Below are 67,930 nucleotides of genomic sequence, written 5' to 3'. Positions count from 1 at the left end.
ATGCTACCTCTGGACTTTCGGTCAGCTTTAACTCAGTGATTTCTGTTATCTCCTTAAACACCCTTTGCCAGAAAAATTGAACATATTTACACCCCCACCACATGTGAACATAATTCCCTGTTTCCTGACATCCCCTCCAACATAACACTGAATATTCCTTGTTTATTCCCAGGGGAGCGGAAGGAAGCAGTAGTGTGTCAGCTCTTAAAGAAAACTTCACTGGATCCTTTAGATCTATCCAATTACCTCCCAGCTTCAAATCTTCCATATCTAGGTAAGGTAATTGAGAGAGCAGTTGCTGAACAGCTTGGTAGGTTTCTGGAGGAAACATTGGCTTTAGATCCATTTCAGTCCAGGTTCTGTCCTGGTTTTGGGACCAAGGCAGCTCTGGTTGCCCTAACATATGATCTCTGTAGACAACTGGATCGAGGCGGGTTGGGACTGCTGATTCTCTTAGATTTGTCAGTAGCCTTTGACATGGTTGATCATGATCTTCTGGACCACCGCCTCGCCGACGTAGGGATATAGGGCATAGCCCGAAAATGGCTGTGCTCCTTTATCTCTGGTCGGGGACAGAGGGTGGCAGTAGGGAGGGAAATGTTGTCGCGCCACTCCTTGGTGTGTGGAGTGCCACAGGGCGCAATCCTCTCCCCGATGCTTTTTAACATCTTTATGCGCCCCCTTGCCCAGATTGTCCGAAGCTTTGGACTGGGTTGTCATCAATATGCTGATGACACTCAGCTCTATCTGCTGATGGATGGCCACACCAAGTCGGCCCTGGACACACTGACCAGATGCTTGGAAGCTGTGGCTGGATGGTTTCGTGGGAGGCGATTGAAACTAAATCATTCAAAGACAGAGTTCCTCTGGTTGGGTCAGGATGGCATGGGGATGAGGGACCAACTCCCTTCTCTTGCGGGGGCCCAATTAGTGCCGGTGCCTTCTGTTAAGAGTTTGGGTGTAATCCTTGACGCCTCCCTTTCCATGGAGGCGCAGGTTACAGCAACAGCCAAGGCGGCATTTTTCCACCTTCGCTGCTTCAAGCAGTTGGTCCCTTACCTTTCCCGCCCCGACCTGGCCACAGTGATCCATACGACGGTCACCTCCAGGCTTGACTATTGTAATTCGCTCTACCCGGGGCTGCCCTTGAAGCTGTCCCAGAAACTCCAGCGGGTGCAGAATGCTGCAGCGAGGCTCCTCACGGGGTCTCTGCCATGGGAGCATATTCACATAGTGCTTTTCCAGCTGCACTGGCTCCCGGTGGAGTACAGGGTCGGATTTAAGGTGCTGGTTTTGACCTTTAAAGCCCTTCACGGCCTCATACGTACGGGACCGCCTCTCCCGATATGCCCCATGGTGGACCTTAAGGTCCATAAATAGCAACACCCTAAAGGATGTCAGATTAGCTTCAAACAGAGCCAGGGCCTTTTCAACACTGGCTCCAGCCTGGTGGAACGCTCTGTCTCATGAGACCAGGGCTCTGCAGGATCTGATTTCTTTCTGCAGGGCCTGTAAGACAGAGTTGTTCCACCTGGCCTTTGGCTTGGAATCAATTTGATTCCCTCCCCCTCTTTATATTTTCCTTTCTCCTTCTGTGTTGGAACTCCTATTTGGGGACTTCCCTGGCTTTTTTCTGGCCCATGTAGGACCAGTCTGGATAGTTAGCCTTGGTGAAGACTTGATGTTTTTATCCCCCAAAATGTTTTTGATTGAGTTCCATTGAAATGAGGTTGCATTTTAATGTTTTAATGTATTTTAATCTTGTTTTTTAAGCTGTATTTCAATTAAATTGTTTTTATATTTGGTGTTAGCCACCCTGAGTCCAGTCTTGGCTGGGGAGGGCAGGGTATAAATTATTATTATTATTATTATTATTATTATTATTATTATAATATTTAAATATATTTTATTTCTGCAGCTTTTCATTCTTGGTTCAATACAGTTTTATGATCTGTATTACATTTTATATTCTGTGTCTGTACATTACTCAGGTATACTCTGTCCGATTGCGGAGCAGTTTACATGTACAGTGTGGAAAAAGTGAATAGAGAAATGCTGCCCCTCCCTCATAACACTAGAACTCAAGGACATCCATTGAAACGGAATGTTGGACCATTCAGAACAAAAGAAAGTACTTCTTCACAGAGCGCAACTATGGAATCCGCTCCCACAAGAGGCAGTGATGGCCACCAACTTGGATAGCTTTTAAAAAAGGATTAGAGAAATTCATGGGCGATAAGGCTATCAGGGGCTGCTAACCCTGATGGCTATATTTCACCTTCACTGTCAGAGGCAGAATGCTTCTGAATACCAGTTGCTGGAAACTATGGAAGGGGAAGAGTGCTGTTGTGCAAAAGTCCTGCTTGCAGGCTTTTCTTGGTGTCTGGTTGGTCACTATAAGAACAGGAAGCTGGACTTGGAGGCCTGCTGGCCTGATCTAGAAGGCTCTTCTTATGTTTGTATAAATTCTGAAATTAAAAAATGAGATTGATGCCCTCAGCAGAGGACGGTGTTTTGCCACAAGTGTCAACAGCCTGGTTGCCTTTTGTAAATGGAATGGTGGAGGTGCCATTTTGTCCTTTGCCTCAGGCAGCAAAATGTATTGGGTTGCCTCTGTATAAGGTAAAGGTAAAGGGACCCCTGACCATTAGGTCCAGTTGTGACCGACTCTGGGGTTGCAGCGCTCATCTCGCTTTACTGGCCGAGGGAGCCGGCGTACAGCTTCCGGGTCATGTGGCCAGCATGACTAAGCTGCTTCTGGCGAACCAGAGCAGCACACAGAAACGCCGTTTACCTTCCCTCCGGAGTGGTACCTATTTATCTACTTGCACTTTGAGGTGCTTTCGAACTGCTAGGTTGGCAGGAGCAGGGACCGAGCAACAGGAGCTCACCCCATCACGGGGATTCGAACCGCCGACCTTCTGATTGGCAAGTCCTAGGCTCTGCGGTTTAACCCACAGCGCCACCCGCGTCCCTGGCTCTGTATACTATGTTGCAATAGCCCAGAACTATGAAATGTTCACAGATGGCGTTGGTGTGACATGTGAAGCATGATTCAAAAGATTATATTGTGTTAGACTGATATATGATCATTATCATAGCCACCACATTCGTGGCAGTTGTGACAGCCTGGCATATATAGATAGCAGAAAGGGGGAAATCTCAAGCCTGGATCTCCCCCTCTGAAAATCCAGGATTTTTGCCAGAGTTATTAGGAGCATAGTGGGCCCCCTTCTGCCCTAGTAGTTCAGCAACTTCTCTGTGTGGCTTGTAAGAGGCCAGCCGCGGGGCAGCTAATTTCCGCTGTTTTCTAACCCTCCTTCTCCTCCTCTTCCAGCTGTGACTTTGTTGCTGGGCTCCTGTCTGGCAAGAATTTGGCTCTTCACCTTTTATCCTCCAGAGAGTTTCTTTAAGAAGGACGAAATATGTGGTGCTTTAATCACTCCCCTCCCTCCTCATGCTTCTCTGGAGTAACAGCCTGGTTTCTTCTCAGGAGATATAATGCTTTGGCCAGAAATGAAAAAATTCCAGCCAGTAGCACAACAGTAGCTCCTGCTTCCCTGTTCCAGTCCTGTCCTCACCCTTTCCCTAGTCAAACACTCTGATGCTTATGGTCAGATAGTAACCAGAAAGTCCCTCCCCAAGGGGCTTGAGAACAAGCAGAGGAAAGAAAAGAATGCAATGTCACAAAAGGAAATGAAGCAGGCATTCCTTGCCTCAAAATCTGTGTTCAGGTAAACCTTACCTAGTTGGACACCAGCTAGACAAAAGCACAATACCCAGGAATAAAGAGGTGTGGGTGTAAAACAGGACCCACACCTCTTAGTTATGTATGTGGAATATATGTGGCTATTCTTATTTTGGCCAGGAAAACATCATTAGGCCATTAGGTTGGTTCGTACATAACCTAGGGTGATTTGTAGGGCTGAGGGCCCATGTTCCTTCCTCTTTCCCCTTATGAGGGGTGCCATGTCCTAGGGGCCAAACTCTTTTGCCCCCCCCCATATTTTTGTGGGGCAGGGTGGGTCCCCCAATGGCAGTGGCAGCAGCAGCAGCAAGGGGAGCTGTCAGCCATTGAAGGCATGCTGGCGCTGCGTTTGGCTCTGCCCCTGACACCTCCTGACATTGTATGTGGAGCCACACATGCAAATTTTACCTTTGTGCAGTAAGCTATTATACACACACACACACACACACACACACACACACATACCTCTTTATCCTCCATCCATGCAAGTGAAAGGCATCATCAGAGATTGGGGACACATTCCAAGGGCACATTCCAACCAGGCAAAAACACTCAAGGAGGGTGCAAAGAAGAGATGGAGAGGATTGTTACCTGAGAGAGAGTGTATGAAGTGAAGGGAATCCCATGAGTCAAATCAAGAGGACTGGGGAGTTGCATCTGGCCCCCAGGCCTGAGATTCTTCACCCCTGCTGTGCATGTTTACTCAGAAGGTAGGTCCACTGTGTGCAGTTGGGCTTACTCCCAGGTAAGTGGGCATAGAATCATAGAACTGCAGAGTTGGAAGGGACCATGAGGGCCATCTAGTTCAACCCCCTGCAATGCATGAATCTTTTTGCCCAACATAGGGTTTGAACCCACAACCCTGAGATTAAGAGTCTCATGCTCTACCAACTGAGCTATTCCAGCCCTCAGCATCTTGTGTGCTGTTAAATAACAGTTAAAAACACAATGGCAAAAAGTTGGTGCCAAGTGGAGCTCTCCCTTTCTCATACCTGCATTGGTGGGGGACAATGTTTGATCAGATTGCAGCCAGGGAGGGAAGGGATAACCCCCATTCCTTGTGCCCCTCCACATCTATAACAGAATAAAGAAAAACTAGATGTAGCTGTAAACTACACATTTAATGCAATGTGAACCTTGGCTCTCACCACTCCACCTCATGATAGGGCCAGTGCTATTCCAGCTGATACCTTTCCTTGCAATTGCTTTCTCACATTGTGTCCCTAAACCAGTTATAGGGAAAGCTGCCTTCTGAACAAACCCTAAAATACATGTACGGCATAAAATGGAGTCTGGGTAACTGACACCTCTAGCAAAAAGTTTTCTAGTATAAGCTGGTACGCTGCTGAGTGCACAGTATATGAAACAATTGTACAGTGAATAGGATTACTGGCTTATTTCACAGAGGCCTAATCTGGAATAACTTTCCGCTTGTAACATCTCCATCTGAAAGAGTCAATGAACTCCCTGCCAGGTAGTGTATTTCCCCATTCTCCAACACATTATTGCGGTGTGTGTACTGCTGTTTGCTAAGTGGATTAGGAGTCAGGACATAGTATTTACTTTTATCTGAGTTGCATCAAAAATAGCTTGCCCCCTACCTGAAAGGAATGTCCCAATTAAATTACAAATGGCATATCCTAAGTGTAAGGACTGAAGTTTGATTGATTGGTTGGAACAAACAAAGCATTCAACCCTCACTATTCCCTCTTCAAAACTGGTACATAGGGGACACCTAGTGGAAAAGACATGTTGGTTGAGTACATTAAAAAACGAGCAAACCCCGGTTTTAGCATGTCACTAATTTCTTGTTGCATTTGTAATATCACTAAAGTGGCATCTAATTTTTGTTCCTTCTGTAAGAAGTAACCAAGGCTTACTGGTTGCAAAAAGCTATATGTTGTTACCCATTTGAATGCCTGAAGATTTGTGTCAAAACCGCCCCCCCCCCCTTATTCAGTGTTTAGAACCTCAATTACAAATAATGCACCCTTGTTTTTTCTCTCTAAGCATCCAAGCATCTTGGCATCTATGCCACAAGAAAACAACCACAGAAGGAGAATTGTCAAGAGGAAGCTTTTTGAAGTGTACTGATTTGAACTCCTAAAACAAGAGATAGTGTCTAGGGACTTATTCCCATCTCCATGTGCAGGGATTACAGCGTTCAGCTCTTTTTAATAATAATTGGCTTCATGTGAGTCAGCTATACCTCTGCAGCAAGTTGGAACCCAAATGGTCCTTTAACTGCCCATTTTATATCTAGAGCAGAAGAAACAGCTCACAGTGTACAACAGTAATGAATGTCCTTCTGATTTATTGTGGTGTTTTCCATCCAAGAAACGCAACACATGTAAAGGGTATGTGTTTGTAATGTGTACAATGCCCTGTGAGAATCAAACAAATGCAGCAACATCTTTTGCTTTAAAATGGTTTATTTCTATACAACTCCTTAGATTTGAGGACATTTTCACTGGTGACCCTTCTGTAAAAGTAGAAAGAAGTAGCACTGAATTTAGTGGAACTTAACTGGCTCAGGCCATCGCAAAACAGCTCTGCTCTTATGCATCTTTACTTAAAAGTAAGTCCCACTGAGATCAGAACCACATACACCCAAATCAATGTGTGCCTAGGAGGATTCCTTTGTTAGTGCAGACTGCAGCTCTTGTGATGGTTCAAGCGATACCAAAGAAAGTGGCAGTTAGAACTGTGAGCCTGATGGATACGGTCCAGCATTTGATGGGAGGAAAACAGAAACTTTTCTTTAAGGCGAATGGTAACAAGCAAGCTGCACCTACAAGAGCTAGTAATATGCTATTCTAGGGAATTCTTAAAAAATAACATTTCTGCAAAGCCGAAGAGCTCACTTTCACATTTAGATGTTGTTTATGCAACATCTAAATTTTAAAACCTTCGTAATTTCAAAATACAGCACACGTGCTTGCAGTGCTCTGACGTCTAGTTCCCAAGTAATATTAGTATCTGCGGCTGGAACACTTTGAAGTTTGCAAAGAGCTTTGCAATTTGGGTCAGAATTATTATTATTTTTTTACATTCAACCAAAGCCATTTGAGAACTAGGCAGAATATAGACAAATCTGTATATAAGGCAGGCATATGAGAAAAGGGTATCCAGTTACCCAGTTAAGGCTATTCTTAACCTAATGCAGTCGGCTGAATAATTAAACGAATATGACCAGGTAACTAAACCAAGCTTGCTTTTCTCTGTGGTGTGAAGCGACTTAGGTACAACTAGCTCCACCTGTTTGGACCCCAAATAGATTGCCACTGACTGCCGTCTCTGGGCGGCATTAGCTGCCTCTTTTAACATGGAGGCGGCCTGACAGGGACCTCGGTTCTCAGCATTCCAAGCCCAGCCCCCTTCCGCGCACGCGCACTACCGCACCAAGCTCTCAGAACTCATTTCATCTCTCAAAAGTTCCGCGCGTTCCCCCCCCCCACCCGCACGCGCTCGCTCGCGGGGCGGGGCTCCGTTCTGTTCCTGTCAGGTGGCAGCCTATCGCCCGCCACTCTCAAGATGGCGGCCGTCCCATGCCGGGAGAGGGCGGGGAATGAGGCGGAAGTGAAAGCGGGTAGTGTTGACAGAGAGCTATAGCTGTTGAAGCGGCCTTTGCCTGCGGAGTTGCTGAGGGGGCAGAAGCGCCTTGGTGTCAGGATGATTCCGACGGAGGAGGCGTCCGCCCGGAGGAGGGAAATAGAAGAGAAGCTGAAGCAGGTGGGCGGCACCTCACTGTGCACCCCCCCCCCCAGCATCGTCCTCTCAGCCTCGCCCTCGTTGGGCTGAGGCGTCGGGCCCTGCTCTGCCCCCCCCCCCCGTTTAAAGTCTCCCCCCTCCAGCCTTCGGTTCCCCCTGCGTGGTTCACTGCCTCCCTCAGAGACCACAGGCCCAAACCCCTGCCCTTAACCTGGGACTCAGTTCCACTGAGGTCAGGGAGGCTTCCTTCCAAGTAAATACAGGACTGGGTTGTGAGTGATTCCCTAAAACCAAGTGGGGGGTAGGGAGGTGGGAGGGAAAGCCCACTACATGGTAAGATTGCCACTTGTTTACTGTACTTCCCCTGTAAACTGCCTGTGTGACACCCTGAAATACAACTATTTTCTTGGTTCTCTAAATGAAGGGAAAATCTTCCCCTGTTAATTGTTTTCTGTGCTTAGCGGCACAAATAAGCCTGGCTGTTTTGTTTCTTTGTGTCCTTTACACGTTGTCCCAATAACTGGGTGGCTTCCAATAATTAAAAAAAAGGCAAGACAGGATCGCAACACTAAGGAACTGATGCAGCAGAAAACCAGACAAAAACGAGTGCAACCGAGTTTGCAGCAGCACCAAATTATTGCAGACATTTAAAGTCCAAGAATACTATAAAGATGTAAAAATCAGAAAACGGTATTAAGGCTAAGAAGGTTGACAAGCCAGCATTTTCGTGTTGCACGAACGTGCTCCAAAATGTTTAGAGGTAGTCCCAAGATCCAGGAGTACAGCCTTCCCCAGCACCCTTGACAAGAGAGTGTTTCTCTAAAGCTCTGTGGTTCAGAGAGCGTTGTGCCAAATTGGAAATGCTTTAAAATATCATGAAAAGGTATATTGGTTAAAGCTGCTTTTTAAAATTTTGTTTAAATTCATACCCAAATCTTGAAAAATTTACATTAAAACATATAAAAGCAACACCCTGTTACCATTTTCCAAGTCTGCTAAGCATCTAGAAAAGTAGTTCAAGAGCCAGAGTAATGGGTTGTGTCTTTCCTCCTCTCTTGCAATGACAGGAAGAAGAAACATTATCTTTCATTAGAGATAGTTTAGAAAAAAGTGACCAGCTCACAAAAAACATGGTAAGTTTGCATAACATGCATTTTATTTTAAAGTGGAGCATAAATATATTATAGGGCAATCCTATGTGTGTATGTACTGGGAAGTAAGTCCTACTGAATTCATTGGATCTTATTCCCGAGTAAATGTGCCTTACATTGCAGTCCTAATACATGTTAACTGAGAAATAAGCTGCATTGAGTTAAATGGAACTTAACTCCCAGGTAAGTGTGCATAAAGATTGCAGTGTAAATCTCAGTTTATGTTGTGTTTCACTTGATGGAACTGCAAACTAAAATACAGCAATGCAGGTGGTTATTGTTGAAGGAAATGGACCCCACTGTGTACATGAAATATCTCTGGTTTTGTTTTTTAGGTTTCCATTCTCTCATCTTTTGAAAGCCGTCTGATGAAGCTGGAGAATTCAATAATCCCTGTACATAAGCAGACTGAGAATCTTCAGCGCCTGCAGGAGAACGTTGAGAAGACATTGTTCTGTTTGGATCACGTTATAAGTTATTACCATGTAGCAAAAGACACAGAGAAAATTATAAGGGAAGGGTGAGTTGAGTTTCAGGCCCCTCAATATCTTTGTGAGGTCTGTTCTTTTTTTCAGTGTCAGTCTCTTCACCTGTCTTTTACCACCTTGAATAATCTAATTAATTTTAAGAATGGTGGTTGAATTACAGAAGGTAACTGGAGATAGGCATTTTAAGTTATAAGAAACATGGGATCCCCTTTTATTAGGAAAATAAACCTGACAGTGGTTATGAGCGGGCTTTCCCCAGTTGTCCCATTGGTTTTAGAATAATATCTCTGAGGAGGTACATCAGAGCACACCCCTTTCAGGTTTCAGGGGATGAAAATTCAAGGCACAACTGTTAAATATCACCTTTCTGGTCCAATATAAATTGTGATCATTTTTAAAGCACTCTGCTGTTTTATGCATGCATTTTTTATTGCAGATTTCATCACAGAACCATAGAGTTGGAAGGGACCCTAAGGGGCATCTAGCCCAAACCCTTGCATTGCAGGAATCTCAGCTAAAGCATCCGTGGCAGATAACCATCCAACCTCTGCTTAAAAACCTCCAGTGAGGGAGAGTCCACCACCTTCCAAGGGTGTCCATTCCACTGTAGAGCATTAAACATCAGATGAATTGTTTTATATTATTTAGTGTTGGTTTAAAGCACATAGAGCAGAGCATAAAGAGGGCTAAACTATATAAATAAGGTCATTTTGTTGGAGCATAGTGAAGTGACAGCCTGGTTTTTCCCCCATTGAGGACTTCAGATAGAGGCAGTTATTTACCCTTTGCCTAAAATTATCCCTACCACTTGTCTAGGCCAATGTCTCAAAGAAAACTGTTCTACTGAAGCTGGTGACCTGGCACTTAATGACAAATCATAGGTCAAAAGGTTGTTTATTTGGGCTGTAATGTATGCCAGCTATCCTTGTAACTTACATACTTTAATTCCATCAGTGATGGCAGACTTTCCTGTTGGGAAGAAAAATTACAGGATATTATTATTAGTATTATTATTATTATTATTATCTGGGAGAAAATGGTAAGCCAGCTTCATAGGGATTTTATGGTAAGCAGTTGCCTCTTCATGTAGCTTTGTTGTTGAACCAGATGTATTTTTAATTGCAGCCCTACAGGAAGATTGGAGGAGTATTTGGCCTGCATGGCTAAAATTCAGAAGGCTGTGGAGTATTTCCAAGACAACAATCCTGACAGCCCAGAGCTTAATAGAGTGGTATGTAAAGCAGTTGCACACGGGACTACTGACTACAGATTCATCTCTCTTCAGAGCTCTCCTTGCTTTTTCCATTTAGGCTTTGCTCCATTTGGAAGCAAATATCAACACATCATAATCTCTCTGAAGATAGTTATCCAGAATGACATATGAGCACACCTACATTTTGTTTTTGAGCTTTTCTCAGAGAAGCAGCCTCTGCAGAAGCCCCAAATTGTCTGTGTTTAAACCCTGTGTTTAAAAAAGAAACATGCACAAAAATGTTTTGATACAGGAACTTATAAAATAGAAAATGGTGCTCACTTGGTATTTCCCTTCTGCTTTACAGAGCGATTTATGCCAAATATTAAAAATGGATTTTGAGCAGATGATTTTAAAGTGGGGGGAAATACTGTATAGTACTGCTGGGAATCAGAAGTGGGGAATTCAGGCATTGTGGCCATTGTGAGAACAGGATACTGGGCTAAGATGGGCCATTGGCCATTGGCCTGATCCAGCAAACTTTTTTTGAAAAAGTTCTTATGCCAAATCTCTAGCTTAGGAGGTGAAAGAGCTATCTGGTAGTCCTGCAGGTGTGTCTTCTGAAAGGAAAACAGACATATTTGGGTGCAAATGCACTGTGCAGAAGCCGAACAGTGCTGTTTTACCACCTTAAAACCAATAGTTCTTACAGCTAATCTTTTTCATATATGTTATTCCAACCAGAAATTGTTGTTCGAGAAGGGGAAGGAGTCTCTGGAGTCTGAATTTCGTAGCCTTATGGCACGACACTCTAAACCAGTTCCACCAATCCTTATCCTGGATCTCATCACTTTGGATGATGAAATGGAATTGCAGGAAGATGTGACATTAGAACACCTCCCTGAGAGTGTTCTGCAGGACATTGTCCGTATTTCTGGTTGGCTGGTGGAGTATGGGAGGAACCAAGGTAAGTCGTGAAGTGAATGTTTGTCTTCCTTTTTCTTTCTTTCTTTTAAGCTTCAGGCAGTCAGCTAAGACCTCCTTATTTTGCTAAGCTTTCAGTGTGGGTTAAAGTTTGGTCTTGCTGTTTTTATGCTGAGTTAATTTTCTTCTCTTCTTGAGTTTATTGTATGAAATTGATCTGAATAGTTTGGACAACCTTACTGCATTTTGTGCATTTTAAGACATCAGCAGTGGTTGAGGTTACATTCTTCTATAATACTTGAATTAGTTGTTGTCACCTCTTTTATGATACATGAACATATTCTGATATTTGTTTCCCCAACTGATCCTGTTAGCTTTGCATATTCCATGTAACTCCCAGGATTCTGTGGGGGAAACCATGACTGTCAGAGTGGTATAAATGTTCTTCAAATGTATGGTGTGGTTTGTTTGAGCCCCAGTTCAGGCATAATGCAAAGCCCAAGGATCATGGCTCCTGCTCATGAGCGAAGTGGAAGTAAACCATGAACCTTGGCTTACCAGGACATGCAAATCAATACCACTGTGTGGCACAAATCTTCAAAGCCCTTATTTTAAAGTGACTAAATTTGCATGTATTATAAAACTTGTCAACCTAATACTAAGATCAATTATGGCTTATGCAGCAAAGGTGCATTTAAAAAAAACACCAGTTTGTGTGTAGTAGGCAAAGATGCACAGCTGGACACCCCTGCCCTGGGTCTCATCTGTTGTTTTTCATCTGTAGTTATAATTCTGCACTTGTGCACTGAGCCTGGAATAGGCTCATTGATTTTTTTTTCACTTCACTAGTTCACAACCTTCAAAATCCCCTGGGTGTCTGTTTTTTGTCTACCTTCTGAGCAGAGGATGGTTATTTTTGTGATGATATTGCCAGTAGATGCAGGCTAATATGGAATAGAAAATGAAAACATATCCTCTGCCCTGCATAAAACTCCAGGTGGAATATTTTGTGTGCCAGCTTTTAAAAACAATGCTAAGCATTAAAAAGTGTTCTGGAATTCATTATGCTTCATCTATTCTACACAGTCTTGTTGTAATCCTTATAATGACCCCGTTTGATATATTATTATTAACATTATTATTATTATTATTATTATTATTATTATCATCATCATCACTATATTGAGAATGAAAGAATGAGAAAGGGTAGTAGTCTATTGCCTACACAAATTCAGAAAGGTCAGTTTACTTCTAAGGTGTTCCTGCTTCTATAAAAATTAACTGTCAGCTACTATTCTGAAATTCCTACTGTGAAACTCTAATTGCTCTTTGTGATTATTACAGTAATGTATTATTATAGTACTATGCGTGTAGGATGTATACACTGACTATTAGTTACTACAACCCTAATCTATGAAGCTCTCTTGTAGCCTGAACTAAGCCCTGTGGGCATCAGTTGTATGACATGGTTTTTCTTGTGGTGCAGGATTTAACTGGCTGTTTGAGGAGGAGCATCTGTCTGCAGGAGCCCAGAGAGGAAGCCTAAAGAGGGAGCACAGAACGGGGTCTTACACCAGCATAGCCTCTAGGGAGAGCACTGTAGGGCGAGAATTAGAACACAACCGTAGTAAGTGTAGGAAGCTTAGATTTAGAAAGCATCTGGGAGTGATGTAGAATACAAAACTACTTTCATGTGCACTGAAAAGAATTCTATAGCTTTTTTTACAAAGTAACTATGGTCTAAACCACTGAGCCTAGGGCTTGCCAATCAGAAGGTTGGCGGTTCGAATCCCTGCGACGGGGTGAGCTCCAGTTGCTCAGTCCCTGCTCCTGCCCACCTAGCAGTTTGAAAGCACGCCAAAGTGCAAGTAGATAAATAGGTACCGCTCCAGCGGGAAGGTAAACGGTGTTTCCGTGCGCTGCTCTGGTTCACCAGAAGCGGCTTCGTCATGCTGGCCACATGACCTGGAAGCTGTACGCCGGCTCCCTCAGCCAGTAAAGCGAGATGAGCGCCACAACCCCAGAGTCGCTCGCGACTGGACCTAACGGTCAGGGGTCCCTTTACCTTTACCTTTTAACTAGTAGAAGTGGTCTGATTTTACTGTAGTAGTAATATGTTGTTGTTTTTTAACATATTGGTGTTAAAATATTTCCATCAACAACTAATGCAATTTTCAAACAAGTTTGCTTTGTTTTTCTTTTTTCAGTAGGATTTTTTACTAACTTAGTATCTACTGGCTAAGCCACACATTCATATGAATAAACCTTAAGATGCACCAGACATGCATTTTGATGTACTGATGAGGTTTCTTTTAAAATCAAGTTTATTTCAATTAATACTAAATAAGCAAGTTTTATCTGAACACGGAATATAAAATTTATAATTCAAATTTATGGATTATATTGTTTGAAGATTGGGGTTCGTTTTTCCATTAAGCAAGAAATGCTATCAAATTTCAAACAAAATTATTTTTGATTCCCTCCCATCACGATAGCTTTGATAATATCAAATGTGGTTTGGAACAAAAAAACTAACTGCTGATGTACACTACTAAGTGCATGTATATTTCTTCCTAGACTTCATGAATGTTTACTATCAGATCCGTTCCAGCCAGTTGGATCGTTCTATCAAAGGACTGAAGGAGCATTTCCGGAAAAATAGCTCTTCCTCGGGGGTTCCATATTCCCCTGCCATTCAGAACAAGAGGAAGGACACACCAACTAAAAAGCCCATCAAAAGACCAGGTTAGTCCGAAGTGTTACATGCCAGTTCCTTAGATTTGTTCTGGAAGCTCCAGTCTTAATAGTCTTGCTTTTTAATCAGTCTGTTCATCTGATGGAGTTCTCTTTGTCTTGTGATGTTTGTTTTTCATTGGGTATTTTCTAGATGTTTTCATTTTGGTTGGATGCCTACATAAATTTCCAGGTTGCTGTGAAGAGCCCCTTAAATAAAAGCTGCATTGTGTTCTTTTCTTTCTTTTTTTTAATGAAATGGTTATAAGGAAAGTGATGTATGGAGGACCCATCATTCCCTGGGCCACTTCCAAGACTTTGAGATGCCCATCATATTTCACTGGCCATAGTAGACATGCTTGCAGATACAGCAAGCATTTTAACACACTCTGTGAATCTAGACGGAAGATCTGTGAATCTAGACAGAAGGTTTTTGTATTGTGTTCCTTGAACCATCAGTCTCAGCAAGAGTGCCCAGGTCTCATTGGGGGCAGATGGGCTCTGCTGTTGTCATTAGTATGAAAAAGCTAGAGTCTGTTATAATTCCTCCATTGTCACAGACCGTGCTAGCTAAAGAAAATTGCTTTTTTGCCAAACGTTCATGCACATATTTCTCAAGTGTGGATGCTAGAGTGATTTCCTTCATGGAACTCCCCACTGCCCACTGTTGGTGATATGGAACCTCAATAAAATTACAAAATAAAAATCCCTTTGCTGAACTTTCAGCCACAGCAAGTACTGTGTGGAGCAAAGGGCTTAATTTTAAGGGTTCCTTAATTATAGCAGTTGCTGTAAGTATCTTGCTGCTTGCTATTTGACCGCTCTAGGCTGTTGGCCTTTACATCATGGGCATAGCCAAGGTGGAGTGGCTAGGGGGGCAGCTGCCCATCTAGATCAAATAAAACAATAGAAATACTTAATTAACTGACCAATCACGTTGGTTCTCCCCAACGAAGTCCTGCCCCCCTAACAAAAATCCTGACTACACCCATGATTTCCATACAAGTGTAGAGTGTAGCTGTTTTATTGATTAAAAATGATAACTATCTGAAAGAGAAAACAATGTTTAAGGAGGTAGGTATTTTATACCAGCTTCATCTTCTGTTTATCCAGATCAATTCAAAGCATTGCATAGTGTGTCTGGGGGGAAAAGATAATAATATTACTGGATGAAACTAAGAATTATAAATGTTCTCCCAATCTATAGAAATAATAGACAAGTAGGAGATTTGTAGAACAGTCAGAGATTGAGTTATGAGGCATTACAATAGCATGTTATAATTGTTCTATGTCTTTGTTTTTGTTTTTATAATCCTTATGTGAATGACAGTCCTCATCCCAGGTAAAGTGTGTATTCTGTGTGTCTCTTCTGCAGCTTGACAGACCTTAACTAAACATCTATATGCTAAGATGCCATTGCAGACCTGTTGCTAGTGCTAGCAAAGTCTGTGCTTGGGTTTTTTCAAGGGGATATTTGCCTATGGAGGGGCATAGTTACAATGCCTTGGAGTTCTTCCTGAAAGCTGACTGTGCTAAGAGAGAAGCTGAGGAGGTTTGGGGTCAGATTTTTAAATTAAAGCCAGGTCCACTGTCCATGTGTACATATACATTGACTAGACTATCAGACATTTTACCTCTCAGTAAGATGGAAGCAAATGTTAATTTACTGAGAGCAATATATCACTTACCGCCAATGATGTTTTTGTTTTTCCAACCCTGAGACTAAAACTGCTGTTTTGTCTGAGACATACCACTTTATCTGGTGTGTAAGGCAGTAGCTGCAGTGAAGTCATTCTTGTCTGACTGCCTCTGATATTTCCAAAGCAGTGGGTTGCTACAGTTGTGTGAAGTGTAGGGACAATTCAGTGGACCACACGAGACTAATTAACATCCTTAAATAATTTTGTCATGTGTGCTACCCATTTGCCTACAGCACCTATAATGCCAAACTGAATGAAACACGTATTTCTGACATGCTGGATGTGCTCGGTCTGCTAGCTTTCTCAGTTGGTGATCAACTAGAAACCTGGAAAATGATCAATCCCAACTAACAGTGTGTGTTTGAAGTAGACCTGCAGAGAAGCAAATCTTAAAACATAATGACAGATAATTGTGCTATATAATTATTTGGCAGATACTGAATCACTCAGTTTTATTTCCCAAAACTATTCAGCTTTCAAGGGCAGCTCTTCACGTGACATTCTAATGTCTCTGTCAAAATTGTCGCTCTTGGTTTCTTTTGTCGGAATGTAATCATCCCTTATTTTGTCTCTTATCTGTCTTGAATGATGGGCAAAGAAGCAACTGTTCCATTTTCTGTGCTGCTGCTTGAAAAAATCATGTTCACTCCACCACCCCCAGCCAATGTTTAGCTTCTAGTTAGTGTTCCATGGCTCCAATGGATGGGTATCTCTGTACTACATGCCTATTTTAATCCCATACATTGAATGAGTTAAAACCTTGCCCCTCCCTCCTGAAAAAAGAGAAAAGTCTCATGGAGCAGGTATAATGAGCTGGGAGAATATGTGCTACGAAAGTGTTATATTCATGGATGTAAATGATAGAGCCCCACCAAAGTGTAACTGAACTTGAGGAGAGCTTGTCTTCTCAATATATGGATGTCAACCCTTTTATGCTGTTGCTCCCCCCCCACCCGCCCCAATATCTCTACATCATTCCAGACAAAATCTTGCAGTATTCAAGGATAGTTTTTAATGCAAAGAAATTACAAGGGGGCATGCTCAGTGATTCCTTGGGACTTCTTAAATGGATCACTAATTTATCGACTTAGGAGAGATGCCATCATGATGTTTAGACACATTTTTGCTTCATAATAGGAACAAAGCTGATAGTTTGGTCCTGAGCAAAGTGGGGGGCGGCTTTCTGCTGTGGAGTGACTTTTAATAAAAGTCTTTGAAGCCATTGCACTAACAGAATTATTTATGTTGAAAATATGTCTCTTCATGGGGAAAGGACCTAAAGTTCCCTCACCACTATGCTACAAGTAACCTAGATGTCTCCAAGTCCACCCCCCACCCCCCAATACAAGAACCACTGGGTTACTGACTTCCCAAATGCTTGCAAGGAGATAATGTTTTGAGGACAGCTGTGTAAGCTTAGAAGTAACAGCCTGTTTCTCCTCTCTCGGCTTGATCACTGCCTCTACCTTGAATGTGATGCCTTCATTAGTAACCGCCATGCTGTCCCACTTGGTTCAAAAGTGCCTAATCGGGAGAAATAAACCTAGAACAAAAGCAGTTGGTTTCCAATAGAATCCATCAAGGCCTAATTAGGATGCTAAGTACTCTGTTCTCCAGTAGCACTGATTTAATACCCAGAAGCACTTGGTGTGTCTGGAGGTAAATATGGCTAATTGTTCTTATGCAAATCAGAGGAAGACAGTGAGCCAAGGTCCCTTATCTGTAGAGAGTATGGAAGACTTAACTTTGTAGTTTTGCATAGGGAATATCTCATACTGATGCTTGCTGAATACATAGTAGCTAGAGTCATATTTACATTCTCAACAAAAATAAGAGTGCTAATTTCAATTATGCACCAGCTCTTCAGAGCCTAGTGATGTTTTGCATAATCAGTGGTAAGGCTCAAAAAATGTAGCATGGGTAACCTAATTCTAGGAATTCAGGAAGCATGGGTCAATTGCACAGTTCAAAAAGCTTAAGAGTGGCTTCATACTTTTGCAGGGAAAAGGGATTTTTAAAGTTCAATATTTATTAAATTTACACCCCACTTTTCCTCCCACAGGTGCCCCGGGTGGCCTGTGCCTCATTTAGCAATACTTGCTGACTGCTAGCATTGCATTCAGACACAAGGCATGTAAAAATTAGGCATGTGCACACCCGTTTATGATCTTGTACTGCTCCACTTTAATAATACAGAATTTGAGCAAAATTTAAAATTTGTTGTTCTTTGCAAGCACTTGGAAGATAACTTGATCTGGCTTTCTTAATGCAATGATTGGTCTCATGATTTATTGCAAAAGCATTATCTTAATTGGAACTGTCCCATGTAAATGAAGTTCAGTGTTTACAGCATTGTTGCAAGTTGACTAATATAGAGTGCCTGTGATGATCGCAAGCCATTTGTGGTTTTCTAAAATGTTTTAAAATATACTCTATAGGTTTAGTCAATAAACCTCAGCGCAGATTCTGCAGTATTAATGTTCTTGCTGTTAACCAGTTTTAAATATCTGGCAGGTGGAGAACAGCTTACTGTATCTTCTGCCCTGCTGTCGTTATCCTACCATATGATGGCATTTGATAAATAATGCAACTATAATAATATTGTCACAATGACAACTTTGGAGGAGAGATTTCTGCTGCCTTAGTTCTTTCCCTGAATACAATTCCACACATTCAAAGCTAAACTTGCCTTCTTTGATGTATACTGCATTTGTATGCCCACAAAGTTTTAGGCAAATTGTTAAGTCAAATATTCTCTTGTTTCAGAAAAGTGCATTCCATTGATACAAGGTGTGCTTAGCATAAATAGAAACATAAAGGCTCGCAGCAGTGGCAAGGGTACTTCTTTCACCATTATTTTGTTACAGCACATAAAGTGCAATTGTACCATGATATCTGCTCTAAGTGGGGTACACAGTATTTGCAGTATTTTTAATCAGCAATAGGGCATATAATATCGCATCTCCATTAGATTATGGGTGCTGGGGTTGGCTTGCTTGTGTGTGCATTGTAAGCAAAAGTGAAAGGTATTCTTAGTGATATATTACATAGTTTGTCCATTTTTACCATCAATGGAAAGGTTATAAAGCACTTTATACCTTTCCAAATTTGTTTCTTCTGCGTCTGTGTCTAGAGTGTTGTTTGTCTGATGTCGAAAGTATTGCTTGCACTCGGGGTGTATATGTACCAGGGAGGGCGGGGGTTATGCCTATCTGCGCTCTTGATTCTGTTGGTACGTTTTGTTGCATGTTCACTAATACATTCTCATGTAAAACTGAGGTTTGTTTGTGAACTGACATTTTAACGCTTTCTCTTGTGCTTTTTTCAGTGTTTCTTAGTTGCAGCATCCTGCTTCAGCTACAGTTTAATGCTTTCTTCGTTTTTTTGTTTTACAAAAACGTTCAATTTTTGTGATGTATTTCATTTGCATTTATTCAGAAGTAGAGTCCTAGGGGCTGGGGAGGGGCACAGCTTGACTTTTTGTCCTTTCATTTTGCAGCTAGGCAAGGGGGCTGGAGCAGATCTGAGCTGTGCTGTTAGCTTCTGCCTTCTATTTTCTACAGCTCTCGTGGATGCTTACCCTGTTCTGTAAAGACTTAGCTTTCTCTTTACTTTACCTTTTTTGTCTGTCCATGGTGAGAATGCTCAGAATAACACACAGTCTGTAACTACTTTTGTGGCCAGCTGTTCCTGCGCACAAGGCCGTGGGTATGCCTTATGTGGCCATTGGGGGCAGGCATTCCCTGTGGAATGTGGTACCTGCTGTGAAGCCTTGGGGTGCTTGGCTGTCATTTGTGACTTACATTTGTGCTGCTTCTGCTAGACTGGTAGGGGATTGGGAAAGAATTTCCAGGATTCAGTATATGGTGGTCTCTAGCACAGAGTCATGTGCCTCTCTGTGCATCTCCCTACCAGTTATCCTCGATATTCTTCCCTCATTTCATAATAGCAGAAAAATATCCGAAATCTTCTGCTCCCACATGCAGTATTGGAAACTATGTGAATTGATTTGGTTTGACTTCAGGCATTAAGTGCAATGTGGTTGATGCAAACAAAAAACAAAACAGAAAACAAAACAAAACCGCAATATTTTTGCGTGGCATGGTCTTTCTTGTTTGTAAATGGTAGCCTTGTGGGAAAATGGCAGACCATGCTTGTGCTCACAGACCTCATGGGAGGTGCTCTAACCTGATGCAATCCAACTGATGCAAGCAGTTGCTGCTTACATTATTATTATTAAATAATATTTAATAGCAGCAGCAATCCGTTATTAGTTTTAAAATTCTTAATGTCCTGTTTCTCAAGATTCAGAGCAGCTGACAAGGTAATAAAAACAATAAAGCCATCACAAAAATTAATAAAAACAAAACAGATAGAAAGGATAAAACAATTAAAGCAAAAGAAGTCATCCAAGACTACGAATTAACAGAAACAGAAAATGAGGATTAACCCTCAACAGAGCAAGAATCCTCAGCTTTCCCACAAAAGCTTCCCTGAAAAGCCACATATAGATGGGATGGTGATTTAAAATTAAAGAATGGACAAGGCTATCTTCCACAGTTTAGGCCCTGACCCTTGTATACACCTGCTTATCCTTAGCTGGTTGGGAAACTCAAGCAGGACCTCTGACTATGAGAGTGCACAGGGCTCTGTGTGGAACTCACACTGCAAAGAAATGGTCCTCCCCTTGTGGTGCTCATGCAGCATCTGTAATAAGCGAAGCCATTTAGGGCTTTATCCACTAGTACTAGTACCTTGAATTGGGTCTGGTGGCACACGGTCCCATCAGGCTGCCCAACTTGCCAACCTAGCAGCTGCATTCTTCACTAACTGCAGCTTCTGGACCATTTTCAAGGCAAGCGCCACTTAGAGCACACTGCAGTAATTCTTCAGTCTCCCTAAGGGGATTGGTGGCAGTATTAAAGGGCACATAACTGGGCATTCCTGAGTCTGTGTATGTGTATATGCAGAGCATTCTCACTGTTGGCCAGCACTGCCATGCTAGGTTTGGTTGGCAAGGCACTGGTGGAGGGTTGCTTTGTGTTTTGTTTCTCTCTCATTCATTTCCAAGGTCTCTTTGTCTCTCCTCTCTTGTGGCTCTGGTGACAGGCACGATCCGTAAGGCTCAGAATCTTCTGAAACAGTATTCTCAGCAATGTCTAGATGGGAAAAAGGGGGCCTCTAACCTCATTCCTATGGAAGGTAATCGCTTCTCTCACTTTTCACTCTTGAAGGGGGGCGTCTAACTTGGGTATTGGCCTTTCTTCCGCCTTCAAGGCTTCTGTTAGTCTTTAGCCCCACTGCCCTATACAATGAGGTTGCTCAATAAATATCCTGGCTTCTTGTGTCTTTGGGACACAAAAACTGCACAAAGAGCAAAGAGACCAATACAAAAAGATAGGGCAGCAGGTAACTCTTTGCAATGCTCTAAAGAGTTGCAGGCCACATAAATTTAGAGAGGTCCAATCTGTGATGCAATTTGACTGGCTAACAGAAGTTCTGTTGTAGCTTGGTGTGACCTTTTCTCTCCATGATCTATCCTTGTTCACTTCATCTGGAAAGGTAGCAGCCCTTTCAACCTTGATCAAATTGGAATCGTTAATTCAAAGTACAATGCCTTGCTGTCTCTAAATGAATTTTAGGGACTACATTTAGAAACAAAGGCAGAATAACGGTGGCGCTTGCTTTTAACTATGAACCATGCATTATGCCATATTCTTGATCATGTTTGAAACTGCTACTACTGCTATGGTATTGGAAAAGGGGGTCGTAGACCGGGTTGCCAGGAAAACACTTGTAAATGTCTGAGACAAGCAAATAAAACCTGAAGAGACAAGCACTGTGATGGCCTGGATAAACCACTCCTTCTGTTAATGCCCGCTGACATCTCGCTAGGTCATGAGCATGATTTACGAGTTAAACACCTTTCCGACACCCTGAGTGACAAGCATGGGCCAGCTGCTGGTAAGTACCATATTAAAACTTAAGCTGGTTAATTTAATACTTTTATTTTTAGTGTTTCTTGAGGTATTCTCTTAGGACAGTTCCAGGTGAATTTCCTCTCCCACCCCAAATCGGAGTATCTGACTTTTTCAAGCCGCACCGGATTGTGCTGATCTCTGCTAGTCTGAAAGACAACATGGGCACAAGAAGGGTTGACATGGATGGATCCGTCCAAAAGAGTGGCCGCAGCACAAAGCTCCTATACTAGCTGGGACCTCTTTCCTTTAGCACTCTTCTCCACAACCCCCGAATACAGTTTAATCTTATAGTGCTAAGCCACTCATATGAGAGATGACTGTCTGGGCTGTTCTTTCCCATTTATTCAAGATTTCAGTTCAGTAGAACTTGTCCCTGGTATTTTTACGCATAATTATCTCTGCTGTGCAAGTTCTCCAAACATCCATCTTCAACTGAATGGTGGGTGGGTGGGTGTATCTCCTCAGCGGACATAAAACTGAGCAGATTATATGATGTCACAGTGCCAGTAGCAAGATATAAGAAGAAATGGAATAAAATAACATTGTATTGGATAATGTCTTCAAAACCCCTATTTTAATAGTATTTACGAGCATTTCTTTTTAAACCTGAGTTGCAACTTTCCTCAGAATTGTAGAATACCTTCACATGCTCTGGTGATAGGTGTGTATAATGGCAAAATAGATGTGTCAGCTTCTCCCCACATCATAGCAGACATCATGGCACAAGGGTTTTGCAATATATTGGATACCTATTCCATTATTCAAGACAGAAGAATTGGCTTCTGGGGGTAGATCTTGTAGAAATAATGGGGGAAAGAAGCCAATAGGAAATCCAGTAGCATCATGGGGAGAGGCACTGTTCCAAGAAGAGAGACGTGGAATATGTTCCTGGCCCACTGAGGGCCTTATTCTGCTATTTTTGGCATCAAGAACTTACTGACATTATTTATTCATTTAAAAGCATTTTTGTCTCACTCTCAGCTGAAAGACAGATTATTCTAGCATGTTGGAGGTATACTGATGTCTTGTGGCATTAGGGTTTTTTAAAGGCATTACCCTAGTTTTATCAGCTAAAGTATTTTTTTTATGTTCCTGTACTTTGTTGGGCATAAATGTTTTAGGAATGGAATGTGCTACTAAATCAAGGCAAGGCAAGCCCTTCCTTTTGTATCAATGATGCTGTTGCAAATAGGATAGATACTTTCTAGGATGGAATTCTTTAGGAGAAATTCTGTTTCACAAAGGCACATGTCAATCAACACTAGAGACTGTTGTACAAATTTAAGGTGCTTTTAAGGTGTGAGTGAGTGTGTTGAATCATTCACATTTGGGCTCCCCTTAAATGCTCGCGCTTAGCTGCTTAAAACATTGTATCCTGTCAAGAAGAACATGAAATATTCACCTCCCACCCCTAGATGCACCCTGTGGGCTGGCATGTAACAAAATTTGGGTTATTTGTATAGTTTGAAGTCAGTGGTGCTAGACACAAACTGCTCCACTACAAATGAAAATAAATGCTAATATTATCAGGTTGCCACAGGAAACTGACATCTTCTACGCTTGTGCAATCCCTACAGGGAGAGATGACATGTTGGACATGGAGATTGATGCTTACATCCACTGTGTTAGCGCCTTCATCAAACTGGCCCAAAGCGAGTATCAGCTACTGACAGAAATCATCCCAGAACACCACCAGAAGAAGACATTTGACTCCCTCATCCAGGTCTCCTTGAAACTTAACATGGTTCCTTCCTTTCGCTCTTGTGGAAAAAGCCCATTTCTCTAATTCACCCAGGATTTGTTTTGCTGTAGGAGTCTTTAGACAACCTGATGATAGAGGGGGACAACATTGTCTCTGCAGCCCGAAAGGCCATCATACGTCATGATTACTCAGCTGTGCTGACTATCTTCCCCATCCTAAGGCACTTGAAGCAGACGAAGCCAGAATTTGATCAGGTTTTGCAGGTAACTGCCTAACAATAAAACTCACTACAGTATTGCAGAGCAAGGTCATGTACAATCGGGATGCAGGATCCAGTTATTCATAGCAGGATCAGGACCCCAGACAGGATTTTGTAACAGTTGAGAACTGGTAGGGTGAAGGCCAATTCACAACACAGATGTCTCTTCTCCTTTGGGAATTGCACTAGCTGCCTGTATGCAGCCCAGGACCCAAATATTTAAAGGAACACATCTCCCAATTTATGGTAGCCCGTGCTGTGTGATCAGAGGGAAGAGGCCCTGCTTGTGGTTCCACCTGTGAATGAGGTACATTCAGTAACGGCACAAAACAGGGCCCTATCTGCTGTAGCTCCCCCTGACTGTGAAACTCAACTGTCCCCCTCATTGGTGACGTTCTGATGCCAGCTTAAGGAGTTTTATTCATTCACGCATTTGAGAGATAGTCAGAAGCATGGGCCACATGGACAGATACAGTGGTGCCTCGCAAGACGAAATTAATCCGTTCCGCGAGTCTCCTCGTCTTGCGGTGTTTTCGTCTTGCGAAGCACGGCTATTAGCGGCTTAGCGGCTATTAGCGGCTCGGCGGCTTAGTGGCTATTAACGGCTTAGCGGCTTAGTGGCTATTAACGGCTTAGCGGCTTAGTGGCTATTAACGGCTTAGCGGCTTTAAGAAAAAGGAAACAAACTCGCAAGCCCATAGGGGAATTCGTCTTGCGGAACGACTCAAAAAACGCAAAACCCTTTCGTCTAGCGAGTTTTTCGTCTTGCGAGGCATTCGTCTTGCGGGGCACCACTGTATTAGACTTTTGTGGAGTTAATTAGGTTTTCTGCTGCGTGTATTGCTTTTAACAATGCTTTTAGAAATTTCACTGTATTTTACATGTTTTATGGGAATGTGTGTTGTAAACCCTTCTGGGGTCTGGCTAGATGAAGAATGGTTATAAATAAAAATAATAAGATTTCTAGAAACCAAGTGAAAGAGAAGTAGCTGGGACTGAAGCACAAATGTCCATTTCAGACTAGCAGGCTTGTTCCCTCTTTCAAGAGCCGGAAGAGCCATAACTCTGCAGTAGAGCATCTCCTTTGCAGGTTCAATCCCTAGCCTCTCCAAGTACGGTAGGGAAAGACTCCTGCCTGAAACCCTGGAGGGCGGATGCCAATCAGTGCAGACTATCCTGAACTAGATTGGCCAACAGTCTGACTTGGTAGAAGGCAGATGCCTATGTTCCGATGAATGCACACCAGGCCTGGCAGTGTGTTCCGCAGGGAAGCTTGAGTTTTACCTGCTGCTGACAAAGCTTGTGATTGTTTTCTTAGCACCAGCAGAATTGTGAGTGATACACTCTTGTGTTCAGTAGATGATAGTAGCTGCCACACACACACACACACACACACTTGGAATTGTTTCATGTGCTGTGCTGGATATTTCAGGGCACTGCAGCCAGCACTAAGAACAAACTGCCCAGCCTCATAACCTCAATGGAAACCACAGGAGCCAAGGCTCTGGAAGATTTCGCAGACAACATCAAGGTAATGGCTGCCTTTCTGCTGTTTATCTATTTAGTAATCCACAGTAGTGCAGGAGATCCATGCAAATGTTCCATTAATTATGTTTAGGTGGACTGTAAAATCTTGGAAGTTACAATGGGAGGAGAGGGGGGAAAGCGACTTCCCTTCCTGGAATTTAAAATGTGCAATTATAACTAACTTGATTTTGATGTAGTCCCTTTAACAGGCAGCATTGACGATCAAATGAGGGGAGTCCACATAAAGTTTTGTAAATGTTCACAGATCTTTTAGCAGAGAGAGGGAGAGAGAAGTGGTTATGGAGGGATCAAATATAATGACAGTGGTGTCTGCTTAAAATCTATTTTTGTCCACACATCTTTTTTACAGTGACCAGTAGATGGTGCCCTTGACCCGTAGGGCTGTAGAAGTAGTTAGGAGGTTCAGGAAATATAACTGCATAATAACAAGAATGGGGTAGTTCTATGGAGTGCACATTTTTATCCATCTTATCAAATATTCTTTGGGTTTTTTTCCTCCCTAGAACAATCCAGACAAGGAGTACAACATGCCAAAAGATGGGACAGTTCATGAACTCACCAGCAATGTATGTGAAGCAATTCAGAATGTCCCTTGGTAAAACCAGCTCCATGACTTCATCCTTGTTTTCTGTTTTTCTTTGTTACATAAGGGTAATATTCTTGTTGAACCAGGAGAAATGGCATGTTTTAAACCTGGGCTTCCATAACTGACAGTGTCTGGGGTTAAAGGAAATTGATAGATATTAGGCTGAGCTCATCCGTGTGATGCCCATAGCTGCAGTGGCATCCTTCAAAAGCTCGGAGCCCCTGCCCACTGACTCCTTTGTCATGATCTTCCTGAGATAATGTGTGCTCAAACGTTGGAGCACTTTTCAGGCACAGAAAGGGTGTGCATTACAGTCTGGCAGGCAATTTGGAGCCTCGCAATTGGGTGACCTGGTATAAATAGTAGATGCCTTACACTCTGCCCTTGCCAGCTCATCAGAGGACTTCCTTCTGCTTGCTGTGCTTCAGACTCCAGATTCCAGCTTCAAAAATAAAATGTCCTTGAGATCTCTGGGCTGGCTGATGCATCCTATGAGTGGCCAGTGTCAGCCACAACTCTCACCTATTACCACCAGGTCTCATCTTCAAGCAATGACCTCCCTCTCCCTTTGCTTGCAACCTCCATGATCTTTGAAATTAATTACCATAGATTATGCATTCTTCCAGGATAATTATAGGTATAATTATAGATAATTATAGTTTTCATAAGAATCCCCTCCTGTTTCTTTTTCTTCACAAAGTGGAGAATAACAAATTGATTTTTTTAAAAAAACACATATTCCTTCTTTTTACAGGCCATTCTCTTCCTGCAGCAGTTGCTGGATTTTCAGGAAACTGCAGGTGCCATGCTAGCATCCCAAGGTACTCACACACAGCTCCCTGGATACAAGAAACAACTTCCTTGCACTAATAAAGTCATTTCCTTTGCTTGCCTTGCAGTAAAACCTCCTTAACAAGGGTACAGTTTATGCCTCACCTCATCGCCCGTCTAGCTTTATCTGGCACAGCAAAAAAACAAAAACAACCCGCAGCCATCTAAGAAGTTATAAGAGATTCTAAGAGAGATGCCTCTGGTTTTTCACATTAGTTTGTTAGTCTGCTGCTAGTTCTATAATCCTTGAAGAGTGAATTTTGAGATAGCCTTTCATCTCCTAAGATAGGTAGCTTTCAGTGAGAATCATGTTAGAATATTGTTATCGCCACATGAACAAGTTGTTAACTGGTTTTGTGGCTAAGTCATAATACAGTAATATGGAATGATCATATGTTTCTGGGTCAGTTTCTGTTGGAAGACAGTGTAAACTTTTGAAATTCAGAGAGTTGTTGCTTTTGGCAGAATTAGAAGCTAAGACCCTGGTTTTTAATATGTGTACTTAAGATGTTACATCTGAAACCCAGGGTATATAAAACTGTAGTTGACAATAATTTAGCAAGATATGTTTTTGCCTCAGCATTATGCAATGTTTATGTTGCTAGGCATATATAGGTTATGCAGTGGTGTATCACTATAAGCCAATTAAATCTCTTCTATGGTTGTTTTTGTTTGAAAAAGAGGTGAGGCCATTTTAAAGATTATAACGTTTAAAGGGGACACCAGTTTGTCCAGTGAGGTCCGTGCTAAGGAGGTTTAACTAAGCAAACTGCACCTTGCATGTGCTGTCCATCATCTGTCCTTTAACAGGTGCCTGTATAATACTCAAAACAGGATCCATTTCTGTGGCTGACTCACCAAAATCCCTTCCGCGTGCTCCTTTGCCCACTTAAATTGGTAATGGGCAAAGACAGTTGTGGAGCCAACTCTTTCATGGGCCAAAGGAGTGGCAGTTTATTACCAGTAGAGATAGCTGCAATTACTTTTTGTGTCTTTTGATCAGGAAAACATAACAGTGACTGAGATTATAGCAGCTGCCCAAGCAGTAAACAGCTTTGGACATGTAAAGGGGTTTTTTAAAGTCCTAATGGTTAGCAGAATGTGTCTCTGCTAACCTGGCCAATTATTAGGTTTGGGGCTTAATTGCAAAATTTCTTTTGCAGGGTCTGATTGCTTATATTGTCATTGATGTAAAGCAAAATGTAGTAGATAAAGAGCTGGGGATTTTGTTGCTAATTTGAGACCCAGTCAAAGGCTAACCTTGACTGCACAAGTCTATGTAAAAGAGCCACAGTGACCTTCATTTTTCAAGGAAGTTTAAAAGTTTCATGAGTGGGTGCCTGTGATCTCAAGTAGTTGCTTCTTTGGGCCAGGTGCCACCTCTTCAGGATTCAGAATGCATATTTATCTTGTGTTTTGAGTCCAGTCAGGTAAGGGAAAAGGGCAGATAAATGATTTGCAGGGAAACCATTATGCACACACCCCCAGCAAAAAAAACACCCTTATGGATCTAATTACAGTTATTCAGCTTCTCTCATCAAAGAAAAGGAGTTAGGGGACAAGAGCTGTACTATAATGGCAGGTTCAGGCATAATTATAAACAGTGGCTTATTATTACTTGCATGAGCCTTTGGTTCATGCACTTACGGCTTTCCTCCTCTGGCGCAGTCACAACTAGAAGACTGGGAGCTTTCTGTGCCAATTTCAATTAATCACAGTCTAGTATTGTATTCAAACCCTAAGCTGTAGATTATCTTAACAATGGTTAGTTAAAACAAACCAGCTTCATAAATTATGATCTGAAGTTGGCTTGTTTCAGCTAATCAGAGTTAAAGCTAATCACTGTTTGTCTGCAATTAGTTTGAAATGGAAGCAAACTTCTAAACTCTTCTTCCTAGCTATGCCAGGCATGAGGAAGAGCACACAACCCAGAGGCTTGCTGCAGCTCATTCCTGTAACAATAAGACATGCTTTTTTATTGCACCCAAATAAGATGATAAGATAACAACTCCTTCCCCAAATGATTAGCATTTTTCCCACAGACTTGAGTGCAATTTTCAATTAACCTTTTATTAGTATGCAGGTTGTGACATTCTTCACCTGTAAAGACATGTAGTGAATCTAGGTTGCAAGCCTATGCGTGCTTGTTTGAGAGCAAGCCCTTCTGAAACAGTGAGACTGAAATTAGACCAGGGAGATGTAGGTTCAAATCCCCGCTGAGCCATGAAGCATGCTAGATAACCTTGGAATTGTGTAGGGAAAGGAAGCAGAAGCCACTATCTGTGCCCACTAAAACCCAACAGAGGCCTGCCTTCCTTTCTTTTTGAGTCCACAGCTGCTGTTGACACATTACTGTGATTGCAGTTTTTGAAAAATCTATGCCCACCAAGGCTGGAAACCCCTGTTTTCAATGGAAGCTGATATTTTTTGGGAAGTCAGAAGCCCTTCTGCATGGTGCGCTGAATATAAGCAGCCTTGGCTATAAGTGGTCTCCTTAGAAGGAATGGCATATAAGCTGCCTACTAGAAACAGAGGTTTCCTCAGTTTCCTGTCACATCCATGCTCTAAAAAGGAGTGGCTCCTGCCTGCTGAACCCATGTAATGCTCTGTGTTGGTATCTTCTGCTTGGTTCTTGAAAGTATGGTTGTCTCTAACGTGTCTTTTTGCACTTTGCATTTCTTCCTTTCTCTTTTTTTCTTCCTATCCTTTTTATCTCTACTCTGCCTTAAATTTTATAGTTCTTGGGGACACATACAATATTCCTTTAGATCCCAGAGGTAAGCAGCAGGTGGTACTTGTACTACCCACATGCATACATAATACTACCTCTCTTTTTTGCACCTGGTTACATATTTCTGCTTGTCTTTAATTGTACCCAATAAAAAACATGTCTTGTTTCATTTATCAGAAAATGTCAGAATGCAGAGGTGGTTTTCCACCCCACCCCCAAAAAGCTTATAACTTGTATGTGGATGCAGCAGCTCATTTTCAAGGAGGCTCAATGCCTGTAAAGCGGTAAATAGCTCTCTGTGGTTCTTGATGGTGGTAACAGACCACTCGCTTTTGCTCTAAGGAGTGTGTCTATAACTCTAATAGGCAAGCTATGAAAACTCACATACACACTGATGCCCCAACAGCTAGTGGGGATGCGGGTGGTGTTGTGGTCTAAACCATTGAGCCTCTTGGGCTTGCCAATCGGGAGGTCGGCGGTTCAAATTCCTGCGACGGAGTAAGCTGCTGTTGCTCTGTCCCAGCTCCTGTCAACCTAGCAGTTCGAAAGCATGCCAGTGCAAGTAGATAAATAGGTACCACTGTGGCAGGAAGGTAAAAAACATTTCTGTGCACTCTGGCTTATGTCATGGTGTTCTGTTGTGCCAGAAGTGGTTTAGTCGTGCTGGCCACATGACCCGAAAAGCTGTCTGTGGACAAACGCTGTCTCCCTCAGCCTGAAAGCGAGATGAGCACTGCAACCCCATAGTTGCCTTTGACTAGACTTAACCATCCAGGGGTCCTTTACCTTTACCTTTTTCCTGCCCCAACAGCTGTTTTTTCTTAAGACAATCAACTTCAGGAGACTGGGATTTGAAGCTGGAAAGCCCATTTTACTCCAAACTGAATGACACCCCCCCTATTGTTTTGCTTCTCATTACGTACCTTCCCTTGCAAACACACAGCCCGGACAACATGAGATGGGAAAAGGGAGCAGCTAGGCAGGGGAAAGTAGCAATGGGAGAATGGTGACCGGGGAAAGGGTTAATTACCCTTCCTGTATTTCTCTCTTCAACAACCTCCTTCAAGCTATTTGTGAACTCGCAATTAAGACTTTGTTATATATATTTGCATACAACACACAGGCTCAGTTTCCACATAGCAGGAACCCAAATCATGGCTTAGTGTGAACATGCAGCCTCCCAGAGAGGAGAGGAGGTTGTAGCCTCTGCATTCCTCTCCTGGTCCTGCTGCTGCCATACTTTCTGGGGGAATCAACATGAAGTGATGGTAAAATCCAGGCATGCTCAAGGTAAGCCTCTTGGAGGAAAGGTGCCTGTTTCCCTCCCCCAGGAGCAGGTAACACACAGTGTACCTGCCCTCGTGCAACAATAAGCAAACAGGGCCTGTGAAGGGGCACTTCACCTCTTGCCAACTTCTCCCTTGAGCAGCATAAGATGTTAGGCAATATCAGGTGAGCCACTTCAGCTGGAAGAACATGTTCTACATAGAATGAGCCCTTGTAGGCCACATCACTTGTAGGCCACATCACTAGCACCTGCCTATAAGCCAGCTAATAAGTACAAAGCCTGGGAGTTGCTTGCAGGCCAAAGACTTGCACGAGTGCAGTGAAACAGGCTCAGCCCTAGACCCACCATTGGCAAAACTCTTGTCCCCTTCTTCTGTTGGCCTTGTAACATCACCAAGAAGTCATATGTGCTTTCGGTATCAATTGGCTCTGCCAGTATGAAAAGTTCACATACACTTCAAATAAAGTTGAGCCAGCTGACAGCTTCTCATCAAACTTAACACAGTTTCAGAAACAAGTACAGCACTGCTTAAAAGTAAGTTGGTCATATTCACAACCATCCCACAGAATATACACTGCTAAGGTTCCAATGAAAATCATGTTTGCGTTCATACAAGCAAAACCTTTTGTTAACCTGCCTTGTTTATATAACAGAAAGCTTGGCTATTTCCTTCTAACCTATAAAGTGTCACCCAAATCTTGCTGAAGTCAAACAATTGCTTGCATTAATATGAAATGTTAGCACAGTTTTTGTGGTTTACCAAAACAATGTTTTGTTTTTATCCTAAAGAGAATATCTGAGACAAACAGATTTTCGGGGGGGTGGGGGTGGGAATGTTTATAACCAGTATCTTTTCTCTGTAACGGCATTCACTATATCTGAACTTAATAAGATTATGGTAAAGTAATTCATAAGGTAGTATAAGCCTAAGGTGACAAAGGTTCGGACTGAATGTAGCTCTATTCTCCATTGCATAAAATGAGCAGGGGTAAATTTAGACCAGCCTTCCCAGCCTTGTGCCCTGCAGATGTTTTGGACTAGCATCCCCAGTCAGCATGGCTAGGGGTTTTGGGATTTGTAGTCCAAAACCATCTGGAGGGTACTAGGTTAGAGTGAAACTGATCAAGTCTAGAGTTGAAGCAAAGCTGCTGTTTCCATCTCATAGTACACCCAAGATTAAAGTTTTAGCTGAACTTAGAGAAGTAAAACGTTGCTTGAGTAGGAGGCAAAGTAGCCATATAAAGAAATATAATAATTGATTTAATGCTTGCTGCCTTTCAGAGACCAGCTCTTCAGCCAGTAGCTACAGTTCTGAATTCAGTAGACGGCTGCTCAGCACCTACATCTGTAAGTAACTCCTCACCACTTTGCTACCTTCTTCCTTCTCACAGCCTCCAAACTATGGCTATGATTGGCCCATTTGAATTTAAAACGTGGTGCTGAGTCCTGGCAATCCCTACATTCAGCTGAGGCTGAGACTGATGCCAACCAGTTGTGCAGGAAGGATTCACCCCCCCCCTTTACCTGCAGCCATGATGGGCTGCAATTGCTGCTCCTGCCAAAACAGTAAGCAGTCTATGAAATGTAGATTAGTTCCCTGTTTCAAGGGAAATGAAATATAAAAGATGGCATTTTAAAAATGTGTGGTGTTTTTTGTTAATTAAGGCTGCATTCAAACTGTTGCACCTTTCTGTAGATATCTTACAGGTTTATGTAGGTTCCAGTATATGTCGTTGGTGTATTAAGAGTGCACCTTTATAACACATTGCAAAGCAAGTGGGTACATTGTGATAAATAGCAAAGGCACTGCTGCAATCTTGCACAACAAATATGATTTAAAAACAAACAAATCTTGGACTTTTTTTCCATAAGAAAAATGATGAGAATGATGGCAGTGGATAGTTCAGAATAATAAACATCCTATAAACTGTGTCCAAATTTTGTATATATATATTTTAAAAAGGATTAGGATGACTGCTAAATATATACTTCATTTGCAAGTGGTCCCAGTGTTGGTTATCTCACGCTGGATGCCAGGATCTTCAGAGAAGCATCTTCACTGAGACTTTGTGTTATATAGATTGGTTAGAATTTAGCCAGCCAGCTAAGTGGCATAGGTAATCTACTTAAGATCTTTACAGTGGTCTTCTTGTCTCCTACTCATGCATCCTTTCTGTTAAGGCAAAGTCCTGGGCAACTTGCAACTAAACCTTCTCAGTAAATCCAAGGTTTATGAGGAATCTTTAAGTGCCATCTTCCTGCTTAACAACTACAATTACATCCTGAAGTCCCTTGAAAAGTAAGTACTTGGATATTGTTTATGTGCGTGCTGGAAGACTGGAATTTCTGCCACTATAATTGAATTTGTGCTTATGAAGTTCTTTCGTTAACTCTCTGGCAGAGCACATTTTGTACTCCAGTTTTTCTGCTTCACTCATGCTTTGCTCCCCTTCAGAAAGAGCCCTTTGATGTCTGTCATTCCTACTGTAAGCAGTGTCTTACACAAAGGAATGGAAAATAAAAGCAGCCAAAAGGGCTGTGATTGCATCAGGCTCTTTTATCTTGTCAGCCGAAAGGCTCTTGTTCTGGAGAGCACTTCCCAATAAATCCAAGAAATAATTTACTGCTGGTTGCTTTGCATGACTCAAGAGCAGTTACTCAGACAAATAACAATTAATGTAAGCCCTTTGCAGTTTTACATTCCTGCAGATGATCTAGTCCACTACTCAGTACTCAAGCATTTATATATCTAAATATTTCTACCTGACTATGCATACAATAATACAATTAAGTTGGTAGTTATCCAGATTATGGTGTACCAACAGGTGGCACAAAGCACACTGCCATCAGGGAGAACCATAGTATGTTTGGTCAGACAAACCCTGTTGGCACATAGAAAGTGATGAATTCCAGTCATTATAGGGGGAAAGAGAAAATTCCAGCTGGTCTGTCCTTGTAATTATGGTGGTGAAATCTTCATAACCACTAGCCTAGCAATCAGCTTTGTCAGAGTATGACAGCGGATGGCACTGTGGTCTAAATCACTGAGCCTCTTGGGCTTACCGATCGGGAGATTGGCAGTTCGAGTCCGTGCGATGGGGTTAGCTCCCATTGTTCCGTCCCAGCTTCTACCAACCTAGCAGTTCGAAGGCATACCAGTGCAAGTAGATGAATAGGTACCACTGCAGCAGGAAGGTAAATGGCATCTCCATTCTCTCTGGCTTCCATCATGGTGCTCTGTTGCACCAGAAGCGATTTAGTCATACTGGCCGCATGACCTGGAAAGCTTTCTGCAGACAAACGCCATCTCACTCGGCCTGAAAAGTGAGATGAGCGCCGCACCCCATAGTCACCTTTGGCTGGACTTAACCATCCAGGGGTCCTTTACCTTTTTTACCTTTGTCAGAGTGCCTAATGTTCCTAAGCTTCAGAGCCTTATATTTCAATTTTTAAATGTGAAAACAACACCTATTAGTTCTACATCCCCAACAGCTGCTCTTCATCCCTAGTGCCTCTCTTACCATGCGCTCCAATAGCCCTTGTTGCTATTGCTTCACTTTCATCTTAAAATTGCAACTGATGGAGGCTACTCCCACCACCCAGACAAGTGCTCCTTTTCCATCTCCCAGCACCACCACCTCTTAGATTGCTTTGAACCCCGGAGTTTGGAGGAAGAAGGGTTAAGGTATGTCTGTTGAGAGTCTAGTGCACAAGCATGCGTATTCTGGCTTGTTAACTTCTGGTTCTGCTCATTTCCCCAAGACCTGACTAAAAGCTGTAACTTCACAGGCCTGGCCTCCTGTGAAAGGAAGGGCAGTATAGAGATGTAATATATAAATAAATAACATTTTACATGCACCCAGAGCTTGCAGGCAAACCTATCCATAAAACACAGCGCAAAGAAAGGACCTTAGCAATTCAACATCAGTCTATGGCTATGCTATCCCATCCTGTATCCCATCTTTGCTGCTAGTGTTCTGCAGAAGAATGGGGGGAGGGAAGTGTTTTGGGGTTTGATCCTGAGCAACAGCTGCTGGGTGGAAATGAATGATACAATGCTCGGTTTAATTGGTTTTCAAGATAAGACTTCTCTAATGTGCTTGCCATTGGTGGCTATATTTTTTATTCTGCTCAGAGCCTTTGCTTTTCTCCCTAACCTGGAGGAGGAGGATAATTATAATTATAATAGCATTATTTGTACCCTGCCTATCTGACTGGGTTGCCCCAGCCACTCTGGGTGGCTTCCAATATATATGAAAACATAATAAAACATCACACATTAAAAAGTTTCCCTATATAAGGAATTCCTTAGACCTTGTACTGTCTTCAGAAAAGCTCAGGAAGCAGTGCATTATCTTGGTGCTTTCCAAGCCTTCCCAAAGTCAGGGCATGATCTGAGAGACTCCATGCCCAAATCTAGGCTTGGAAGAAGGAGGGGAGTCTTTCTGTCCTTGTGCTGAGGCCTGAAATGCAGTGGGACGGATTGTTGCTTTCCAGTCATTTATTAGTCACAGAATGTCAGCTATAATCTCAAAGCTTGCGCAGGAAGGAGTGAGTACTTACCCCCATAGTTGTGCTGAGCCTCTGGTGTGTCTGGAGCATCTCCTGAAGCTCAATGTGATGCCACAGTCAAAACTCCTTCCCCCATGGGGCAGTGATGAACCCACATTTTGGCTAGCTATCAAGGCTAGCCAACATTTGTGGGGCCCTGTTTCAACTTAAAACTACAGGTGGACTAAGCAGCTGTTTTGAAAAACTTGAAACTCTATCCTCAGAAAAGTACTGATGCCTTGTGACCTCATTGTTCATGTAGCACTGCTTGTCCTTGTTCTTCCTCCTAGGTCTGAGCTAATCCAGTTGGTGGCTGTGACGCAGAAGAATGCGGAAAAATCTTATAGAGAACACATTGAGCAGCAAATCACTGCATACCAGCGCAGGTCAGAAGAATGTGGCTGCTCCTTTCCCATTAGAGTCAGGAGGACCTCAATACTATAAATAGCCTATAATCATTGTCTATGTGAAGAGGCCTTTCAGTAGAACATTATGAAGTTGGAGAAGGCAATTTGTCCTTCTTGGAAATGTTATTCAAGTAAAAATAATTGGCATAGATCGCAGTTCTGACTCAGCAACAAATTTCATTCCCACAGCTTGCATGCAGTAGGGTACATTGCTCTTTCCAGTATTTGCCAAAGGTTAGTTTTGCCGATGAGATAGGAAACCAACATGTGAATGGATGGCACTTAGATATGCTTAATTGAAAAGGTGCTGGGTATCTATACATATGCAGATTGATAAGCAGCTCAGAGGCTGCCTTTCCATATAAAATAGGTATTCAGGAGGTGAGGAGTTGAGCTGAACTGAAAGCTTCATTTTTATAAGGAACAACTTAGGTGTGCTGACATGCTAGTCCTGAGATCCAGACATCAGCTAGTACCACAAGCCTTCCTGTCCCAAGTTGTAGTAGACTTCAAGGAACTGATTTGGCAAAAGCCAGCCTTGATCCTAATACCCCGTCTCTGGCCTTTTAAAATTTATTTTTATATACAGCTTCACACTTCAGCAGAATGTTCCCAAGCTGTGCCTACCTACTCTGTATCTGATATCATATATGATGTGTGGGGCACATAAAAAGACATGAATCCCTGTTGCAAGAGGGTTTTCCAGGTGCTGCTGATCATTGGTGCCTGCCAACTTCCTGTACCTTTGCCCGAAGGGTTTGATTTCCCTGGAGGTTTTTAAGCAGAAGTTGGATGGCCATCGGTCATGGATGCTTTAGCTGAGATTCCTACATGGCCGGGGGTTGGACTAAATGACCCTTGGGTCCCTCCCAACTCTTAAGATTCTATGATTTCAGACTGCCAAGGCAAAGCAAAATGCTCCATCTGATGTCATGGTGATGCTCACTTGTCAGAATGGCCTACAGGTGCTGGAGGATGTCAGGATGCAGCCCACTGGTCAGATCCATTTTCGTACCCCTGGAGCAGCCTAACAAATATTATTATTCTTACTTAATTTCTGTATCACTTAATGCCCAAATAACACAAGCTGCTTAAAAGCACGTATTCTTCTGAGCCCTGGATGTACAGACAGATCCATGTTTGAAGCCAAACATGCTGTGATAAAGGTCTAGACCCCCTATTTGGATCCTCTATATATTGGAGCATATATAGCACATGCATTTGTAATTTGTCACTTATTTTATTCATTTGTTTGTGTGGCCATCACACCCACGTTGCTTACTCTTCTTTATGTCTATTTCAGCTGGTTGAAAGTAACTGACTCTTTCTTGGACAGAAACTTGCCTGTCGTCCAACCTGGAGTCAAGGTGAGAACACTTCAGAAGTAGCTTTCTGTGTTGGAAAGTTAGGATGTATATTACACACACACACACACACACACACACACACACACACACCTATATAAGAGTTTGTTGTGGAAATCACATTAGAGCCAAACTGTTCATGGTATTGAATGTGTTTAGTATTCCCTCCCAAGACTCTTATCAGCTTTGTGAGGAAGGCCAATTTTGGCAGGACTGTGTCATCCAGGAAAAGAAGCCACCCCTCCAAATTTGTGATGATCCAGATCTTGTCCCATCACCAAAGACTTTTTAAAAATCAATGGCACATGAAATGCTTATATGCAGTTTGCATTAAAAGCCAGCTAGAAAAAGGAAGTCCTTGCTAACTGCCTACGGATCTCTCATGAGAGGATATTTCACAGGCACCGCCACAGAGAACACCCTGTCTCTCATACATTGTTTCCTGATCTTACCAGTAGACAGGACAGAGAGCAGGGCTAGCAAGATCAATCCTAAAGGCCAGACAGGTTCATATGGGTGCAAGTGGTTTCTCAGGTAATCTGGTCCTAAACTGCCTAAGGCTTTCAAGGCTTTTCTGTAAATCAATCCCAGAAAAATAAATGGGCAAAAGCACAGGTTGATATAAGATCAGAGGTACCCTCTCTAGATAATCGGGCACTAGCGTTTTGCATTAATGAAGTTACTATTTTCCAAGGCAGCACCACATAGAGAGCATTGCAGTGAAAGTAACCTGGGCATGGATAACTGACCCTAGTTCTTTGAGTGTGGTGGTTGCCAGAAGGAAATATTGCCTGCTTTGTGCTGGGAAAACCTTTAGATCCCTGTCTATAGTGCTCAAACAGAAGTGTGGGGAGCAGCTTTATTCACATGCCATTACGCTATAGCAAAAGCAGAAATACTCATTGAGTATTAACTGAGTGCATGTCTGTAAGGCCTGTATAAGACTCCTATGAATGTATAGGGCCCAGCATCAAGCTAAGTGCTCCCAATTAATCAAGAAGCATTGGAATATCAGCCCTGGAACAAATTAGTCTGAGAAGAAGAAATAACAAGAAGAGCTCTTTTTCTTAATCTCCCACAGCTCAAAGACAAAGAGAGACAGGCCATCAAGGATCGCTTTAAGGTAATTGGCGATCGGAGCCTAGACAGATGTTCTTGTTCTTGGCTTTGCACCCATTGTGTTAACTTTTCCAACTGCTCTACAGAACCAAATGCATGCTTAACATTATCTTCTCTCTGGGAAAGGGTTTTAATGATTGTCTGGAGGAGCTGTGTAAAATCCAGAAGGCTTGGGCCATCCCTGACACAGAACAGAGGGACAAAATCCGGAAGACCCAGAAAAATATTGTGCTAGAGACCTATTCTGCCTTACTAAGCAGGTAATTATTTGACCCACAAAGATGTCTTTGTTCAGAGAGTTTTGACAGGCTTTGAAAGTTGTGTTCCTGATTTGAAAGCTATCATTGTCTGTGATGGGTTTATAGATATGTGCAGAATTAGCCCCTCCCCCGGTGTCTGAGGGCCCCCAAGTTATTAGTATGCATTGAGAGGATACCTTTGAAATGTGACTATGAATTGCCATTGTTGAATTTAGTATTTTAGTTTGTTGCCTTTTTTTTCACTCTTCACTTCTCCTACACCCCCAATTGAAATAAATGGATTCTGACCATAAGGGTGGAGGTTGCCAACCTGCCTCCTGTAAAGGCCCACATTGGCACACCTGAACAGGAACAATTGACTCTGAGCTTTCTTTTCTTTTTTTTGGGGGGGGGGTCTCTAGCTCTTCTAGAAAGAACTTTATGAAGCATAATGTACAAGCGACTTTCTAAGCTGGGGATCTAAGCAGAAGGACGGGTATAATACGTCTTCTGGCTCTATAGCAGCCCAGAGAACTTGTTGGAGTTGCAAAGGCTCGCCCACTTCCAACACCAATGGGCTGCGAAGTTAACTCCTTTCCTCATTTTTGGAAGAAAGGATTTGCCTAGGCAGTTGTGATGGGAGAAAGATGGTGAGGAGAGTTAGGATAGTTGCCACCCCTTTGTGGGTTTTTGTCTGTACCAGTAGCTGGCTACATTTGATTGTAGGTGGATCAAGAAGGCAGCATTTTGTGCACCAAATGTATGTAGTAGTAGCTCAGCCTGCATCACATTAAACTCCCAGCACTGGGAATAAACACAGCAATTCTTTTTCTCTTCAGCCTTGCTGTATAACAGATCTTCAACCGCTTGTAGCAATTGTATAACTTCACTGGAATTGAATGGATTGGGGGAATTCAACATAATGCAATGTTGATTGTTCTGTCAGTACAAGTGGAGGTTTTGCCACCTTTGCCCCCTGAGCCACAGGAAGATGGAAAGCCCCATTGCACCAGCAAATGTTCTTGCACAGGCTTTCGTTAGTGGGACTAGTTAGTTGAATCCTGCCCACTGCATGTTGTTCTGGCATCTGGTGAAGAAGGGGAGGGGAATTGAGGAGTGAGAAATCCTGTCCATGCTTGTCACACCTTTTTCTCCCCCTTGCTTTTCCCTTGGCAGGTATGGCAATGTACCCTTTACCAAGAACCCTGAGAAATACATTAAATACAGGGTGGAGCAGGTGGGAGAGATGATTGAGAAACTGTTCGACACATCAGCATGACCTCTCTGCCTGTATGTCTCAGTACTTTCTCAGCCCAGTATGATGGCCCTGAGTTATGCTTGTATTTATCAAATTTATAAATTCCTAAGAACATGATTTATGGGTTGTCTCTTACTTCTTACAAGATCATTGGTTGAAATCTTGCTTGGTGGGTAGGTGTTCCTAAGATACTAGTAATATGTATAGAATTCTCTTTTCTGCACAGGGCTAAATCCTTCTGTATAGTGTGCACACAAGTGCAACCTATAGCTTAAGGATGAGCTAGTTTCTCCTTCAGAGGCACTGCCCTGGCCATTCCTATGTAAGCTTAAAACCCACCTCTCTCTAGTTTTCCTTTTTTATTTTATTTTTTTTAGTTTCAACAGGAGTACAAGGAACATACAAACACCAACAAACAGTTATCCATAAACAAAAAATCTACTTGTAGATGGCACTTGGGACAGCTGCATGGTGCTATAAGTGGAAAGATGCTGCCACTCACAAAATACAGCAAAGCCTCAGTTTATTAAAAATGTCTACAGAGATGGTCAGACCGAAATGGGAGCTAATTGTCTGGAGGTCACCTGGTACAGCCAGCCTAATAAAGAAAAATCAAGAAAGGCCATCAAGTATCTGTAGGCTTACCCAGCTTAATCAAGCCCTTGCAGATTCTGCTCTGTTGAGTTATTCTGGCTCAGTTTATTTCTTTTTTTTTTTAATCTAGAGGTTCTTGCCCTCTTTCCTTGTATGCCCTGTTGAAATGTGTGAGAAGTTATTCCCCAAAAGAAAGGATGAAATCACTTGTTGATTACTACCAGTGGATATGTAAATGGTAGATAAGTATCCTGAAAGGCCAATAATTGGCAAGAAAATAGGGTAATGGATGCAATTGTAAAATAATCTCTTCCATGCCTGGTTCATCATTTATAAGTGAGCCAGAAAGTTCAGTGGAGATTTTCCTGACATGAGGTCATGTGCTGACAGTGTATCTTGGTCTCTTTTTTCATTCCCTTCTCCTCTAGGGACAAGTAAGACTTGGATGTATTTATTTAAAATTTTTCTAAGCTGCTCTTCCTCTGATGGATTCCAGGACAGTGTACAAAGAGATATTAGCATAAAAGCAACACTTGTAACATCTTTCATAATAACTTAGCAATGGGGAGGCAATCAGAGACTAAAGAAACTAAAAGCAGATTGAGGCAGCTTAATGCTTTCAAATGCCAACACCACATTTTATCCTGAACCTGGCAACATTATACTCTGGGCATTGTACTACTTTGAGGAGGGCATTCCAGAGTTGGAGAGCAGAAAGGCATTTTGTGCTGGCTTGGCACAGAACATATGTAGCCATATGCAGACATGCGTTAAGATGTATCTGATAGTATATTTACTTGTACTGCTCGAAAGGTATTGAATTGCACTGTTAGCCATTTGGGGATCTCTACATCATAGAATTGTAGAGTTGGAAGGGACCCAAAAACTATCTCTATGGATTTCCATTTCAATTAGAGCTCTTAGCTTGAAGGTGTAATTTTTCAATGGTAGATTCAAGAGCATCACCCCTTTCAAAAACCTTCCTTGCAGTGCAGTCACTCCAGAGTGCCTGAAGATTTGAAATAATGTTACATGTTGGTTATCTCAGTGGCACTCAGGAAAGAGCTGGAAAGGTCTCATAGCTATTCCCTGCGGGTTTTGAGTGTTTTTCAGTGGAGATGATAATGCATCTTCCAAAGATAACCTGCAGATATATTGGATTGTTACTTTTCAACTACTGGATCACAATGTTCTGCTTCTAAAAGAATTGCAGTCCAGGCAATTGATTTCTCTAAATTGCAGTAAGAGCACAGATTGCATCAACACTTGAGGCATTTTTAACAGGGGTCTGATTTTCCTACTTAAAGCTGAAACAGTCCTAAAACTTTAAGTAGGAAAATCAGACCCCTGTTAAAAATGCCTCAAGTGTTGATGCAATCGGTGCAATTTAGTGAAATCAATTGCCTGGATTACAATTCTAGCATTATCTGAGAATAATTATTATCTAGCCCTATTGAGCTAGAAACAAACTTGTTGGAAAGAATGAGGAAGAGTGTCATATTCTCAAAGCATTGCTAGGAAGTATGGATGACCTGCTTGTACTCATTGTAGACTTCCACAATTCCCATGACACAACCAACTTTTCTCACCTAACCAAGATACAGAACAGTTAGGACAAGAAATAGAAAGCTGCTTGAGCTATTTAACACTTAATTTGACAGCTCCTGTGTGATCCCATTGCTGCCTCTGTCTTCAATATTATTAAAAACTCAACATTTGTTTCTTAATAGTAGGTTACCCCCCCTCCACTATTTGGTTTTCTTACTAGCGACCCCTACCTTTTATTCACATTTGCATGTCTGCTTCTTGCAAGACTCTGATTTGACTTTGTTAGGCCCGTTCATATGGCACATGCTCACTGCTTGAGTCATGCGTTGTTGAATACTCACAGCTGAAGATATGAACAGACTCCACTGAAATGCACTGTGCCTGAGGTGGTAAGCAGGTTCTGTTTGCAGTGCTTGATCTCTGGTCCCATTCACACATGCAATTTGTAGCAAGGGCAGCACACGCAGCAAGTGGTGAATGGGTATTTGTGAGCCAGATAACTTGGATTTGGTACAGTTCTGGCTTTCCACCTGCATGTGCCTTGCACCTTTACTCTTCTCTCAGTATTTGTTCTAGCTAGTTCCTGAGTCATGTCTCTTCTGTTGTCTTTTTGGGCAGGTGAACTAAGACTGAATGTTATTCCCTTAATCCATCTGGTTGTTTTATCATAGCAGCAATGAAAGGCATCATCTGTACTCCTATTATTTTTGTGCATTAGTAATTCTACACTGTCCTTTTATTGGAAAATGCAGATCCGAGGGAAAGAGGAATAGTACACACAAAGGTTAATCTAGGTGTAATTGGAGAGCCACGTTTCAGTAACTGTACGATGCTGGTAGCAGCAATACATTACCAGATAGGTGAGTGAAAACTACCTGGGCTTTCTAGGAGCTGGGTAGCCCTGGCTACTGCTCTGTTTTTGTTTATGTGCAATATTTATCGATTGCAGGTGAATGAATTTCCCCTTCCTATATTTCCCTCCTGCAGACCTGCACACACCCCTAAACCTGCTCCAAAGAGTGCCACCACAACTCTCCAAAGCATATTTGGTGGGCAGGCAAGGGGTTGCAGGAGAGAAGTGAAGAAAAGGAAGCCCTGTTGTGTGAGCAGAAGTGTGTTGCAAAAGTGGGCAGACACAACTGGGTATCACTCATTGTTTCTCTTGATAAAATGATTGACAATAATTCAAAAATGCAAATAAACCTAACCTATACACAATAGAAAAATAGTACCACAAAACAAAAATACATAATATCTCCACTAATCCCCAGATTTCCAACAAAATGAAAAGGTTTTCACCTGCCCACAAAATAATATCAGGGTAAAGCATCTACTGTACTGGAGAACACTTGCTCTGCAACATACACGAACTGGGAAAACGCCACATGTTTTAGGGAGAAGCTGTTCATTTGTGTCACATCTAAAATACCATTTTCAATGTATTCTTCCTTTTAAAAATTTAATCAGTTCAGAGAAATGCATCTCCTGGAAGACTGCTGAATGCACTCCATTTTCCATAAATCTTTAGATCAAAGCAAATTATGCAGATAGAGGATCGGCAAATATGCATAACTTCAACTCAGTACAAAGCAAGGCTTTAATGCGGCTTTAAGGGTGGCACCATTATTTTTGTTCCCATTTGATTCCATCTAAGTAGTCTTCTCCTGGAGGCTTCCCTGATTCGCATTTCCAAAAGAGCCAGACTGCGGAAAACAGGAGATGAAACACAACAACAAGTCCAAAGTAGATGAAGAAGAAGAGCCTGTCCACATGGGCAGAAGCTTGTTTGAGATGCGATGACTCTTCAGTTGTCCCACAGTCTGAAAGGTAAAGGAGAAAGATGAGCTGAATGAATGCTCAGTTTGCAAGCTTCATATGACCAAAGCACTTGAGGGGGAATTCAAGTGATCTCTTATTCAAACCCTTTCGGTGATTGCCGCAGAAAACAAAATAAGCAGAACCCGAGATGCTTTTGAAAGGTACATTTGAAGTATTACCGATGGACTTTGAGAAAATAAACAGCTGGCAATTGATGAATTTGAATTCAAACCCCTTTGATATATTTAATACATTCATAGTTCTAGTGTAGATCCAAACCCCTTTCCTAAGCATTGGTGTTTGTTTGGGCCCAGATTCTGCAACAAGTGAATTTTGCCTCTGATCAGAATTCAGAAAATGGGCTTGTTAAATTCTGAATAAATGAGGTCTTGTACTTTAAGTGGGTTCTTTTCTTTGCAGGATAGATGCTTGCTTGGAGGGAGGACAAAACTGGGACAGAGTTCTCCTGCCTTAAGGCTTCAAGGGTGTGTTGTTGAGGCTCTCATGTTGCTGCAGCTGTCCATCTATTGATATTCAGAACCACCTTTCTGTTGCAGCACCATAGCACAGTTTGGGTGAGTGGGGTGGCCCTGCTAGCAATTAATTACACTTCTGATTCTTTTCAATCATTCTTTGGCACTACACCATCTTTCTTCCACAAAGCCTTCAGTGGATCCAGAGGCTTGCCTGCATCAGGATGTTGTATTGTTAAGACCAGCTTTCCCCAGCTTGGTTCAAAACTGGCTGGAGCTGATGGTAGTTGAGTTCCCCATGTTTGGGAAAGGCTATTGCACACTGAAATGTGGCTTGCTACTGGTCACCTTGCTTGGGGAATGTCATTCTGTTTTATTTCCCGTTAGCACCTACCGCTTTTCCCAGGATCTTTTGTATGTTCTGGATTATTGCTTTGGTCTTTAGGTAGCATAGTGGTAGCCTTTGCCTTTCCCCACTGACATCCACAATTCAGCCAGAGATTACTGTTGTCAGTAACCAACTTTGTCACCAAAACAGTCTCAATTGTGCTAAGGAATAGTAACACCAGGAGACTGATGTAGTAATAACCTGGAGTTTAGAAAAAAGAGGAAATTAATTGCACAGCTGTTGAGCAAATCATTGGATAATTGTTCTAAACAATTGACTTCAAAAAATTGTTTAGCATAGCTGTAGAATGCCAAAGGGAAACTAGCAGACATGGACTGAAAAACTCAAAATAAGCATGCACATAATTTCCAGTGAAACCATCATTTTTACAAAACATTATTTTTACGTCGATTGCCAGAAAGGAGGGCTGGAGCTGCCTGCTTGGCCTTGATGTTTGGTCTTTGTGACCACTCTTTTGACGGCATTACATTCCTTAGTGATAATGTGCTGCAAAGTAAGGAATTTTTATAGTAGTGTGAGCTGAGGCTTAACCAAGAGGTTTCAACCAGGATGAAGAAAACAAGACAGAGCTAAAAGATTGAGCAGAGAAAAAGCATGAAGTGATTTCAAAAGATGAGGGAAAGGTTTTTGTACTGTATTGCAATGGACAAGAGAACCAGGCACAGGGAACAAAAAAGTGACAGGTTTGAAGAGGCACACGATGAAGGCAATCCTTATAGTGTTATTCATTGCAGGAACAGGAGCAATAAAGAATAGCATTTCGGAGGGAATGAGCAAGTGTTTTGGCAGTATCAGAAAATGATGGAAGTTGAGCAATAAGTGGAATCGAGTTCCACCTGTACTGATAGTTGCTTACTTGCACCGCTCATTCCTACCATCCATCAGCCTAAACCAGAGAGGCGAAACCTGTGCTCCCCCAGCTGTTGCTTTACAACTCCCATCTCCCTGACCATTGGCCATTCAAAGAGGAGGCTGCTGGGAGTTGGTGCCTAACAACATCTGGAGGGCCAGAAGTTCCGCATCCCTGACATAATATTATGTTTGCTGACTGGGAACGGTTATGGACCACAGGTATGAAGTTTACGGCTTGCAATGTATTAAGAGAAAATATAATGAAAATGATTTATAGGTGGTACTTAACCCCAGTCAAGCTAGCCAAAATCTATCATTTGCCCGATAATAAATGTTGGAAATGCAAAGAAAATGAAGGAACCTTTTCCCACCTTTGGTGGACGTGCCCAAAGATCAAGGCCTTCTGGGAAATGATATATAATGAATTAAAAAAGGTATTGAAATACACTTTTGTGAAGAAACCAGAGGCTTTCCTCTTGGGCATGGTCGGCCAATTGGTGCGAAGGGAAGACAGGAATTTTTTTATGTATGAGACAGCAGCGGCAAGAATACTTATTGGGAAATACTGGAAGACACAAGAATTGCCTACCCGAGAAGAATGGCAGAGGAAAGTGATGGACTATATGGAACTGGCTGAGATGACCGGCAGAATTCGAGATCAGGAAGAAGGGTTGATGGAAGAAGACTGGAAAAAATTTAAAATATATCTCCAGAAACACTGTAATATAAAAGAATGTTAGAAAAAGGTTGGAGAAGAATACTAGACCGTATTGGCAGACAGGGTATAATGGAATAAGTAAATATGAAGTGTAAAATGAGGATAGAGGAGAATTAAATACTTTCGAATGTTAAAATAAGTAAAAGAAAAGAAGGTTAGAAGGATTTGCTGGAGATACGATTTAAACTAGAATACAAAGCAGGGAGGTGAGAGGGAGTCATGGAAACAAGTAAAAGGGAAAATGGTTGTAATGGTCTAATTTGATTTTTGTTATTTTCTACTGTGATTTTTTGTCTTTTTTATTTCTTTTTTACTGTCTGTTTTTTGTAAGATGTATGTGGTTTGTTTTTTTTTGTTTTTCTATATATTTTTTTTCTCTGTAACTTTAAAATTGGAATAAATATTCTTTAAAAAAAAAAAAGTTCCGCATCCCTGACCCATGTGTATGCCAGACGTGTTGTTAAACACATCATTCTCATGTCGCCACCCCACCCCATTGTAGGAATAGTTAAGGCCTGAATCTCACTCACACAGGCCCACTTAAAAAAAAATATTTTGTAAAAGAGGACACTGATGATGTGTTTAGCATCAGGGGAGGCAGACTTTTAGTTTTGCACATTGTATTCTATTAGAATGTCAGGATCTACGAACCAGTGCCTGTTGCAAAATGGTATGTGCTTAGAATTAAATAATTCTGAGCCCAGGAATTTGCTTCTAAGTTCCAGAACTAAACTGAGCTCCTGGTTCTTCAGTACAAAAATCCATACCCAGTTACCTTAAACTTTCTTCATTTCAGCAATATCATTTAGGATGGGTAGTGGGGGAGTCATAGAACAGAATAATATAGTGTTGGAAGGGACCCCATGGGTCATCAAGTCTGATCTCCTGCAATGCCTGAATCTCAGCTTAAGTAGTGGTGACATTTTGTTGCTATTATTCTTAAACAATAGTGAGTCAGACTCCTGGTCAATACACCACAAATCACCCAAAAATGCATCAGCAGAACAGATCGACCTTCGGCCTATCTCTATTAATATGATATTTAGTTTGGTCATGTGCATGCATGTGGAAAAGAAAGAAACCTTCACTTTGCAGTCTTGTAACAGCCATTAAAACTGGTCTGGGAAGGAGCATATGAGTCATGGCTCATGACTCATCCTAACAAATGTCATCAACAAAGTCAACCATGTTTGAAGAGCAAGGGATACGTGTGTGTGTGTGTGTGTGTGTGTGTGTGTGTCCCTGCCCATGTAAGCAGCCTTCTCTTTTGCTCCTCTCCTGCCCTGACTCCATGCAAATCCAGAGTTGTGATGAGGCACTACAAATCCTTCCACAAGGGCTGCACAATGACAGCCTTACAATTTTATGCATATAGGAAAAGACGCCCACACCCACCCACCCACCCACCTCCCTCTCTTTCTGTAAGCAGCTATGCAGTGTATAAAATGGTGAATAGAATGATGTTGCCGTTTGATGTAAGAACCATTTGATTAATCTTAAGAGAATTTAGGCTCTTGTTCCACAGCACTCTAGCTCATTCTTGTGCGCCTCAGTGCACAACAAAGGATATTCTGAGTTAGGGTGAAGAAATGTGTGCTGGGAGGGGAGCTCTTAACTAAATCAGCGCATTGTTTTTCTTATTCACAAGAAGTGCTTGGGGAAGCACTGCACAGTAGGAAGAACACTCAGCCCCTGACCAAAATGACATCCCTCTGGCAAGCTCTCCTTTCCACCTCTGTGACCTATAGTTCACTATACTCTGTCTTGATGCTGTCTTCCTTTTAAAAATAAAAATAAAAATAAATAAAAGTCTGCCTATTTCTCTAAAGAAACCCAGGGCTCATCCACACTTACCTTTTGCCCTGCACTTTCTAGGCACAATTCCAAACTTTAAAGCACCATGTCTGAGCATTATTTATGCTCATTATTTATACACCAGTGTGGTGTTGTGGTTAAGAGCGGTAGTTTCGTAATCTGGGGAACCAGGTTCGCGTCCCCGCTCCTCCACATGCAGCTGCTGGGTGACCTTGGGCTAGTCTCACTTCTCTGAAGTCTCTCAGCCCCACTCACCTCACAGAGTGTTTGTTGTGGGGGAGGAAGGGAAAAGGAGAATGTTAGCCGCTTTGAGACTCCTTAAAGGGAGTGAAAGGCGGGATATCAAATCCAAACTCTTCTTCTTCTTCTTCTTCTTCTTCTTCTTCTTCTTCTTCTTCTTCTTCTTCTTCTTCTTCTTTTGCCCCAGCACTTTCCCTGTGAAAACCTGCTCTTTAACGCGGAATCAGAACAAATGGGTTTCCTATGGATTGCCATTTGCTCGGATTCAGCTTTTAAGAATGGGTTTTGTGCTCAGTAACGGTGCTTTAAAAGCACGGGCCTGTGCCTAGAAATGCAGCCTGACAGGAAGTATGGATGAGCTCTCGAGGCGACTTACAAAAGCAAAACAACCCCTGACACACTAAAATTTAACAATATCCAGTCCCTTTAACAAATTCCAGCAGCTAAAACACAGAACTTATCCAGCAAAAATTAAGTAAAGGCACTTTGGCAGGAAAGACTATTGTAAGGACAGTGGTACCTCGGGTTAAGAACTTAATTCGTTCTGGAGGTCTGTTCTTAACCTGAAATTGTTCTTAACCTGAAGCACCACTTTAGCTAATGGGGCCTCCTGCTGCCGCCGCACGATTTCTGTTCTCATCCTGAAGCAAACTTTTTAACCCGAGGTACTATTTCTGGGTTAGCGGAGTCTGTAACCTGAAGCGTATGTAACCTGAAGCGTATGTAATCTGAGGTACCACTGTAAAGAAATAAAGAGTAGTACTATTTCAGTGTGATAGGGAAGGTTACCATGAAGTCCGGCACCTCAGGACTGATCATGACTGACTTCTCTAAGAGAAGCCTGAGGAGTCTTCAGCTCGCCAGTGCTCTTCCCCTGTCCCTGGCAATCTCCCTGAAGCCATGCCCCCTCCTCAGGTGACCAGGAGGGCTCAATCCTCATGCTCATTGCCATGTGCTGGGCAGGGGAGTGCACCCTCTCCTCCCCACATGCCACAGATGGGATGGAAATCAAGTTCTCCTGGCTTTTCACCTTAGGTGAGGGAAAGGCCGAATCCTGCTACTCAGCCTGCTGAAAAACAGACAGCGCTTGTCCATTGCATCTCCGCTGATCTCCAATAAGCTGCCGGGGCCCAGCTTTTATGTCCATTGTGGTACATCAGCTTGTGGGGGGCGGGAAGTTAACCCCCCACTCACTGCACTCCATAATGTGTGTTTCTCCCTCTAATTGTTTACCAACATTACGGGGAAATGCGCCACGGGCTACCATTTTGGGCTACGGCCCCATGTGGCTTGTAATACAATTCCGCCTGCAGTTTTGCTACTTAATTTTTCCTGGCCTGTTCAACTTACTGAGCAATGGGTTGCAGGAAGAAGAACCGGGCAAGGAGCCAATGAGTGAGGAGTGGAACACCAGGTAAGCCAACAGCAAGGTGATCATGTATGCCAGCCTGTCTTTGAGTGGGATAAGGAAGCCACAGAGATCCGCTACCACAAGTGCCAGGCTTGGCACAATTACAGAGAGGACGATTCGCATTCCTGTGTTTTCTAACTTCACCTAGAAAAGAGGTTGGGGTTTGTGGGTGAAAGGAATGAGCATTTGAGCCTTTCAGCATTTCGCAAAACATCGGCATTGGTTGGCAAAGTGGCTGGATAAGTTGTATTTATTTATTTATTTAATCAACCTCCCTCTAATAAGTAAATACCAAAAGAAGAACACAAGCTTTGGCACTTTCCACTACTGTCATCTAATGTGGAATTGGCGAAGTCAAGCAACGTTTTAAAAGCCGCTTGCCTAAGTTGGTCATTCATGCCCTTCTGGCCATTAATGTAGAAAGAAGCAAAGTCATCTAAAAGTAGACATTCGCAAAAAGGTGCACTGAATCTTCTTAAGTGAACATTTTTGTCATTAAAAGCAGACTTCGAGGGCCTTGGAAACCTCCTCCCTGTGAACTTTTTCTAGACCAGGGGTGGGGAACCTGCAACTCACCAGTCGCTGCTCAAATACAAATCCCATCATCCCTGACCAGGGGTGGGGAACCTGCAACTCACCAGTCGCTGCTCAAATACAAATCCCATCATCCCTGACCAGGGGTGGGGAACCTGCAACTCACCAGACGCTGCTCAAATACAAATCCCATCATCCCTGGCTTGGGCTGATGGGAGTTTAAGTCCAACAACACCTGGAGGGCTTCATGCTCTCCATCCCTGATCTAGGTTGCTGTCAGGATTACAAAAAAAATGTACAAAGAGTGCTCTCAACCCTCTGAAATGCTACAATAAAAACCATGTTGCAGCAGCAAACTAAAGATGCTCCTTAAATCTGGGGTGTGGAACCTGTGTCTCTCCAGGTGTCAGTGGACTAAAAACCCCATCATCTCTGACCACTGATTGGCCTTGCTGTCTGAGGCTGATGGGAGTTGGAGTCCAATAGCATAGGTTCCCTGCTGCAAGTACAGTTCACATTTCCAAGAAGAGCATTCCCTGCAGCTCCTCTCCCAAGTAGTTTGCTCTGTCTCACTTGCCTTCTTTGCTTTCACCAGCAGGGCTGAAGGCACATGGTGTAGGGAGGTCCTGCATTGTGACATTCCCACGCGCCCCAATCAGATGAGAGGGCAAGACCCAGCAAAGAAGCCCCTTGCATGCCTTCTCCGAGTTATAGTCCAATTTCATCTCCTTACCATAACTACAAAGCAAGGCTGTGGCAAATTCTTTAGGCTGCTGACTTTCACATCCGTGACAAGGTATTCACGCTTTAAATTCAGAATCTGGTTTTGAATGGAGACGTTGAATTCCAGCTCATTGACTTGAAAGAGTTAAACACACACAAGTTCTTTGGATATTCAATGGAAGTATAAGAGAGATTTTAGGAATCCAATCGATCATCTATACTCCCTTCAGTAGAAGGAGTTGCATCTAAATTGGTAAGAGCCCCAAGGACCATAAAGTCAGGCTACCCCAAGACATGTTCCCCTTAAGGCAAACCTCACATGGGCATACCCTCCAACATTTCTCTGATGAAAATAGGGACGTCCCATTCCATAATGATAATTTTACTATTTATACCCCACACATCTTATTGGGTTGCCCCAGCACTCTGGCCAGCTTCCAACCAGCATAAAAACGTAATAAAACATTAAACATTTTATTTTAAAAACTTCCCTATACAGTGGTACCTCAGGTTAAGTACTTAATTTGTTCCAGAGGTCCATTCTTAACCTGAACTGTTCTTAACCTGAAGCACCACTTTAGCTAATGGGGCCTCCCGCTGCTGCCACGCCGCCGGAGCACAATTTCTGTTCTCATCCTGAAGCAAAGTTCTTAACCTGAGGTACTATTTCTGGGTTAGCGGAGTCTGTAACCTGAAGCGTCTGTAACCTGAAGCGTATGTAACCCGAGGTACCACTGTACAGGATTGCCTTTAGACAGCTCAGGTGTCAGATAATTCCATACCCTCCAACATTTCTCCAATGAAAATGGGGGGGAAGTGGGATATTCCGGGATCAAATCAGAAACCAGGACGGCTTCTCTAAATCAGGGAGCTCCCTGGAAAATAGGGACACTTGGAGGGTTGGCATACGGAACTCTTATTTGACTTGGTAATTGCTGGCACAGGCACATAATGGCTGTGGCAGGTGACGGGCAGGCCACAAGAATGACACAGGAGACTGGTATTGGCTTGAATTAGGCCACAGCTTTATTGATTCCAGGAAAGAGTAGGTTTGGCTAAGGCATTGGGCATGTATCCTGCATCAGGCAGCCTGCCTGCTGCCTGATAGGAACCTGGTGGGGTCAAACTTGTGCTATGGAGTCACCCCCCAACATGGATTGGATGCCACGACTCCACACAGGCAGCCATTAAGAGAGATGTAGTGACCCTTTGGTCCCTCAGTGGACTCCCGGACACAGTCACCCCACCTGAACTGAGCGGGGGGGTGGGGCGGGGGACAGACAGGCAACTTGTCCTTTCTCCTCACTGATTCCTTCACTTTTAGTAACTACTTCCTTTCAGGCTTCCTTCCTGCAACTTCTCCTAGCTCAGTCAGAACGGGCATGGGCTTCTGTTGACTTCTTGGCTCCATCTTGTAACAACTATACCTAGAATAGGTTTGTTTGCCATGAGTAATCAACCTTTTTTATTTACCCTTTCAACCAGCAGTCTTGCCAGGCTATTTCCTTCTGCGCTACATTTACCAGATTCTGACATTTGCATTGCCCAGCATAAGCAGGCACCTCACTTACCCGTGTTGGCTAGAGAGGAGAAGCTCAGAGTGCAGCAAGTGCTGTCTCGTGGGTAGTATAAGAGATCAAAGTTGCAGTTGCTGTCAATGCGCAGAGAGAGCGCAAACTCCACTTTCCCATCACTGTGAAGCACTACAGGAGGCGATTCTGTTTTCCATACCACTTCAAACCTTCAGTAAGCAAAAGGAGCTGTAAGATAAGGGGGACAGCAGAGGAGAGTCCTCAGACCTTCCTTGCTTGCTGTGACATGTTTTGACATGTAGAATGGCATCTACTAGGAACTCGCCCACAAGGTGAGTGTTTGGGTCACCTGGGCAGGTGGGTAAGAAAAATGAGCAGGGGTGGTGGTACAGGAAGAGCTGAGTGAAGGGAGGCAACCACTCTCTAGCTCAGCTTCCTATGAAAAGGTCAGCTTTGTGTTACTAGACCAGTTCCTCACTCAAGGTTTAATGTCCTGTTTTCACACATTGTAGTATGAAGATACACAATGCTGTATGAAAATGGGGAGGAATGAAATCCAGAAAAGGAATTTATGCTTAGCTAAAGTTTCCCATCCGCCGGTATGTTACACTCTTCTGTGTTTGTGGAGAATTACTCCTATCAGTTGGTGCATTGGCCAAGAGAGAGACGGTATGGCGCCCTGTCAGATTATTCTGTGTGCAAGGCTGTATAGGTTTCTGCCTTCAAGGAGGTGGGTGCTTTACAAAAGGAGTGGACAAATTCATGGCAGGTGGGTACATTTCAAAGGAGCATACCTCTGGGGACCTGATGCCACAGGTTGCAGGTGGGAAGCAATGGGATGGTTGTCATCATCTGGCCCTATATGCAACATCCCAGGGACTTTGGGTCTGGAACAGTGTCGGATGCTGTTCTCACATTTTCCTATTCCTTTCCACATTCCCTCGTTCAGTGATGAGGACTCTGGGCCCCTCTAGATGTTGCTGGACTCCAGTTCCCAGCATTCCAGAATAGTAGTCGTGCTGGCTGGGGCTGATGGGAGCTGCAGTCCTGAGGAGGGCTTCAGGGTCCCTACCCCTGTCCTGTGCCTTTTTCAGGGTCAGAGACTAGAGAAACCCTTGGAACATATGTGGTATGGTACATGTGTACATTTTTCAAGGCTACTTACGATTCTTGAACTGTGAGGGAAGGAGTCCACACCGAACCCCAGGGCACAGTGATGGTGGTGAAGGGGAACTCTGTCTCATTCCAGGCCAGCTGTTCAGCATACCATGACTGAGGATTTCAGTGAAAGGAAACATTAATCTTGACTCACCCACCCTTTCAAATCTAAAATCTGCTTCACTCACCAACTGTATCACTTCAGCATCCCATGGACATGATCAAGCTAATTATTTGATCAGGAAGTGTGAGCAGACAATGGAGCCTGCCTTCAGGACCGCTTTATCTCCTATTACCGTACTTCCCAGTTCTTTGATAAGAAAGACTAAGCATTACCTGATAAAGCACGAGGACAGATGAGATAGTGTATTGCATGATGTCCTGTTGGATAAAGAATTCAAAGTCAAACACACACAAATACATGCACACACACGCGTGCACACACTGTAAAGTTCATAGAAGAATTTTCAAGAAAACACAGTGCCAAAAAGTCTGCCTTTTTATGTTGGCCAAAAAACTCTGTTGTCACTTCCATATAACAGCTCTAGCTTGGGAGACATCTATACTCAGTTTCATCATCATCATCATCATCATCATCATTATAGGTAAGGTAAAGATAAAGGACCTCTGGACGGATAAGTCCAGTCAAAGATGACTATGGGGTTGTGGCACTCATCTCACTTTCAGGCTGAGGGAGCCGGCATTGGTCCACAGACAGCTTTCTGGGTCATGCGGCCAGCATGACTAAACCACTTCTGGTGCAACAGAACACTGTGACGAAACCAGAGTGCATGGAAATGCCGTTTACCTTCCCACCACAGCAGTACCTATTTATCTACTTGAACTACAAGGTTGGCAGGAGCTGGGACAGAGCAACGGGAGCTCACCCTCTGGCGGGGATTCGAACAGCCAACCTTCTGATCGGCAAGCCCAAGAGGCTCGTGGTTTAGACCACAGCGCCACCCGCATCCCCTTACCCATATACTCTATACCCCTTACCCTATACCCATGGGTCTCAGGGTGGTTTGAACATACATTATTTTGAACCATGAACATTATATTAGTATAATCCTTGTTTGCAGACAGAATGTCAATTTGTAAGCGTGGTACAGTCATACCTCAGGTTGAAGTTGCTTTAGGTTGAGCGTTTTTGGCTTGCGCTCCGCGGCACAGAAGTGGCGAATTGCGACCTGCGCATGTGCAGACGCGGGTTGCGTTCACTTCAGGATGCGAACGGGGCTCCGGAACAGATCCTGTTCACATCCCGAGGTACCACTGTATAAGCTGTTATACCTACCACATGAAGCACGTTAGACATCTCTATCTTGACATCCACCACAAGGGGGCCGTTTCCATTTCTGGGCATCAGGGATGGGGAATATGTATTCAGCAGTGACTCTAATAACTTCACTTCCAAGGAGTTGATAGAATCTTGCCAAGTCATCTGAGGCAGGGCCGCTAAAAGCAAAATACACAAGTACTCCGTTTCAGAGCCGTTCATATAATACACTCCATCTCAAATCAAACATTGATTCTTTTATGTTGGAAATATGGAGGATATTTGCAGCAAATTATTCCACTCACAACTAGTAGGCAACAGAACTATTTTGCTCTGCGAGGGCTATTCATATATGTATTTGTAGGATTTCTTTCTTTCTTTCTTTCTTTCTTTCTTTCTTTCTTTCTTTCTTTCTTTCTTATCAATTTAATTTTTACAATTAAAACAATTTACAATAATCCAAATACAAAATTCCATGTAGGATTTCTTATTCACGTTTTACCATAATGCCCCAGGGCTGTTTATAACAATGTAGTTATACTGTTATAAAAACAAGTTAAACGTGTGTTGTTGTTTTTAATATGCATTGTAGGAGAGGAATGGCTCGCCAGATGTTGGACTTTGGCTCCCTGAGTCCATGACCACTGACCATGCTGACTGGGGCTGATGGAAACTGGAGTCCAACAAACCCTGAAGCAGGGTTGCCATATTTCAAAAAGTGAAAATCCAGACAGAAGTTGTTCAGCTACTTTTGAGGGAAATTGGCAAAAATGACACTGCCGACATTTAAGCCTATTTCCTCCTGGACACTGCTTTCAACTGTAGTATTCCAGGTATGTCCAGGAAATTCTGGACATATGGCAACCGTACAGTGGTACCTCAGGTTACATATGCTTCAGGTTACATACGTTTCAGGTCACAGACTCCGCTAACCCAGAAATAATGCTTCAGGTTAAGAACTTTGCTTCAGGATAAGAACAGAAATCGTGCTCCGGCGGTGCGGTGGCAGCAGGAGGCCCCATTAGCTAAAGTGGTGCTTCAGGTTAAGAACAGTTTCAGGTAAAGAACAGACCTCCGGAATGAATTAAGTACTTAACCAGAGGTACCACTGTATCTGAAGGGCCATAGGCTCCTCACCCCTCAGAGACTCAGCAGCATATTAAATTAAAAGCTGCAATTGTATGGACATGCAATGGTATGGTCAGGGCTAGCACCAGCCAGCTGCATCATGCTGGGAAAAAAACTATGGGGTTAATACTTTCAAAATTTAGCCTTATTGGAGTTCACCGATTGGGTCTGCGTTGCTCCGGGACAGGAGGAAGGAAGTCAAATGACACCGAGGTTGATTCGAAGAAAGAGTTTATTCTGCTCTCCGGATAGCAGAAGGCACTTGCGTGATCAAGTCCACAGCAAGTCCAAAGAAATGACAAGTTTCATGCAGTATATATATCCTCCAGGCACCCTCTCCCTCCTTCCCATATAAATCCAACCACGTCAGCCTATGTACGCAGGTTGACATCACATATGTTCTTGCTCTGGTATTCTTAACCATAAAAGGGAATTCCTTCCTGTACTTCTGACCATAAAAGGATCTTCCTCTTCCTACTCTTATCTTGGAGGAAGAGGTGTCATCTCCGAGAACACGCTTTTGGCATTGTTCCGGACTTAGGTCTGTGCGTCTTTTGTGGTCAGCACATAAGATAAGGCACGGACGTGTCTTCTCTGTTCTGCTGGTGCAGTCAGGGTCATCCCTGCGGTCACAAACTGATAAAGGAGAGGGCTCTGAGCACAGCCGGGTTTTGTTTATACATTGTCTCAGAGCTCAAGTTAATGGATTTTACCTAAGGAAAAATAGGGATTTTGGTGCAGTTTCAAACTGCCTTCGCAGTCAGTTTTGGGTTTGGGAAACCCATTCCTTCAAAAAAAGAGGAAGACGAGAAATTTTGAGGAAGACGTCCCCTGCCCTCTAATCCTTCTTTTCTATCTGACGCCTTGTGTTTAGATGTATTGTGTGCTACACAGAGATGGGTAAGCCTCCATTTCTCTCCATTTTTTGCAATCGTAATTTCAGTTTTCCCCATTTCCCTATCAGTTTGCTTTTTTTTTTAAGTCCTCATGAAAATTATCCTGATATACACATTTTTGCAAGCAGTTTCCCCTAATATACATTTTTGTAAGTTATTTTCACTAATAAATGCATTTTCATTTAGACTGTACCCAAATACCTTCATTTTTGTACACATCACCGTATTTTTCGCTCTATAAGATGCACCAGATCATAAGACGCACCTAGTTTTTGGAGGAGGAAAAGAAGAAAAAAAATATTCTGAATCCCAGAAGCCAGAACAGCAAGGGGGATCGCTGTGTAGCGAAAGCAACAATCCCTCTTGCTGTTCTGGCTTCTGGGATAGCTGCGTAGCCTGCATTCGCTCCATAAGATGCAAACACATTTCCCCTTACTTTTTAGGAGGGAAAAAGTGCGTCTTATAGAGCAAAAAATACGGTACTTGCCTAGAGAACTGAACTGCAAAATTCAGAGGAGTACACATTTTGACAAACGTTTGAGTTTTGCATTGTGTATTGTTTCGGAAAGCTCAAACGCAAACGGAATCAAATTTCTCCCTCATCCTTAGTGTTACACAAGGAATATGTGCTTTTAAAAATTCAGTTGAACAGGTCCCTCCCTCCCTCTTCTGCCCATTGAAAGGGTAAATGATGATTCCCTATATATGTATGAGTTTAGGTGCATATTTGCCATTTCCTCACATTTTATTTTGCTTGCATATAGGAAAAGCTGTTTCCTAGAACATTGCTTTTGCCCTTCTCTGTGGTTTTTTTAAAATAAAGCTTTACCCTCTAACAATCCAAAACTGCTTCTGCGTTACATTCGTGGAACCAAGAGCAAGCACCTATCAGTTAGACTATATGGGTTGCATCCAACGTTGTAATAAGTGAATGTTCCATCCATCAGAGTAAGGATTTCTGCTTCTCCTCCTCTCCTTCCCCCACCTGCCCCCTAAATCTGTTCTGGGGCTTTCCTCCAATCATCTGAAGCCAATTTGGGGAGGGTGGGCTGTGGAGAGGGGAGAAAGTCCTGTTGTGCTGGTGGGACACAGTAACTGAATACAGTGGTACCTCGGGTTACATACGCTTCAGGTTACAGACTCCGCTAACCCAGAAATAGTACCTCGGGTTAAGAACTTTGCTTCAGGATGAGAACAGAAATTGTGCTCCGGCAGCGTGGCAGCAGCAGGAGGCCCCATTAGCTAAAGTGGTGCTTCAGGTTAAGAACAGTTTCAGGTAAAGAACGGACCTCCGGAATGAATTAAGTACTTAACCCAAGGTACCACTGTACTGCCCCAAGTGTATACAGCGTTAAAAAAAAAAAAAGGAAGTTCCTCTTACCTAGCACCAAGAGGAAGAGATTCAGGCAGATCCTTGTCACCGTCATCTTTTTTTAAGGTCCTGCAATATGAAAGCATGGCAGCAGGCTCTAATGCAAGGTAAATTCGACACCAATTCATAGCACAGAGACCCAAAACGACCATTTGTCACACACGGTTGGTGGCACAGCTAGAGCATGAAGCTGCCAGTGAAAAAGAGATGGAAATTTCAATTCTGCTAGTTTTGAACTCTGAAGTGGCTTCCAGGTGTGTAGGACTGCCTAACGATACTTTCATGGGTATTCTCACATTACAAAGCACGTAATCTTACAAAAATATGTATCTCTCTCTGTTCTCCACTGAGTGAGGGCTACTTGAGCTTCTCCACTCATGGCTTTCTGGAAGTTATCATCTCTAGGTATTGGCTTCTGCCTTATCTTCTCAGGCTATGGGGCAGTCAAACAATACTTATTATTCTGTAACCACATGAACACAGGACAAGAGATTCAACAAAAGCTGCCTTTTGCAAAATCTACATGCCTCTGGACACCCCCCCCCACAGGATAATTTGCAATCAACACGCACTTATTCATCATACCTGCAGAAGATGCCACACTGTTCACATCAGACATGAGGTAAGGGCTGACCTAAGCATCACAGAACCAGTTTTTATATAGGCCATTTACTACGATATCTCTTTTGGAGGATGGATTGTAATGTCAGCCTGCCATGCTTCAATTCATGAACAACAAAGCTCTGCAACCGTCTGGTTTTCTTTCTACCAACAGCTGCCCTTTGGGAGATAATTTCCTGGGCTTTCATTGCATTCCCAGCAACAACAACAGTCCATTGTGAAACAACACAATGGAAATGTGTGTGTAGAAGGGTGTAAATTGCCATAAAGAGAAGTATGAATTAGTTCTCTGCATCACTAACCAAACAAAACCAACACCTTGTTTATTATGTGCTTAGATGCTGGTGTGTGTTCTCTTTCATTTCTTTCTGTCTATTGGGGAAATGAAATATAGGGTTTATCTCAGTATTTATTTCCAGCCAATGAAGATTTAAACATGGACTCACTTCTTTGCAAATACCTGCTATTAGAATACATTTTTAAATATTTCACAGAAAGAGGGACAACTCGAATCTGAAGCGACTACGCAATCAAAATAAGTGGTGCGTTATTTTTAAAATTTGTAACCGCTTTTCAAAAGTTCAAAGCTGTGAAATAAATCATACAAGGATAAAAACCGCTCTAAAATAAAACAATTACAAATAAAATAAAATAAAATAAAATGGCACAACGTAAAATCTAGCCACCGATTTGGTTGCTCAAAGCACAGTGTGTTTTGCTAGCCTATTCTAACCCTTACAACAACCTTCTAAGGTAGGTCACTATTACTATCTCCTTATTGCAGATGCGGGACTGAGGCTGAGAGCTAGCAATCTACTTGAGGGCCCCTACTGAGTTCGTGGCAGAAGTAAGATGCGAAGCAAGGACTTTCCTGATTGCTAAGCCTCTAAAGCATGAATCCCATGCACACACTTCCCTGGGGGTAAGGTCACCGTAGAGCAATTCTGCACCAAACATGCACAGAAGGACTGCTGCCAGCCCCTCAGCCATACTAATTCTGTATGCAGGACAAATCTCTCCAACCCTTGCCTTGTGACAGCCAAACGCAAGCCGGGAGAGAGCATTTTGCAAAGAGTTGGTTCAAACCCGACACTAACAAATGAATGAGCAGCAGGCTAACACTCATGATGCAGAACAAAAGTCAAAGGTGCAGGGTCCTTGTCCCAGACAGCAGGCACAGAGCTGCCAGGAAATAAATAATTGGCAAAGCAATTCTGTTGCGTGAGGCAGAGCTCTGGGAGAAAATGGATTTCTGGGGTTCTTCAAGTCCTCCATTAACCAGCTCTAAACAACTGAAAGCTAAAAGGACTCCTATATACATCCTAAAATCCCATTATACATCTCACTCTCAGGGCACTCACTGTATGCAGCTGCACAAAAATAAAATGATTATCTTTTATGAGACTATTGCCAGTTTGTATAAGAGCAGGCAGGTAAGGGCAGCAATATGATTGCTGCTACTGATGCTGTTTATTTTATTTTCAACCCTCCCCCAAAAGTAGCTATTTTGTTGGGGGGGGTTAATATTTTATTTCAACGTTTGCATTATTTTATAATGGTTTAGCAACGCAGCTCCTTTCTAATTCTCTCACCCGTTTAATAACACAGTATAATGTCGTCATTATACTTCCTTATTACAAACAAAAAGAGACAACCCTTGTTCAAAACTTTGTCTTTTAAGAAGGTTCAATGGGCAGGTAAACTGTTCCTGAGCCAAGTTGGCATTTCAAACCTTGCTGGAAATATCTGATAAAGAATGGATGGTGAATTCTCTCCCCAGCCCTTTCTTTTGTAGGAGGGAAAGCTGTCTCAGTTGGTTTGTGTTAAGTTGTGGGTGAACATATCAGACGACACAGAGATTCTTCAAACAGCTCTTGTTTATTCACAGTCCAGGACAGAACTGAACTGAAGGGCTCAGTCAGCCTGCTTATATAGAGCTCCAGTACCATGTTACTGTAACAACTTTCTAAGACTATCCAATCACTGAACGTCACTTTCAATCCTTCATTTGCATAACTATCTACAGTATCCCCTGCTGGCCCAGGGTGAGAACTTCAGTACATAACAGTTTGCAACCTGTCAGCCAGAGAGTATGGCTGCAGCTAAAGGCAGTATAGTTTCAGCTCCCCCCATCCTGACCCACTTTGTCCCCTTTCCTCAATCTGCTGTGGGGCAACACAGGAATCTTGCTTGCCCCAGGAAGAGAATATCACATCACGTCCTTGGCTGTCACTGTTGTGGAGTGCTGAGCCATTTGTGCTTGTGCCTATGAACAATTTAGGAAATGGTCTGTCTCAAGCAGGCATATTCACATCTGCTACTAATAGGGATAGAAGTTCCTTGAACATTTCCCAAGAAGATAGGCAGGGGTCACCTTGGACATGTTTTAAGCTGGGGGATCTCAAGTTGGTCCAGTATTAAATGAAACATGACATAAAAAGGAATCCCAGTGGTATTGAAAGGACACTGTTCATAGATATGAAGAACTAGAAAGTCGCTGTTCAGGGTGACTCTCCCCACCTGAACTGATCTAAATCTAATGAATGTATCCCACATTAAAAAAAAACAGGAGTTGACTCTCAATCTTTAAATCTGGATTACCCCATAAAGTTAACTTGGCATGAGCATATGGGTTGAATTCTGTCATAGAGCTTGTTTTTGCCCCTGGTTTGGATTAAACTAAGGCAGCCTTCTCTGAAATTTCTTTTCATCTGACACATTCATTATTTGCTCAGTTCTTGTTAGCTACTTATTCTCTCTCTGTGATTCACGACACGTTTTTCCCATCCTGCACAATTATTTCGTGTTCTGAGCAGGTAGAGATGGAATAGCTCCCAGACCTGGAGATTGATGGTTTGTTTGGATAGCACCATTTTACCTCTGTTTTTCTCCACAATCCTCTCCCTCCCACCCCACCCCACCTCACCCTCTGCAATGATCTGTGAGTGCACACATGCAGGTTCAAGTACCTGGCAGGTCCCCCCCCCTTCTTTTTTTGCTGAAAGGGCTGGGCAGTTCATGTTCCTGGCAGCCCATCTGGCATGCGTCCATTGGCCAAAGAAGGAAAGCTTTTAGCATTTTGTCCAAACAATAGCATTACTGGAATCCTTTCATTTGAGGGGAAATCAATTTCCTTCTGGATGTATGTTTAATTGCGCTTTTTTTGTTTGAAATCAATCAGGACACAGAGACTGTTTAGATTAAGAGCCCAGCCATAACGCTTCAAAATCATACACCCACTTGAGCGCTGCTGGGCTTTTATGCATGAAGCACTAGCAAACAATGTATTGCCGTTCAGAGGAGAAGAAATGTGATGACCTTTTAATTAACACTGTTTATTCCCAGCACAGCAGTGCATAGATACAGGTCAGGTTCAGATTAGTTTTGCCTGTTCGGTAAACTCTTGCAGGAAAAAAAGAACCTGGATCAATAAATGTGCCCCATTTATAGGACACCTCTTGTTCAAAAGCAGCCTCAGCTGTTACAGAATACTGCATACCGTTGTCCTTTTCACCAACAAAACTGTCCTTTCCCACAGAATATTGCGGGGCCACACATCACAACTTTAGAGCAGCCTGACAGTCAACTGTATTTTCACAGCTTGTTGGACCTGCAGTCAACCAATCTTTGACATCTCACCGGAACTCAATTCCAGAACCTCTCAGGTGGGCATCACTGCCATTCTAAGAGAACAAGGGAGGTGTTCATGGTGAGTTTCCAGCACCTCTTTTTCTAGAAAAATAGCACTGCTTCCCCCCCCCCGCTCCACCCCTCTCCCCCTTTTCTTCCCAATGTCTAAACAAATGAAACTGATTTGTAAAAATGTTACATGGAAAAAATACGAGAGAGAGCCATTACACATACTTCTGTAAATCAAGCAAATCTTTAATACAAATACATTAAAAAAAAGCACTGCTCTTGACTAACCCTGTTCCCTAATAATACTGTCTTCAGATCCAAAACATATATTTGAAAGCTTCAATTTGTAAGTTTGTAAGTTAACGCTGCCAGAGTTACTGCTCCTTGAAGCAACACTGTCACCCTCATGGCAGATGGAGATGCCTTGAAACTTACATGTAATAACATTGCATTTACCGTATTTTTCCATGTATAACACACACCCATGTACAAGACACCCCGTATTTTGGGGTACTAAAATTAAGAAAATTGGGGAAGATTATCCCCGTACATAAGACTACCCTCCCTTTTTAACATTATTTTTTAGTAAAAAAAAAACCTAGTCTTTTACATGGAAATGTACGGTATTTATTTATCCCACCCTCCCTCCTGATGCAGCCCAGTCACCTTCTAAATCTGGCCTGCGGACGGTCCGGGAATCAGCATGTTTTTACATGAGTAGAATGTATCCTTTTATTTAAAATGCATCTCTGGGTTATTTGTGGGGCCTGCCTGGAGTTTTTACATGAGTAGAATGTGTGCTTTTATGTTAAAGGCCTCTCTGGGTTATTGTTAGGGCATAGGAATTCGTTCAGGCAGATCTGACCAGCACAATACAGGATGAATGCCCTACAGTGCTGTATGCAATCCCAGTGCTGTGCTCTGTGCTCAAGGTATAAGTCTGCCTATTATACTCTAAGCCATTGGGGAAGGCTCTGTAAAGTGGCAACAAGTCTTAGCTCTCCGTTGCTTTTAATTGGCCATTAAGCAGCAGAAAGTGCACTGGTGGCAGGTCACTGAGCTGCATTATGGTTTTTGAGGCACCTGGTGCCTGTTGTTCCTCTTGCTTCACATCATTAGGTAAGGCTGTTTGCACTAGAAAGATGCTTAGCCTTGCAGAACACACCCATTTCCCTTGAAAGATGGAGATGTGGAAGAGGCAGAGAAGGGTCGTGGTTTCCCCAGTGTCAGCTGTTACATTCTTTAAGTGCCTGACAACACTATACTTTGGATTCATAATCAGTTATTTGTCTGAAGCTGATCTCTGTGTGAAGCAGAGTCCCCAAGGGCATATCTACACGCTCACCCAGCTAGGGAACAGGCCAGAGCTGCTGCTGTGTGGTGGCCAAAGGGCCTCAAGGGAACAGGGCTCAACTTGCAGTGTTGCAGGAATTAGAAGCACAACCAAGGCCAGCTCAATAACTTACCATTGGACAACCTTTACTCTTGGTTAGAAACAAATAGCATACCTTTAAAGCACATGACTTACCCCCAAATAATCCTGGGAATTGAGGGTATTGGAAATTGTTACCCTGTGAGGAGTAAACCACAGGTCCCAGGATTCTTTGCGGGAAGTCACATGCTTTACAGGCACAGTGTGGATGTGAACATCTCACAAGAAACTGCCACCACCAAGTATGTAAAGAGATTACCAAGCAAATGGCAACCAAGATCCTTTGGGAGAAGCCATCACTGTTAAAGTGGTATGATACTGCTTTAAATGTAAGGTACAGATGTGGCCTGAGACAATGTTAGGAAGAACTTCCTGGAAGTACAAACTGTTCTGACGGTGGAACAGACTACTTTGGAAGGTAACAAACTCTCCATCATTAGCAGCTCTTAGGCAAGGCTAGATGAACACTTGCCATCAATGTTGTTTCAGTATGCTTCCTTCACTTGCACAGGATTGTGCTAGATGCCCTTTGATGTCCCTTCCATTGCTATAATCCTAAGATTATATTCATCCCTTAAGAGTCAGTCGCCATCACTCCTGAAGCGTCAGCAAATGCCTGTTATCATGGCTTCTCTCACCACAGAAGTTGCTACCACAGTGTTGGCTTTTGAGGCCTATCAACTCTTTCTTTCCGATTTACATCAACAAGAAGGATGGTTCTGCAAAACAGTGGGGTTACTAAGTAAACAGCAGCCTTCAGTAAAAGCAAGCCAGGCAAGTGCTTCAGGAGGACATTGCTGCAAAGTGGCTTCCTGGGATGTATCTGATTGCTGAATGCTTCTCAGTGGCAGGAGACCATAGAAACTTTAATGCCGTGGAAGGTGAGCCCTGTGCAAAATTTGGAATGATCTCAGAAGAAAAGGCAACCATGTCACCTGAAATACTCCTGAAAAAAAGGATTGGGAAATACAGGAAATGGTAGAATGTAAATCTATCTTAAAGATAACAGCGGAAAGCTAGGGTGACAGGAAATGGAAGTGGAGGATTGTTATATTTAATCTGGAAGTCAAGTTGTGAGGTTGGACTGGAGGAATTCTATGGCTGACTCTTACTCATAATTGTAATTGGAGAACCTCTCTTGGATTTCTTGGATGGAAAGGAAAAGGAACGACTCTGTGCTTCCTGGGTTGAACATTGGGAAAACATCAGCAGAGGGAGGAATAAATGGATATTATTCGGGATTGGACATTGAACTATTATGAGGAATGTTTCCTGGCACAACTGATGGATGGATAGTTGGAAGTCATTTTTATCACTTTCTTCATCTTTGTTATTATTCTTCTCTCTCTCTCTCTCTCTCTCTCTCGTCTATTATTATTTCCCTTAATATTATTTCTTGTATTTGGGTAAGAATTGCATACATATGAAGGTGGTGGGCCGTTTGAAGGACCTTGTGTGAGAGACAAGGGAGGGGAGATCTCCCCGGGTGAGAGGCTGAAAGAAGAAAGGGATGCTTCCAGGTGAGAGCTGGGGGGGGGGGGCATCTTTTTCTGTATGGGACAAAAGTTGGGTTACACTTGTGAGAGAGAATCTCGTATTTTAAAAAATATTTCTTCTTTTCTTTTCTTTTTTGTTATTCTTTGTATGGGTTGGTGTGACTTTTATTGTATTGTGAAAATAATTAATAAAACTTTATTTAAAAATATTGTTTTTTGAGTATATTCATGCCTGTGTTATGTAAGGGGGTTTTATCTGCTCTTGCTGTGTTGTATTTTCATGTTGCGTCTTTTATGTTGTAACTCATGTTGGGCTTGGTAACAATGAATGGCAGGACGAGAAAGTATGCTAAGCAATAAATAGTAATTAGAGACAGTGGAACATTGCTTTTTTGTAAGCACAATTAGATTCCTTTATTGTAAAATTCTTTATTTCACAATAAAACAGTGTGATAAACTATGCCCTAGCTTATAGATTTACTTATGCATTTCATTTATTTCTCTTTTCTGCACTTGAATACCTCTTTTCCTTACATGTTGCTTGCTGAATTTGCTTGGCTTTTCCGCTCCCCCTTCCCTCCAGCCCGTTCTTCGGTGTGCTGGGATATAAAAGAAGAGAAGGGAATGATTTTGCATTTAATTAGCACAAAATGCATTTGAAAAAGGGCTTTGCAGCTATGTCTTCAGGCCCTTTTGAAACAGCAATACCCACTCAACGGAAGGCAATGTTATTTGTTCTGGATTAACAAGCTCTGAGTCCTCTGTAGAGAGAGGCATTGCTTCCTTCCCCCAATCAGTGAACTTGTCATATGGGATTCGTGAGGAGCTCTCCTGGGTGCTGTGACAACCAATTTGCTTGCCACCTTGCCCAATGGCAGAGCTGGAGAACCTGGTGCCCTCCAGATGATGTTGGACTCCAACTCCCATTAGTCCTAACCAGTATGGCCAATGATCAGGGATGATGGGAGCTGTAGTTCAGCTTCAGCTGGAGGGCCAAAGGTGCGATGGGCCCGACGCCTCAGTTACCGCTCGCGCCAACTTGCCCGCTCTCTCTTACATATATTGCCCCCACCTCACTGAACAACCCTTAAAACAAATGCTAACTATCCCAGAGAATCTAGTGGGAGATTTTGGGAGGGGGATAACCAATAAGCTGGAGTCTCAAGCGAGTGTTTTTAAAATAACAATAAAGGTTTATTTTAAAACAAGGTACAGTCGTACCTTCTTTTGTGGCCGGGATCCATTCTGGAGCCCCAGCCACTAGCCGAAAAGGTTGCAGGGCAAAGCACAGTGTCTGCACACGCACATGGAGCGGTTTGTGCTTCTGCGCAAGCGGCAAACCCAGAAGTAACCCGTTCTGGTACTTCTGGGTTTGCCGAGGACATTCGCCAGAATGAACGCTAGACGAAGCAGATGTTTGTCGAGGTATTACTGTATTGTAATACAAGTGGAGAAACTTAGGTTACTTCAGAATCAATATGCTAGTTTGCTGAATTTGTTTCACAGAGGTTTCGGCTTTTTTTAGTTTGGTTCCTTTCTGAGGCAGCACTTTCCAACTCCTGAGGTAACTTTCAGTAATAGTCTTAAGGGCTCACAACCCACCTTCCTTAACTGGGTTTTGGGAGTCTCTTCCTTCCTCAGAAGAGTCTCTCCCCTCCAGACTCTACCGAAGTAGACTGATCCTTTTCCAGCTACTTCTCCTGTCTCTCCCTCAGTCTCCCAGCAAGATCTGGTCCTATTATTCCTGCAGGACACTACACTCAGTCCTTCTCTGTACACTCGGCGTGAATGTTTTCTCCTGAACCAACTCTCCCTCCTCAGCACTCTGTATATTTCAACCTATCTCCTAACCTAACTCCCAATCTCTCCAACCTCTATTCCAACACCCTCCACAACCACAACTCAAAACCAACCTAACTCTCTCCTTCCAAAGCCTCTCCTTTTAAACTCTCCCTCCTGGAACCTCAGCCAATCAGAGGCTGCCGTTCTTTAACCATTTGCTGGCAGGAGATAAAAGTAAAATGAAATACTTGTGGAACCAACTTTTCCGTCACAAAAGGTTTCCCAGCCCTGGTTGGGACCAAGACTGGGCAAAGCTTTAGAATCCACCAGTCTATCTTTTCAACATTGGACATCTCAGTTCTGGAAATGTAATGAATGGCCCTGATTTGCTTGCATCCACAGAATATTTGGCATACAGATTCCAACATGGAACTCTAACGTTGATTTTTTGTGGGGACAGGGAAAGAAATGTAGATTCTATAAGTCCAGGTGGCCACCACATTCCGCGGCTTCAGAGGAGCAGTGCCTAAATAATTTCACAAATATTTTGTGCAACTATGGAATAAACACAGAAAACAGAAAGCAAAAGCATTAACCTCCACCTGAACAACCATGGTAATGTGTGATGTGTCAGTTTTGCTGCTGGAATAGTGAGATTAATGTAGGTATATTTGTTGTTAAAAGCATCTCAGACGTAGGTGGTTTTTGAGTGCAGCGGCAAGCAGCACCCCTCTTTTTGGCTGCTAATAAATAGAGTTCTTACCATAATAATGCTTTTTAGTAATACCCAAGGGAGAGAGACAGCAAAGTTTCCAAAGTGTTTGGGTGGTGTTATCCAAAGGTTTTTAACAGTGGAATATTCTGTGCTATTTGCAGCAGGCTGCAACAAGTAAAGGATGATCATAGATACTGTGGGCACTGAAGCTAATGTCAATTGCTTTTCCACTGT

At 42.8% G+C, this 67,930-nt stretch overlaps 2 protein-coding genes across 18 annotated transcripts; one reads left to right on the top strand and one right to left on the bottom strand.

Annotated features, from left to right (window-relative positions):
• The first annotated feature begins 7,237 nt into the window (after positions 1-7,237).
• On the top strand, positions 7,238-39,628 carry EXOC7 (exocyst complex component 7). Of its 17 annotated transcripts, XM_080996529.1 has the most exons (23): positions 7,238-7,480; positions 8,527-8,592; positions 8,946-9,130; positions 10,224-10,329; positions 11,035-11,257; positions 12,701-12,841; positions 13,792-13,959; positions 15,278-15,289; positions 20,757-20,849; positions 21,543-21,611; positions 23,206-23,351; positions 23,441-23,593; positions 25,022-25,120; positions 25,641-25,703; positions 26,478-26,544; positions 29,293-29,331; positions 31,855-31,920; positions 32,755-32,872; positions 35,415-35,510; positions 36,835-36,898; positions 37,977-38,018; positions 38,141-38,274; positions 39,430-39,628. In XM_080996529.1, the coding sequence occupies exons 1-23, from the start codon at positions 7,421-7,423 to the stop codon at positions 39,530-39,532; spliced, it is 2,313 nt and encodes a 770-aa protein (XP_080852655.1). In that variant the 5' UTR covers positions 7,238-7,420; the 3' UTR covers positions 39,533-39,628. The 17 variants fall into 17 exon arrangements, with proteins under 17 accessions (XP_080852655.1, XP_080852664.1, XP_080852668.1 ...); XM_080996538.1 differs by lacking the exon at positions 15,278-15,289 and having other exon boundaries at positions 7,239-7,480; XM_080996542.1 differs by lacking the exon at positions 20,757-20,849 and having other exon boundaries at positions 7,239-7,480.
• Positions 39,629-43,122: 3,494 nt separating this feature from the next.
• ZACN (zinc activated ion channel) lies at positions 43,123-58,824 on the bottom strand. Its single transcript, XM_080993958.1, has 10 exons — positions 58,597-58,824; positions 58,021-58,080; positions 54,634-54,794; positions 53,673-53,717; positions 53,344-53,450; positions 52,218-52,387; positions 50,657-50,781; positions 49,329-49,533; positions 44,339-44,533; positions 43,123-43,473 (listed from the first exon to the last, which is right to left on the bottom strand). The coding sequence occupies exons 2-10, from the start codon at positions 58,064-58,066 to the stop codon at positions 43,277-43,279; spliced, it is 1,251 nt and encodes a 416-aa protein (XP_080850084.1). The 5' UTR covers positions 58,067-58,080; positions 58,597-58,824; the 3' UTR covers positions 43,123-43,276.
• Between the last annotated feature and the right edge of the window lie 9,106 nt (positions 58,825-67,930).

The sequence above is a fragment of the Podarcis pityusensis genome (genome assembly GCF_964106645.2).
Source record: "Podarcis pityusensis genome assembly, chromosome: 2".
In the NCBI taxonomy this organism is placed as follows: domain Eukaryota; kingdom Metazoa; phylum Chordata; class Lepidosauria; order Squamata; family Lacertidae; genus Podarcis; species Podarcis pityusensis.
Note: the sequence above shows the minus strand (reverse complement) of the source record. Positions and strands in the feature narration are given on the sequence as shown.

Bases quoted from the DNA above. Each gene is read 5' to 3' on its own strand.
- EXOC7 (XM_080996529.1), top strand. From the start codon at position 7,421: ATGATTCCGACGGAGGAGGCGTCCGCCCGGAGGAGGGAAATAGAAGAG. The intron at 21,612-23,205 runs GTAAGTACCATA...CAATCCCTACAG, and splicing joins CAAGCATGGGCCAGCTGCTG to GGAGAGATGACATGTTGGAC. The intron at 38,275-39,429 runs GTAATTATTTGA...TTCCCTTGGCAG, and splicing joins TATTCTGCCTTACTAAGCAG to GTATGGCAATGTACCCTTTA.
- ZACN (XM_080993958.1), bottom strand. From the start codon at position 58,066: ATGACGGTGACAAGGATCTGCCTGAATCTCTTCCTCTTGGTGCTAG. The intron at 52,388-53,343 runs GTAAGTAGCCTT...TGCTTACTGAAG, and splicing joins TCCCTCACAGTTCAAGAATC to GTTTGAAGTGGTATGGAAAA. The intron at 49,534-50,656 runs GTAAGGAGATGA...CCTCTTTTCTAG, and splicing joins AGCCTTGCTTTGTAGTTATG to GTGAAGTTAGAAAACACAGG.